This window comes from Nicotiana sylvestris, chromosome 8 (assembly GCF_000393655.2).
Source record: "Nicotiana sylvestris chromosome 8, ASM39365v2, whole genome shotgun sequence".
NCBI lineage: Eukaryota > Viridiplantae > Streptophyta > Magnoliopsida > Solanales > Solanaceae > Nicotiana > Nicotiana sylvestris.
The window spans coordinates 224494570-224566658 of record NC_091064.1 but is presented as its reverse complement, the minus strand read 5'-3'; the positions used below and the strand labels follow the sequence as shown (position 1 = coordinate 224566658).

The following is a 72089-nucleotide window of genomic DNA, read 5'->3' as shown; positions in this document are numbered from 1 at the left end:
TCGTACTTTTGACAGAGGACTGAATAGGATTAGTCCTTTTTAGATAGGTTGAGCAAGATGAATTATACATTGTTAATCCCTCTCTCCCCCTCATTTCTTTCTTCCGTTTCCTCCTTTTGGGGGAGAAGAGATGGAATATTGCTCTCTTGATCACAAAGAGATGAAAGATTATGCCATTGCAACCTCTAAACCAACTTGTCTCCGTGTCCAATAAAGATCCGGAAAGTCAAATTTGCCAAAATATGATTATCTATAATATATATCTTAGGGAGAGCAATAGTAGTTAGTGCAATGCTTTTTTCCTGAAACTGGTCCAATTACGTTGAATAAAAATCCTTCACATTTTATTAAGTGAAGTAATTCTTGATATTCAAATGAAAAGGGTGAAATGTCAGATAACTAACCATATCGCATAAAGCGCATCCGCAATGTTGGAAAGCATCCTACAAGAGATAACTACAAGGGTGTATTGTCTAAAGGAAACACAACGTATAATATTTATTCTCTCTCAAGTTTCAGCTTTTTTGCATGGAATTTTAACTTGAATGATATGATATGATGTTCAGATTTTGCCAAAGGATGAGTGTGCTGACCATGATCCTAGACGTAAAAATGGCATCTGAAATACAATAAAAACAAACAAAAAGGACATTGGATATGTAATATTTGGACTTTCTATATTTATTAGGAGGAAATATGTAATATGACTGGTGGAAGTGTTGTTATCTTGTTGTATCTGTTTCACTGCCATCTTGGTACCAGATGAATAGAAGACTTTCACTTAATCAAAAAAATAATAATTAACAAACAAAAAAAGGACATTGGATAGTTTTTGGCTAAAACAAGCTTACCTGGATACAAAGTAGAGGTGTACGGACATTTATAATGGAATTTGAGCTGCTTGAATTAGAATAGTAATCATCCACAGACTTGAATCCAAATGAAACTGCAAAATTCAAAAGCAATTACTTATAAGTTGAGATGCAATGATGTACAACTTTTTCTTTCCTGCATACAAGCATAAACACCTCGTGTCAGTCCATCATCAAATTCTCTGACAGTTTTGGCATTGGCAGCTAATGATATATTAAATTCGCCTTCCATGTCTTCAAACAGTAGAGCATGCCTATAATCAAGAGATCCAGTTAAAAGAGGTATAAGGTACGCCGAGGAAAAGGGGAAAAACTGAATTACACAGTTACTTTTTAAAAATTTTGCGGAGAGAATTCGCTAGAGCTCTGTCATAAACATTGTTAAAGCCCTTATGGAAGTCTTCGTCTGCTATGACCAAATTGAAAGGGTTGCACAAGGAAACAGCACCGGAGAGAAGACAAGAATGAGACTCCTGCAAAGGAACGATAAAATATGAGAGATGGGCAATATATGGAGTCATTCCTTTGATTATTAAGAGTTAAGGGATTTATCATTCAAAGGGAAGTAGAATATAAATTCTATTTTACTTGTTGGAATTGAATTTGAATAAAGAATTAATAGAAGATGTTATTGAAAGGTAACAGAGACCAAGATAACAACTCCAGGGAATGCCCGCATACACATGACAATCAGTTGGGTGCCCCCATCTTTAGTGTCTAACTAAATTGGCAATAGATGCATCATTAAACAAACAAAATTAGAGAACAGAATCCTTAACTAAGAGTTCAAGCACTGCATCCACTCCGACTTTATTTTCATCATTTGCCTATAGATGGAAATGATGGAAATGAAATGGGTTTATTACAGAATAAAAGTTTATTGTCTTTGAAAATACAAATAGTGCAAGTGTGCAACTGATAGGCAATATTGTTTGAGACAAATACAGCAGCTGGTACTCAACTTGTTTTCCCCAAAAAATTGTTCAAATTTGATCTTCAGAACAAAAGGCACAATGTTGATCCAGGACAAATGAATGGAGACAGCAGTGCTAAATCACCTAAGGTAGCTGATTATATAACCAGCTACAGAGATTACATCATAACATTTTATTATTTCAAAAACACGCACAAGTATGATTTATTGCCGACTTCTCTTCTGCAGATGTTGCTTGTAGGGTGTCTCAGAGATAACTTTCAATATGATAATTAAAAAAAATAGCTAATAAGGAATTAAAAAGAATTGAAAAGGAAAAAATATTCCAGTTCAATGAATGCTCCTTTATTTGAGAGGGTAATACATGCTACCAAAATACCCCCTTCTAGTTAGTTTTCTTAAACAGCAAGATTAACTTCTTCTTTATGTTGACTTAAATCAGGATTCAGTGGAATCATCTCAATAACTTGGCGACAGAGCTGATATTTGGGCAGATCACATATCATTTGAACTGTCGAACTACTCAAAATGCATGGAGAAGATACAAGGATTTTGGGTGTTCAGACAGAGAAGAAGCATGAAGAATCGTCGTGAGGAAAATAAGCCATATCGATGAAAACATAGAACACCATTACTAAGCACCCAAGGGTGTGGCCTAGAGGGAACACTATTACTAGATGCAGAGGCGGAGTTAGAAATTGAAGTTTATGGGTTCTGAACTTGCAACCGAACCCATAGCTCATTAGTTACGGGTTCGCAATTGAGTATTTACACATATTTAATGGATTTTCTTATACAAATCCAAGGTTTAAACAAAAGCTACTGGGTTCGTCCGAACCCGTACATAGCACTCTCCCTCCGCCCCTGACTAGATGGATGTGGATGGTCTTATTATCCAAAGCTTAAAAACTCCAATTCCACTGACAAACACCCAGCCATACTGAACCACCAGAAATAGTTGAGAAAAAGAAGACTTGAAAACATCTGAACATTCTTCCTAAGTATACTCTATGGTGTTGTTATGCTAGCATTAACACACAGAGTCTTCACCTTTTCTCAATAAACTGTATGATGTTAGCCAGATTACTAATACTCAGCAGAAGTACAGTACTAAATTGAAATATGCCAACAAGTTCACCATAGCATAATACCAGACTTAAATTCTCTAAAACAGCTCGTACATAGATGCATGGTAGATCAGTACAAGGACAAAATGGAGGAGGAAGACTGATAAGCACAAATTGAATTAATTGAGTTACCTGTCCCAGATAGCGAACTAGAATATTTGCTCCAAGAGACCAGCCTATTGCATATAAATTTGCCTCTGGATAGCGATTGCTGACATGTGCCACCACTTCATATATATCACCAAGAAATGAAGCTGAATAGAACTGCATGAATTAGCTCATCAATGAAGACGAACAGAAAAAATTTAACATGTCAAAGATGATTGGATTTTGACTTTACCTTAAAGATGAAGGATAATTTTTTGAAATAACATGTTGCATCCTAATTAGATCGATTCATGACCAGTTGTATCTTTCGTCTCAACAGATTGTCAAGCTAAAAAAATTTAGAATACTTTTGACCGGTACCATTTGAGAGATTAAGCAGATCATGTTTGGGAATAATGGAGTTAATTATCTGAATATTCAAAAAGTTCAATGAGGAGCTATAATGATAAGCAGACTTTAGAAAGTCTACTATACACATCAAGAACTATGGAGTACAGAACTCATTCTAATGGCGGCAATGGCAATAGACATTGATTTTCTACTTTGCCTAGGTATTACCTCCACTAAAATTGTTGAGCTTCAACATAAAGCTATACCTGAGACTCTAGTATAAGTCATATTGTGAGTTTGAACATGCATAGATGGAGAAAAATGTCTAGACTGTTATCATCTCTTGCTTCTTCCCCTCCCCTATCCCTGATACCCACTCTAATTTCCTGAAAAAATATCTGCATTGAAATCTCAAATTTCTAAAGGATCTTCACTGTATCCTTGAAGGTCGGATCAATCATAAGTTCTTGCCTTCTTGGACAATCACGTCCTTTTTTGTTTAAATTATATAACCATCATGGCATGCATCCACTGCCTGTAATTAGATTTCAACTGGGCGAGGATATGTAATTTAAGGGGACACCAGATTGTAAAGATCTTCACATGAAGGTCTTGGACAGCTTTTGAGAACCATTACTCAGGACACTTCATGCTCAACTCACCCTTTCTTCTCAACTAATTGAAGCTTGCATTTTGTTTCCCCTGTTATACAGGTAAAGTATTGAATTAAGAGAAGGGACAAATCTTCCTTAGTTGAACTTGTTGAGCTATAGGGTAAACTGAAACCTTTGCTTGACCGTTATTCTACTTGTTTTCATTCACTCTGCGTTAAACCGTTTTTGACATCTCTTGGTGAAAGAGACTAGATCATGTCAAGCCAGTGTTGTGAAAAGCGCCCGCTTCAGCGCTTAAAGCGCGAAGTGAGACCTTGGGCGCTTCTATGATGTGAAGCGTAGCAGGTTAAATAAAGCAAGCGCTTCTGCGAAAAAAGCGAGAAGTGTAAAAGCGACAGTAGCAAGCGCTTCTGCATATTAAGGGCTGCCAACGTAAAAAATTTAAAAAGGTCATCAAGTTCAAGCCCAGGTATGTGATTTCTTCCTCCTCCTCCTTTTTCTTTCACTGTTTCACTCCCAAAATAGCAGTGAATGCTGGCAAATTTTTTTTTCCCTTCAGTTCTTCCTGTTCTCATTCTCTTCTTAGTGATAAATTGCAGCGAAATGCTGCCCAATTTTTTTCGTTTCAGTTACTGCCATTTTTTTCATTTCATTTAATCTTGTAGAAGAATAGGATGCTCATTTTGTGCTTTAATTGATGCTACTCTTTAGTTTTTACATTGAAGTATTGAACATTTGCTTACAGTTACATGTGTTGTCTATGCAGTATTTATTTTAATATATTTTTTTTCAAATTCTGCTTCACTTCAAAAAAGCGAGTGCTTCGCTTCTCGCTTTAAGCGAAAAGAGGCTTGTCGCTTTTCCTCGCTTCACGCTCTTCACAACACTGTCTCAAGCAAGGGGAACCAACATATCTTTGAAGAAAAATTTTCAAGCCCTTCTGAAGTGGAAAATCCAACTGAAAGAGTATTAGCATTAAAAAAATATATAATCAACTTAAACGAGATTAATTGAAAATTAATCCACTGGACGGAGAAACTTATACTTGGGTCATAAAGATCATTCTTTTAGCAAGCATATGAAAATCACATAAAACAAAAGGCATCAATGCCCTGATGCCAGAAAAGGAAAAAAGAGCAAAAAGAGCAGTCATATAGATAATCGTTCTACTCGTTAGATTTCTCCAGATACTTCTGCTTTTCTTCTTCAGTCATGAAAGCAGTGAGGGGAAAAGACTTTCCAATTCCTACAGGAGTCTTGAAGTAAACTTTATTCTGAGAAGGATCCTCAATGCTCATCTCAACTATTGGCACCCACAGAAATAGCTGCTTACTCTTAATTCCAGTCATTTTCTTCATCCTGTTTTTCTCCACATAGGCAGTGACCTCGGTTGCATAGCTAACTAGAGTTTTTGTTGCGACGAAGTAATGCTCATATGGAGCCTTTTGTTTCATCCACACAAATCCAGTTTCGCGAACATAACCACATTCTTCAAGGTCTTTAAGAGGAAGGGTGCCCTGGGGAAATCCCAACTCTTTCAGGAGCTCAAGAGAATTGCTATAGCACTCTTCGGCTCCATATACAATTTCTGCTCCTGCACGCTCATCTTGGCATGATTTTTTATCACTACCCATTTTGAAGTGGTATACGATCAAAAAGCTGTGTATTGTAAGGCAGCAATTTAGGTTATGGTATATTGCTTAAATAGAAACAGAGCAGGAAGGACAGATTAAGGAAAAAGCAAGGTTGTTGGCTGGAAATTGCACAGAAGGGATCAAGTTGATAGTGTTGTTTGCCTAACCATTTGACCAAAAAAATTCCAAAAGACTGGAGTCAATGGACAGCACAAAAGCAATCAACTGTCCCCAACAAACACTTCAAGCTGCCAATTCCCATCAGCCACATTAACTAAACCATACCATTTTCTTTCCTTAACCAAAAAGTTTGAATAACAGATATAAACATTGACCAAACTCCACCATAAATCACATCAAAACTAATACTATCGGCAGGGAGGAAATTAAAGACCAAATCTTTATTGATATATCAATCAACCAAAGTAATTAAAGACCAAAATGAGAGAGTACCTGGGGAGTAGTGACAGGACTATCTCCACAGCCTCTGCTATTGAACACCACAACTCTCCAACCTTTACTTCGAGCTCTCATCAGCATATGCCTCACATATGAGTCATCGCTTCCCCCAGTCAGACCTGGCTGCAATTACCCCCGTTAGTACACTTCCAATTCGTTATGTGCACCCTTACTTTTAGCATCATGAATCCATAAGCAGTGGGTGCATATGTAGTACACTTTCCTTTTTAATATGTTGTTTAAAAAAGAATGACATTTTTCTATATTTAGAAACAATTTAACTGAAAAAATCCCATTTTAAGCTTAATGGCATGATTTAAGGATAGAGTAAAATTCACAAGCTTTTAAAGTACATATATGGCACAAACAAAACTCTACTCATGAGCACCAATGGTTTCGAATTTTGTATAAATGTTTAATTTTTTGAAAATTTTTGACTGCATATATAGGTTGTGCCCAATTAGCAATAGAAAGAAGACGCACAAGCAAAATGAGCAGCGGAGAATCGGCAGGTAAACGGCGATCGTCGCCGGAGACCCAATCGAGAGCGACGGAGCCATCATCCTTAGTCCGAAGACACTCTCGCCGGAGACGAACGTCAGGAACGGACCTAAAAAAAGCTGCAAAAATAGTCTCTATATGCCGATTCGAAGCGACGATAGGATAAGAATTGTAGAGATTATCAAGTGATGTAAACGCAGGGAGAAATTTCTCTCGAGCTCCGCCGATGACTTCTAATGATGGATGGGGAATTCTGGCGGCTGACATTGTGGTGACGTGGCAGGGAGGGGAGGAATTAGAGAGGTATTTGAGGTGGCGGAAGGAGGAGGAGAAATGGGTGGCTGAGCCTAAGGTGGCTCTAGCCATTGGTTGGTGGGAACTGTATGTATGTCCCCACTGATCGTTGCTTTTTTAACTTTGTAGAATTTTATACGAGGTGTGCCAGTGAAATGGGCTTGTGAATCTGGCTTTTGGGCTATTTTTTATGATAAATTTGAATAAAGTACTATGCTAATTAGTTATCTATAAATATCATTTGCTATATTACGAATGGTACATACGTTTATAATTGTTATAATATGTATTAGATATATTTAAGCTGCTATATTCATAAATACAGTAGCAAAAATAGGCATGAATAGGGAAGTCCAGTTGTTGTATTCGAGTGTATTTCGATTGTATTCATGGTATGAAACATGGGATCACGGCTCGACAGATTATTTTATTCGACTTTATTCACGGCATGAAATAGGGGATTATACTATTTTTAAATGGAAAGTGAATCAATTAACATAATAGACTCCTAATATAACTCAACAAACTCAATTATAACAAACAAATTTGGTATTTCCTTGTATAAAAAAAATTCTCAACCGAAAAATACCCCAAAAACATAGCAATTTCCAGAGAAATTATATAATACATCTGAATACATAAATTATATTAATTAAAAAAATATATGAATACATTCATGGCATATAGTGAGACAGTGAATACAATAAAATACATATAATACAGTGGGATACATTGAAATACAATTAAAAAAGGCAGTGAATACAATGAAATACATGGAATATAACGAGATACATTGAATTACAATGGAAAAAAATAATGAATACAATAAAATACATGAAAATACAGCGTGATACGTTGAAAATACATTAAAATATATTAACAGAAAATCAAGTTGCTCAGTCCCAAACTCCGTCATCTTTGTTCAAGAACAAACCCTAATTTCCGGCGAATCTCATCCTCCACCAACACCCTTTTCTTTAAACACATCACCACTCTCTTCTTGTTCTTGTTTAGCCTAAGACCCATCATCAAGAATCTGTGTTTGTATACCGTCAACACTTTCTATGTCTTCATTGAACAAATATTGATCAGTTTTAGAAAAAAGTTTCCACAAATCAGAAGATGATGGCTCTGAATCTTTGCCATTGTTGTTGTTACCTGTGGAGAAGAAATGTGAGTTGTTGGGAAAGAAACATAGCTTGGGAATGGGAAGAGAGGCTATAGTGGAAATGAGTTTAGGGTTTAAGAAGTGGGTTTTGGAATGAAGCAGGATTAAGAGTAGGAGGTATAAGGATTTGGAGATGAAACGAGAGAGCATTGTGGAGACTTGACAAACATAAACAGAGGAAGATGGCGGCGAGCGGAGACCTCGATTGTGTTTTCAGGGAAGGGGGGAAGAGAATGGCATGTATCAAAGTAGAGAGAGAAATAAAATAATGTAACTGAATAGCGTATTTAGTGGCTTAGGGGTAGAAGGTAACCAAAATTAGATATTTTGCTGTAAACATTAAAAGGTATCTATAGAATATAATTTTTTTTAAATGGTATTTATTTAAAATAAATAAGGTGTTAACCTTTACTATAGGAAGTAAAAATTTCTTTTTTTATTAGGCCGAATCCAGCCCAACTGGCTTTTCTTTCCTTCCTCCTTGGTTTTATGTAAAAATATCACGGGCTAGTCAGTTTTCGGATTGGTCATTCAAAAATAGCCAGCATTTACAAAGTCATTGAAAATTAATCACTAGTTTGCTGTAACACGAAAAATTCCAACATAATATACTGGAGATCGGTGCACCTGTATATGAACTTACAGCATATTATGCTTGAACTCTAACACGCAGAAAGTTCTAGCATAATATACTGGAGATTGGAGCATCTGTACATGAACTTACAACATATTATGCTGGACCAGTATATTATATTGGAACTACAATATATTATGCTGGAAGTCAAGTATATTATACTGGAATTAATTTCAGTATATTATACTGGAGTATTTTCCGCATTTTGAACAGTGTTTTCGTTCAAATTTATTTTTACATGAAAAGTAGCTAAATTTTGATTACTTTTGAAACTAAGACTATTTTTGAATGACCACTTGTAAAACTTCTCCCTGGTTTTCTTTGAGCTTTTTAACTTGGACTCTAAAAACTTTATTTTGCAAATGATTTTAAAAATAATAGGAGTATTATCACTTTTAGCCTGCGTCAGAAACTATTTATATTTGGTAGTTGTAAAAATATAAAAAACTTGTATAATTCTTGTATATAACATAGAGAATGTATGTATGTATGTATATATATATATATATATATACAAGTTTTGTATATTTTTTCTGCTATTACTTTTATAGCGAATATCCAAAATAATATTAGGCGATTATTAAATCATGTGATAAAATTATACATTAAAATGATTTCCTGATACTTTAGTTAATGGTATCTTGCGAATATGAGATCTAAAATGGAAGAAAATAAATAAGTAAGTAAATAAATATTATAAGAGCCAAAAACAATAAACTGAAGTTATATCTACTTATCATTCAAAATTTCAAGTAATACGATGCTAATGTGATACTTTATCTAAAAATATTTCTAAATAATCACATTCTTTTACAAAAAATGTAAATATATGTTTACAATTTTTAAGGATTTTAAAATATCATTACATGTTTTCTATCAAATTGACCGTTTTTAAAAAAAAAAATCTTCTTCTTTTAATATCGATAGTGTTATGAAATAAAGCAATTTAGTAAAACCTGAACAAGAAATAAAAGCAATTAAATAAAACATGAACAAGAAATAGAGATAGAGAGAAGGAAGAGATTTTATTCTTCAATTGTGTGTATTTTTCGATCTATTGCAAAACCTTTATATAGGCATGAAAAATGAAGAAATATGTCATTGAACATAGAAAATATATCATTGAATATGCCATTAAACATTTGACATGAAGAACATGGAGGAAGCGTAGACATTCACCATAATATGATATTTATCATAACACTCCCCCTTGGATGTCCATAAATAATGTGCCTCGTTAAAACCTTATTAGGAAAAAAATTCTAATGAAGGAAAAAGAGTACACATATTTAGAAATGCGCCTTTTGGTTGTCTCGTTAAAACCGTTGCAAGGAAAACCTGGTGGGACAAAACCTTGTAAGGAAAAAAGAGTACACCACGTATTAACTCCCCCTGATGAGAGCATCAGTTCACATCCTTCAGGCTTCGCATCCCAAACTTGTACGCCAGTTTCTTGAAGGTTGACGTCAGTAGAGATTTGGTGAACAAATCAACCATATTATCACTTGAATGAATCTGTTGCACATTGATATCACCATTCTTTTGAAGATCATGTGTGAAAAATAACTTTGGTGAAATGTGTTTTGTCTTATCTCCTTTTATGAATCATCCCTTCAATTGGGCTATGCATGATGCATTGTCTTCATGCAAAATTATGGATAGTTTGTCACACTTCAAACCATATTTGTCTCGGATAAGATATATTATAGACCTCAACCAAATACATTATCGACTTGTTTCATGAATAACAATTATCTCAGTATAATTAGAAGAAGTAGCCACGATTGATTGCTTAGTCGATCGTCAAGATATGACAGTGCCTCCACATGTAAACACATAGCATGTTTGAGATCAAGTCTTGTGTGTGTCAGTTAAATACTCTACATTGGCATAACCAACAAGATCGGGATTGTAATCATTGCCATAAAATAAGCCCATATTGGTAGTCCCTTTTAGATAACACAATTTGTGTTTGATTTCACTCCAATATCTCCTTGTATGAGCAGAGCTATATCTTTCTTAGACATTAACTGAAAACGTTATGTCACGCCTTTAGTGTTAGCAAGATACATTAGTGCATCAATTGCACTAAGATATGATACTTCAGGACCAACAAGTTCTTCATTATTTCATGAGGTCGGAATGGATCTTTATTTATATCGAGTGATCTCACAACCATCGGGGTACTAAATGGATGTGCTTTATCTATATAAAATCGCTTTAAAATCTTTTCAGTGTATGTTGATTGATTGATAAAAATTTCATCTTTCATATACTCAATTTGTAGACCAAGATAAAATTTTGTCTTTCCAAAATCTTTCATTTCAAATTCTTTCTTTAAACAGTCTACTGCTTTAGGAAGCTGCGTGGGAGTTGTAATGATATTTGAATCATCAACATACACAGAGATTATAACAAATTCAAATCTAGATCTTTTTATAAAGATACAAGGACAATTTGAATCATTCTTGTACCTTTCTTTCAATAGGTACTCACACAGGCGATTATACCATATACGCCCTAATTGTTTCAATCCGTATAAGGATTTTTGAAGCTTTATTTAATAAATTTTTTGGAAACATTAATATGCTTCAGAACAATTTTAATCCTCCAATGATTTCCACTATACGCATATCAAGTTTTCATGTATTGCCATATTAAAACCTGAAATAATTATATCCACCATAAGAGAACATGTCTTCATATAATCAATGTGAGGATATTTACTAATTTTCTTGTGTCACAAGTCGTCTTTATATCTGTCGACTTGAACTTTTTTTTGCACAAGAACACATTTATACCTCTATTGGCTTTATACTTTTAGGTGTTGGGACTATCCGCCCAACTTTACATTTTTCAAGTGAAGTCAAATTTCTTTGCATATTTTCCATTTGGCCAATCATTTATGTGCCCAAATTTCATAACAGATTTGAACTCAAGATCCTCGTCAATATTAATAATATTTAGCGCTACATTATGTTAACAATATCGTCGACAATCATTTTATATCGGTTCAATTATTACACAATAAAGACATAACTTATTGAGATCTCTTTATCTCATTATTTTCAGGTACCCGAGCCTCTCACATGGGTCTTCGAAGTGTTATGTCGTGGTGCCCTTCTAAAGTACTTGCCTCCTTATTATGACCATATTGAACATTTGTTCCTCTCATTCTTCAAGGAGTTTTATCTTTGGAACCGATTGGTCTGTTACGCTTCATGCGTGCCATAGACTCTGTCCCTCATGGACTTTATTCTATTTGGAACATTAGCAGTTGAAATATGACATTTTGCTTTGGGTCAGCAAATGCGTATGGTAATAATTTATAAATTAATTATCACTTGGACTTCTTTTCTTGTATGAGGATCTATATGTATTCATAATAATTCATTTCACGTATCACTTTCTCAGCTATCCATTTTCTCCCCCCTAATGTTGGGATCACCAATACATTTCCCAACCTTCTTGTGGAACCCATACTTGTGCATTGTGGTCGCATAATTAAATCATATAGCACATACATATTTCTATATAAAATTTATTTGGTTCCTGACCTTGAACCGATTGTTATAGGAAAAAAAATTCATAACTTGGCTAGATGTGTACAAGTGCTGGTGTATATTAAATAATACATCTTATACCAAATTTTATTTTTGGGAGTTTTGTTCTAATAACCAATGATTTAGCTGTAATTGGAGACATACAATTTCCGCTAAACCAATTTGGATTTAAACCAGTATTATCAAGATAAATCATCATAATTTATATTCTGTAGTTGTGCTCTAATAATTTGAGCAAACAATCTTGCAAAAGCCAAACTGCAAGTTGATAACAAATGCACATGTGACCATAGAATAGATGCATCTATTAAAATCATATAATAGTAAACGGTCCACATGGCAGGTGACTGGGCCCATGTATTTATCACCTTTTATTCGTTCCAGAAATCAAGGGATTCAATCCCAACCTTAACTGGTATATCATGAGAATAAACAGCACAAGAGAATTTTTAAAGAATCTTCTATTCTTCAATATATGTCAATGTAATTCTTAATTAATTTTTCGCATCATAATTGAACCGGGATGGTCAACCAGTCATGCCAACTAGTATTTATTTTAGTAAACCTTTAGTTTACTTGTGGCATATGATTCTAACATCATGCTTATATTTGTGTAGTACAAATAGAAAGAAAATCGGGTAACATTTTATATTTACTCGGTATGACTATAAAAATATGAAGATATACAATCTTCCTTTCATTTATAGTCTCAATATGCCAACCACTTTGACTTATACATTTGAAAAAAGTTTCTTTTGAGACTTTACAATATCAATGTCATGAATAAGTTTATTCATCCGGGTAGTAACAAATTATTTTTTTCGGAGCTCTTAATAACTTTTGTACTACAAGATTTTTTATCATACCATTCATATGGTAAATGTCTCCTTCACGGAGAAACTTATATTATAATAAATTGTCATGGTCAGAATTATCATAAGCAAAATTATTTCTTGCTTTAATTTTGCCTTTAATAACTTTTATAAGGCATGACAAAATAATATTTGGCGTATCACATGTACGCGACCAATGACATATTCATGTAACCACACAATAATATTTATTCTCTTTATTTCACTCAAACCTCCTTTAGATGTGAGTTGTGTGATATTCATATAATCATGAATTGCATGTCTTTATTCATTGCTTTTATCACATATTGTCACATTCAACTTTAGGAATGAGTTTGCATTCTCAATGTTTATCACAAGTCACATTCTCTTCAAGGAATTGATCATAATCAGCGACGTGCTTTATTATTTTCATACCAATTTGGTAGTAAACATTGCCTTCACGTTTTGAAGGACTATTTTGAGAATCCTTATTGTTCTCCTTTTATAATCATAGTGATGATTATTATTATTTTGATCTTTGGAATGTCCACGTTCGTTGTTCAACCACTTGTCTTCATTTAAATTTATTATGCACTGCTACCACATTCACTTCAAGAATAGAGCAAATCAAGTGGGACAATCTTCATGCCTTTAATGAAAAATATATTATTTTTCTTTAGTCATCATTATATCATCAATATGGTATAGTGGGACTCAAACCCAATGTCTTACCAATATAAAGACATGTTAGGCCATAATAAATTGGGACTCAAACCCAACTCTTATCATTATGGAGCATCCCGATGTCTTACCCTCAATCAATGGCATAATAGGCTAAACAATATTGAGATTCATTCTCAAGCCTTAATTTCAATCATGCCAAGAAAGTTATACACAACTAATTTGCAACTTAGCAAAATCAAATTTCCTTTCTTAAATAAGTGTACAAATCTCAAATTAGTGTAAAGCTTTATTAATTATTTGTAGCATCTATATGAAATACAACCATTTTTAGTCATAATATTTCTTCTAAATTTTATTAGAGTTTAAATGAATTATAAAATTATTGTCATAATATTTATTGAGTCTCTCTAAAAAATATTGTTGTTTTCGGGGTATACCCTACCTATTGGATTTGATTTAATGCCATGACTTTCCTTCACTCAATTCAATCAAGCAATTAGTGAATAAATTTATCAAAAGTACATCATATAGGTAACATCACATATATAGTACTAATACATAAATTCAACATTTATATTACCTGAAAAGTAACATTATAGGTAACAACTTTCCAGTTGTAGCTTGTGCATCATTCATATAAAATACTTGAAAATGGTAAGTCAGTAGCAAGCATCAAGTAGGTCATGGATACTCAAAAATACTTCTTCTAGTAGTCATACTAATCGTTGTTTGCTTTCAAATAATACGACCATAAATTATGAATACTTTCTCAATAGCTGGTTTGTTTTCCAAATTTCAAAGAATTAATTAATTAACCTAGATAAAGATGTGAAGTATTTCTTGTTTTCTTTAAGATGATTTATGTTTCTAATCAGTATGACCAATTTTTTATTTTTTATGCAAGTGCAAAAACCCAAAAAGAAAAAATATTCATCCAAGTAAATAAAAAATATTAAAAGCAGCAGGACAGATTGAAGATAGTTAGCACACAAAAAAGCATAAGACAACTTATATAACATATTCTTGGTTAGCATGACATGCGTCATATCAACAATTGACTGCTACTATGATTTTCACATATAGAACTTCGAAAATTTCATTCCATTCATGTGATATAAAAGATGTAATATGAATATGTGCTTATGCAATACATGTGTAGTACGAAGTTGTGTGCATACGAGATATTAGAGGAATGACGAGTATAAGATAATCATATCTTCTTACATTTCATTACTTACCATATGTAGTTTCTCTTTACATTTAACCAAGAGATGATATGTATGGCTTCTAATTGCAATATTTCCAGATGTAGAATTTTTTTTGTAGATATACATACAATTGGTTAGAGAATCGTGCTGATAACGTGTTATAAAATAAAAGCAATTTAGTAAAACCTGAATAAGAAATAAAAGCAATTAAATAAAACATGAACAAGAAATAGAGAAAGAGAGAAGGAATAGATTTTCTTCTTCAATTGTGTGTATTTTTCTATCTATTACAAAGCCTTTATATAGGCATGAAAAGTAAAGAAAATATGTCATTGAACATAGAAAATATGTCATTTATTTGACATGAACATAATGGAGTAAGAGTAGACATGCACCACAATATGATATTTATCGTAACAGATAGGCATTTATCAAAAAGTTATGGGTAAAATTGAATTATGCTTCAAGGTTCATTTGCCAATTACTCCATATATTATTCCCCTCCCTCTAAAGTATTGTAAACTAGTTTTAAACCCCAAAAGTCTCCAGTTTTGCTGAATTTTCCCAACCACTATCTGGTTTATGATTTACTAGTCCTTACAGGTTGATTCAAAAACAATTCCCTGTCACATGTACTTCGCCATTAGCTCGTAGCTTCACACTCAAACATTACTTTCGCCATTGCTAACTCCTCCCTCTCTCCTTCATCACCATGTCCTCAACCGCCGATCAACCGGAATTGCAAAAAGAAGCAGAAGCTCCGGCCACCGTGAAAGATCCCGGAGACATCGCGATCCGGCCAGAGGAATCACCATCAACCGACGCGGTAGATCCCAAGCTTTACAAATCCGAAGAAATTGCTAACGAATCAGGAGATGTACAGTCGAATGATGCAGAGGCCTCAAAATCTGACGAGAAATTGGCGAAATCTAATGAGGCGAGTGATTCAGATCCCAAGGTGAGTGATGTACAATTGAACAATGCAGAGGCGTCCAAATTGATCCAGTCGAACGAGATGAGTGATTCAAATGCGAAGGTAGATGAGCTAAAGGATGATACAGTTGAATCGGAGAGCAATTCGAAGCAGCTAAAAAAAGATGAAGGTAGCCGAACATTTACAATGAGAGAGTTGTTGGATGAATTGAAGAATGGCGATGCTAATGATGATTCTGAAGCGGAAAGACGCGAAGGCGATACTCCTCACAGGTAAAAATATCTTTACAATGACGGTTTATATAACATAAACTCTTAAAGAAAAATATATCGTTAATGTGCTAGATTGAATCAGCAATCAGGTGCTTCTATATTAAAACTGCATTATTGAATGTATAGCGTAGTCTTCCAAGTTAACTATAGTTGACAGAAAAGCAATGAGGCTCATGCTGTTGAATTAAATGATCATGAATGAAGATAAATAGAACAGGAAGAAAACTTGACTAGAAACTAATTGAATAAGATGATGGCTGGTCGGCGGTAAAAGCGGGATCTTGATTGTAAAATATACTCGTCTAAGGAAACTGTAGTTGATGCAAAAGCGACAGAATTAGGTGGTTGGATGAAATGATCATGAATAAAGATTAATGAAACAGGAAGAAAATTGACTAGAAAACTAGCTAATTGAAGAGGATGATAGCTGGTCGATAGTAAAAGTGAGTTCTTGATTGTGAAACATACTCTTCCTAGTTAACTGCTGTTGATGCTAAAGCAAAACAGTTCAGGTCGGTGGATGAAATGATCATGAACGAAGATAAATGAAATATAAATAAAATTTGACCAAAAAAATGAACAAGATTGAAGAATATTATGGCTGGTCAGCAGTAAAAGTGCATTCTTGAATTTCATTCTCCAGTGAACAGAGCAATCAGCAGCAGACAGACAGTAATGCTGCCTTGGAGTTGATTAACAGCGTCACAGGTGCTGACGAGGAGGGTCGATCTCGCCAACGGATTCTAACATATGCTGCCCGGAGGTAAATCTAATCTTAGCACCATTTTAGTTAGGGAGTGACACATCTTAATTGGGCCTAGGTTGTGACATTCCAATTTCCAATTTCGTGACAAGTTTTATGGTTTGTAAATCTAGAGGTTTTCAGACAATTAACTTTCTACAAGGAGTCGGAGTTCGCTTTTTAATTTATTTGATAGGTTACGATTTTATCGAGATATCTCCAGCACTCCAGCACTAAGTGGGTGCTGGACATGTACATTACAAAAGGCAAAACTCTACAAATCCTGCAAATGAAAGTGGAAGTCTAACATGGTATCAACTTCATTTACAATCACTATGCTAAGCCAAAATGCTAAAACAAAAGCATTTGTGTCTAACTATTCCTTTTTTTCTTCAGAATATTAATGATTTCTTTCACCGTAAATCACCCACCATAGAATTGCACTAGGTTATCCAAATTTCGAACTTTACTGACGAATAAATCCTTCGTGTCCTTGGTATGGTCCATTTCACCTCAAATATGTTCAATAGCATGCTCCAGTACTGATTGATTAGTTCACAGTGAATGAAAAGATGATTTGCATATTCATATTCCTCGCACAAAACACATCTATTGTAGATGCATAATCTCCTTCTCTGCAGGTTGTGCTGGGTTAGCCAAGCCTCCTTAACTACCAAGTTAAACACACCACTCTATAGGGGGTTTTGTTTTCCAGGATTTTCCTACATGGTGATCAGGACGTGAGATAGTACCTTTATAGAGTAGTTTGTTACTGAATTTGATAGAGTATTCACTGTCTGCTCTGCGTAAGATGGTTTATCTCAAAAAAGAATTAATTGAATACTTTGAAATGTTCCACTAGGACCCCTAAATGTACAGCTATTTTATGGAAGAAAAAAACAACAACCTTGAAGTATGAAACAACTGTTTCAATTTCTATTCCGTGTCATGATAGCTCAACAAAAAACAAAAACAAAAGCTATTCATGTCATGTTGCGAATTGATTGTTTGTCAATGTGGGATTTCTCGGCGATTTTGTTTGTTTCCTCTTTTTGGTCTGGTTAGTGCATTTATGCACAACTCTAAACTGCATAGCAATTTCTCCCATATTAAGCTTTGATATTTCATGAATGCCTATCTAAGTTCTGATCTTTGTGCAGGTATGCCAGTGCGCTAGAGCGAAATCCAGAAGATTATGATGCACTTTATAATTGGGCACTGGTTCTTCAGGTAATTTGGTTCCTTAGTTTTTGGACTGATTGTTTTTGCAATTTTTTTATTTTTTTGTTTGTAAATAGCATCCTCGGAATTACCTAAAGAATAGGAAAAAGAATGTAAGAAAGAGAAACCCCATTATCTACATATCAAAAGGATCTGAATCTCCTTTTATAGAGATTACTCATAGTTTGACAATTCCTAGTTTTGATTTTTCATGTAGGAAAGTGCAGACAATGTAAACCCAGATTCCACTTCACCTTCAAAAGATGATTTGCTGGAAGAGGCGTGCAAGAAGTATGAGGAGGCAACCCGTCTTTGTCCTACACTCAATGATGTATGTATTCAAAACCATATAATAGTCTCCCATTTTTTTTTTTAACAATTCATATATTTAACTTGTGTATATGTAAAGTAGTCCAGGTTACATTGTGATATTAAACGGAGTAATATTTAACTGCAAGATCGACAACAACAACAACAACAAACCAAGTATAATCCCACAAGTGGGATTTAACTGCAAGATCAGATTACTTTATATGAAAGTCACAATTCAGTGGCCTATGTTATGATCTCTCACTACTGTTATATGTATTAGCTTTCCATCTGATGATTTGTTTTTCGATATATCCTTTTCATTATTCTCCAGCGGCAAACCCACAACGTTGTACCAAATTGCAAATTCAATACTGTATTGTCCACTTCCATTGAAGTGAATCCTTTGGCATTGAGTTACAGGAGCAATTAGTAGTGCTTGTAGAAGTTCCTATCCCTAATATCGTATTCACACAGCAGACACGTTCACTTATATATCAATATATAGTCAAAGCATTATAACACGTTAAGGAAGAGAGGGTAGTTGGTAGAGAGGGGTTAGTCTGAACATGGGTCTGTCGTGTTTCATCCATGTATTCCTATTTATCTCAGGCCATTTCTTGTTCTTATTTATCTCAGGCTTACTATAATTGGGCCATTGCAATATCTGATCGAGCGAAAATCCGGGGTCGTACAAAAGAAGCTGAAGAACTTTGGAAGCAGGTTAGTGTTAGCTCTATTATGTTATTTGCTCTCGTTGCCTCAGGAGCGAAAAGAGTGTTCTCTTTAGTCCTAAAAGATAAGACACATCTTTCCTCTTCTTCATTTCTATATTCTGTCAGTAGATGCACAACCTTAGCAAGAACCATGGTTGAAGATATGAGAAGTTATTCTGAATTATTGTTACGCTGGGACAGTCGCTTTGTTATCATCTTGAATTTGATGTGCTTTTGGAGGTTACTTATTCTGCCTTATTATTTCTTTGTTACCTAATTGAGGAACTGTTTGGTAACTAGAAACTCTTTCCTGTTTTAAGTTTCAGAATGTTGAAAATAGAATTCAATATATGGTGTTGTAATTGTTTCTGTTTTACACACATGTTCAAGTGCACACCCAAACACAAAAAAGAAAGAAAAAGTGTGTTTTTGTTTTATTTGATCCTTAACCCCCAACATTCTCTCGCACCTTTACCCCTCATCCGCAATACTACCCCTCCCACCTGCTCTCCAACCCCAACCCACTTTTCTTCACCGCACTCCTCCATTATCCTTTCTTCATTCTTTTTCCTCTTCATCTGTTGCTGTCGCCTCTTCTATCCTCCAACCCTATTTGACACCAATCCTTCCCCCTTTCCCCCACCTCTGCACTACCTTTCACGGCTCACTACCATGTTCGTCCTTTTCTTCTTTCCAACTTTGTTCTAAAGCTGCTTTTGTTCCTGCCAAGGTTCATTTATTTGGTCCTGAAGACCTCTTATAATGAAAGAACATGTCTTATTTTCATTTTTCTAGAAACTTAATACAAACACATTATTTTTGTTTTTATCTTTAGCTGAAATAAGCACAAACGTTTCTGTTAATGAGTCCTAAGTTAATGATATCTGGTTGGCAAGCTTATGATGCAAAGCTTGTGTTGTTCTCTTCTTTCTCCTTCAACTTATAAGCTTTGCTGTTTAATTGATATCAAGTAAGCTCAACCTTATTCGAAAAACTTTCTTGTTCTTTAAATTTTCAGGCAACAAAGAACTATGAAAAAGCTGTCCAGCTCAACTGGAACAGTCCACAGGTAATTTCTAAGCTAGCTTAACTTATGCTAATAGTGGCCATTTGCTCCCTTTTTGTTTCTTTCCAACCCCTGCCTTTTCTTTTGAATGCTAATCTTTTTGAAGTCTGTATTATCAAACAGAAAAACCTAAGGTATCTTTTGATTTTTCCTTCTTCTGTAGTAGCCTTATTTTTTCTTTAGGTATACCAGTTACCAGTTTATCATATAACTCTATCTAAAGGATGCATTTGTACTGTGTTTTTATATCAACATACCAGCTAATGATCTCCTATTGTTCTGAAGTGATTAGGTGGTTTTTTATGTTGAACAATTTTCTATATATTATGCTTGCTGAATTTTCTGGTTATGCAGACATTGGTTGTTCATTTCATGTGAATTTTGCTGCTTTTCTCCTGAAATGCATTATTTTGCTTTATAATGATATGCTCTTGATCTCTTGTCCATAGGAGTATTTTCCCTACTCTAATTCCTTTTAACTGTTATTCCAGGCATTGAACAACTGGGGACTTGCCCTGCAGGTACCTGTACTTGAGAAAAATCCTCTTGCTGGACAAGCTTTTCCAGACTTAAGATATTGACTTGGCGTAGATTATTTCAGTATAGTTCCTGAATTTGCTCTTTATTTCAGTTTGCCAGATTGAAACCTGACCTTATGCTTTTTGAAATGCATTCAGGAACTCAGTGCAATTGTTCCTGCCAGAGAAAAGCTGACAATTGTCAAAACGGCAATTAGTAAGGTACTGGTTTTATTTGATGACAGATCCTAGATGTGAAGAATAAGCTGCAAAATCCTTTTAGGTCCAGTAGTTTGGTTGAGTCCTAAAAGGCACTGTGTATCTGATTTTTTTTTCATGCTCTCACATCACTCATTTTTTCTTATGAATTGCAGTTTCGTGCAGCGATCCAACTGCAATTTGATTTCCATAGGGCAATCTACAACCTTGGAACTGTTCTGGTAGGTTTAACATATCTGCTCTCTGGCTTCTGCACTTGGAGAGTGATGATCATTTCCAACTACCTCCCTCCTATTCAAGTGAAAAATGAAATAAATTAAGCAATGTGAAAGGACAAAGTGGAAATGATGATAACCTTCTTTTTGCATCACTCTATTGCAGTATGGATTAGCAGAAGACATGTCAAGAACAGGGGGAGCTGTTAACGCTAAAGATATTTCTCCTAATGAGTTGTACAGCCAGTCTGCGATTTACATTGCGGCTGCACATGCACTGAAACCAAATTACTCGGTATATCGTTTCTGTCTGAAATATATGATTTTAGTACCACAATGCTACCATTTTATCTCCATCATAATTCTCTTTGTATAACTAAGGCGTCAATTTGTTGTGATGAAAAAGAAAGGAGTGGAATGGAAACATTGGGTAAAGTCATAAATGCATTATATTTCTAATCCTTGCCTTTTCTTCCTATTTCTTCAAACTAATCTACCCATGACACAGTAACTGTTGGTGTTGATGTCATTATCACTTATTGTTAACTCTACAGTCTGGTTTGACTAGCTGTATCAAAAGAGAGTATTAACTCTTTACCCTGGTGATACACATTGCAAGTGAAGGGAATTCAAGATTTTGATCATTATTCTGCTAGCTTGTGAAGGAAAATTGTCATCAGGAAGCCAGTGGCTATTCTTCTGCTTTAACTTGTTAAGCAGTTCCCATTGTCCTCATTTCAGTTTGCTGTTTTTATGCAGGTTTATACAAGTGCCTTGAAGCTTGTGCGATCTATGGTATGTAATTTGCTAGAATCCTGGGTATATAAGTTATCATGCAATGAAGTTCTAAAAGCACTTATCTATTTCCAGCTACCTCTGCCCTACCTAAAGGTTGGATATCTAACTGCACCACCTGCTGGTAATCCGCTTGCACCACACAGTGACTGGAAGCGTTCTCAGTTTGTTTTGAATCACGAAGGACTTCAACAGGTAAAGAAAGTCCATGCCTTAGTTTGTTAGCAATAAATACACTATTTTTATGGGAGACGAGCATTGTTTTTTTCTTTCTTCATGGACAATTTAGAAATCTAGTTCCATATGAAAACCTCTTGCATTCAAAATTAGTGCTATGAGGTTTCAGCATAAATATAATGGCATAACTAAACTACTGTGAAAAAGTATCAGTAGATCACATGGTAGAACCTGACTATTGCTAATCATTATTTACATGATCTCTTTGAACTTCTATCCTTGCATATCACTTATGTTAAGCGTACCATGTCACAGGTTTGTGACTATTTTGGTTTTTCTATTTTTCCCTTGTTATCAAGTTCTAATTTCTCACTTGAACTGGAGAATGCTTTATTTATCTAAAGGGCAGCCCGGTGCACTAAGCTCCCGCTATGTGCGGGGTCCCGGGAAGGCCGGACCACGAGGGTCTATTGTTCGCAGCCTTACCCTGCATTTCTGCAGGAGGCTGTTTACACGGCTTGAACCCGTGGCCTCCTGGTCACATGGCAACAACTTTACTAGTTGCGCCAAAGGTTGACCTTCCCTTGATGCGCACAGAGTGGTGTTTTCTTCTTTTAGATCTGCCAAGTAGATGATAGGAAATTATTGCTTTCTTGAAGGATCTGAATGGTGTACTTGCACGTTTGCTTTGATACATAATTGTAGTTTCTTTACTAGTAATTCCTTTTCCTACTTGGACAGATCAGTAAAGTTGATCAACGGCACATGTCAAGAAGCCTTTCATCAGCAGATACGAGTCCTAATGGACAAGCAATTAAAGTTGATGTGCCTGATATCGTCTCTGTATCAGCATGTTCTGATCTTACATTACCACCTGGTGCAGGCCTCTGCATTGATACGATTCATGGACCAGTTTACATGGTAATTCTTGACGCTTTCTCAGCTTATGTTTTCCCCTTCTGATGTTTCCTGGGGCTAATTCTGATAGTTATTTGAGCTCATGGATGAAATCTGCCTAAGAGAACTATACAGTTAGATTACAATATTCTCTGTTGCTGGTAATCAGTGTCTAATCCAGTCCTCTGCGAACCAATAAATTGGAGACAGCAGTATATACATTTCCTAATTATTTGAAGGGCAGTCATATTCCCTAGACAACATGGGCCAAGACATTGAAAATTATAAGTTAGATTAATTTAAAAGGAGAGTAACTATAGTTGTAATTTGTCAAGAAAAGCTAATATTTTCTCTGTAGGATGTTTTGAAGGCTTCCTTTAGCAAATGATTGTGATTTTTTAAAAAGTCATTGCTCCCTTTGGGCCCATGCTTTCATAATGCCTTTTGCCTATGTGTTAGGGTTTCTATGGATACTTATTAACATCAAACCCTGGCCCACTCTTTACTGTCCTTGACCTGTTTGCTGCGGTGATCCACTCACTTTCTTCATCTTGTACAGCAAATTGGCTTAGACACACATACCTTTTGACAAGAGTTGGATTTTATGCAAGCAATCTACCTCCACTTTTGATCATGTCAAATCAACCTTCTCTCTCTCTCTCTCACACACACACACACACACACTCTCACACATACACACAAAAACACACAGAGACCTACTTTGGTAACACCTGATAAGACTGCATTTGGGTGTCTTCTGATATTGCCTAATATTTGAGCAGACCTGTTTATCATATCTTTATCTCACACTTTTCCAACTCAATTATCTTTCCTCTCTGAGCCTCTAGATTTAGAGATTATCAGCTATGGATGCGACTTGTTCTCAGGTTCTTACAAATATGCTACAGTAATTTGGATAACTTAAACTACCGTCACATATGGTGCTAGATGTAGCATATTTAATTAGTCCCGAAAACAAACAAAAAAGGGTTCGAGATGTGAACATGAACATTTTTGTGCAGGTTGCCATTCTTCTTATTCATGGGAACGTTTACAAGTTAATTTTATGTTATCCATGATTTTTCCCTTTCTAGGAATGGGTGAGGGTGGGAAAATTTAGTTCTAAATATTAAATATGTTCATTTTAAGATTAATCTTTTGGTAGGAAACACTTTCTAAGTCTTACATTCTCCTGTTTTGGACTTTAGCATTTTACATTCCTTGAAAAGTTTCCTTTGTATAACCACTGACATTGTTTTATTTCTCAGATCGCGGATTCATGGGAATCTTTGGACTGGTGGCTTGATGCGATTCGTTTGGTTTACACAATAGGTGCAAGGGGCAAGAGTGATGTTTTGGCAGGCATCATCACTTCGTGAGCTTTTTGCCTGTGATTATATGATCAACGTCGAAGGTGGTATTCCTACTAGAGAAGCCTGAATTATTAGCCTCTTGGAGTCTGCAGCTAATGTACACTTGTATATTATTCAATTTTTCTCATGAAATGAGGTTCATTGAAGTTCCTCTTTTGAGTGGATATACGTCATAGGATTACAAGTATTTGAGCTCGTACTGATGTTTCATAGATGTGGATTAGCAAGAAGAAACTTTGTCAAATTTGTTCTTAGAGGCTTCTTTTATTTTGGCTAACGGGTACCATTGTCTATTGAGTTGATTTGCTCATTCAAATTGAAAGAGGAAATGCTGTATAACTAATTTAGTTATGCATTTGGTAATGATTTAAGATATATTCACAGATATTGTAAACGAGATTGATCATAGCAAGTTACTTACCATTTTTCAGGCTATTCGTGCTGTTTATTATAGACAGTTACTATAATTGACCTTTACTTAGTCTGATATAGAAGAAGAAAACACAGCAACAACAAAAACAACAAACCCAGTAGTTTCCCACAAGTTGGGTTTGGGGAGGGTAAGATGTACGCAGCCTTATCCCTATCCCTAGAAGGACAGAAGAAGAAAACACAGCAGCCCGGTGCACTAAGCTCCCGCTATGCATGGAGTTCGGGGAAGGGCCGGACCCCATATCTCTTTCTAGGGTCTCATTCTCCTCTCTTCTCCCTAAACGAAGGAATTAAAGTGATAGAAGGACAAACAAGAGTACCAAATACTTCGCACAGGATATCGGGGAGAAATTTATTGTAAATGCCACCCATTCTCATTGTAAATTTCAATGCGTGACGTACAACTTTGTCATTTCCTAGACTAAGAATGCAGAAAAACCAAATGAAACGAGCTGTAGGTGACTAAAATTCTCTTCTGTAAATCAGTACATCAGTCTTTTATGGACCAGTTATACAATCAAGTTCTTTAAGAAGCCAAGAATTTCATGCAGATGGGAGGAGTTACTCTGGCCAAAGCAAGAATAGATGCAGGAAGAATCCATAAACCTTCTCCACAGATCAAACCAGAAGCAACTGCTGGAACCATCACCTTAGCCTTCTTTGAGTTAAGTTTATGCCATACAAATACAACCAGACTACCTATGCACATATCAATACCAAAATATCCACCAATTAGAAAAGGCACCGCCATCGCCATAGGCAATGGCATCCACTTCCCTATCTTCTCTGGAGAAAGATCTTTCACCAAGTTTATTGCAACAGCAAATGCAAAGAAGCCATAACACAGCTGCAAACAGTGTTGAGGCAAAGCCGAGACACCTTGAACGCTAAGAATCGCCATATTTCGATAAATCAGTGCATAAGGAGCCTTGAATTCACCATTAGGGTTGCCAATATCAAAGGCATTGTAGAACAAGAAGAAACTTAGTGGCCCAATCACACATCCTAAAGCTGTGCCAATAGCTTGGCTTAGAAACATAGTTTTTGGAGATGTCAAAGTTAAGTGCCCTGTCTTAAAATCTTGCATCAGAATGCAAGAAATGTTAACCACAGACTTGATCAAACCACAACCAGCTAAACCAGCAATAACACCATGTTCTTTACCAGCCAATGCAGCCATCATAAAAAGTCCAACTTTGCCATAGTTATAGGCCATGTTTATATCAGTCAAACCAGAACCATACGCGTTGCAGAAAGCTAAAGATGGAGCAAAAAGATAGGCTATGATAACCCAATACCATTTGATCTCATGGAAAATTAATGGTATCATAATCACAGCAATAGTTCCCAAGGCTAAATACCCTACGCCTCCAAACCACATTGGAATGCTTTCTCTAACAAAGGCTTCATCATATTTTACATCCCCCGAGTTCTTGTTCTGTCTCACTCCAGCTGCTGAGATATTAAGAAACTCAACCAAGTCATATACTTAATCCTCAACAACAACAACAACAACAACAACAACAACAAAAAGGGCAGCCCGATGCACTAAGCTATTGCTATGCGCGGGGTCCAGAGAAGGGCCGGACCACAAGGGTCTATCGTATGCAGCCTTACCCTGCATTTCTGCAAGAGACTGTTTCCACGGCTCGAACCCGTGACCTCCTGGTCACATGGAAACAACTTTACCAGTTACGCCAAGGCTCTCCTTCAACAACAACAACAATCCAGTAAAATCCCACAAGTGGGGTCTGGGGAGGGTAAAGTGTACGTAGACCTTACCCGCACCCTAAGGGGGTAGAGAGGCTGTTTCCGATAGACCATCGACTCAAGGAGACGAAAAAGACAATATATCTATACCATCAACTGAAATTATAGAAATAATAACAACATTCATAAGTACCAGAAAATAGATGAAAATCAATAACAATAAAACGTAAGTAAGGCTCAGTACTATGAATCGTGGAAGAATAGTGTGGACACGACAATAACGACTAGCAGTCTAGGACACAAACCCTATCAGACTAGCCTCTCACCCGTTACTTAATCCTCGTATAACAATTATAGTTAAGCTGGATATGTGATAGTTTTTCCATTTAAACTTTACCTGGAGTTTGGTTTTTGTGTTTGAATCTCTCATGAACACTGCCTAGTGTGAAGTACATTATCTTGGCAAAATTGTAAAGGCCGTCACCAAGTAGGAGGGCAATGGAGATGAAGACCTAGACAAGGCAAGAAATATACTACAATGAAAAATCTGTAGAAAATTAAGATTTTAATTAAGTACTATTAGGAGAAAAAAAAGAAAATTAATTAACCTTGTAACCATTAAGGCTTTTCATACTGGATTCTGGTATATCAGCAGGGAACCATTCTCCTTTAAGTTTTGCAATAAGAGGCCACATTACACCCCATGAAAGAACAGCTCCAAGAAGCAATGATATGTTCACTATATGAGGACATATCATTCCAGTTCCCACATAAGTTAAGCTAAAATCAAAGTAAAATCTACAAAAAAACAGCAGATAATATATGTTAGTCCATGATCATATGATTAAATCAAAAAACAGCAACAACAACAACAACAATCCATGTATATTCCCACAAGCAGTGTAGGAGCCAGAATTTTCGTAAGGGGGTGTCAAAATATTTAAAAGTAAACATTCCAGGAAATTAAGGGAAGTCAATATATAGTATAAATACATATAATTTATTTTTTTACCTACTTATACAGTGTATTTTTCTATACAGTGTATTTTTCCCGCGAAGGGGTGTCATTTGACACCCCTTCCTATAAGGTACCTCCGGCAGACTTTTCAATAAGGGGAGTCAAAATATAAATAAGTAAGCATGCAAAGAAATCAAGGGAAGTCAACATATAGTATAAATAAATTATATAAAAAAAATTAACATATCTATGCAGTGCAATTATTCGACGAAGGGGTGTCAATTGATTCCCCTTGCTGATGAGTGGCTCCACCATTGTCCACAAGTGGGGTCTAGGAGGATAGTGTGTAGACAGGCCTTACCCTCGACTCAGAAATGTGAGGAAAAATAGGATATTAGAGCAAAAAAAAAAAAAAAAAAAAAAAAAAGAAGACCTACGTTTGTTTCCAGGCTTTCAATCCAAAAGTAGGAAACTGTTGAAATCCACAATCCTCTTTGCCAGTATAAAACCACTGAAAGAAAGCCCATGAAAAACTATAGCTAAAAAACTTGAGGAAACACTTCACTTGTTTTCTGCAAAATAATCAAGAACTTATATGATGGCCTTATTAAGAATTTAAGAATAAAAAATTTCTTAAAAAGGAAAGTTTATAAGTAATTTTACCTAGCTAGTTTATCACTCTTCCCATGAAAACCATTAATAAGAACTGCAGTAGCCATTCCAGTTGGAAATGTCAACTTATAATCCACTATCAACACCTGTGTATAAGAACACCATTTAGAACAACACCATTAAAGTGGAGGCTCGGCGTAACTGGTAAAGTTGCTGCCATGTGACCAGGAGGTCACGGGTACAAGCCGTGGAAACAGCCTCTAGCAGAAATGCAGGTAAGATTGCATACGATAGACCCTTATGGCCCTTCCCCGGACCCAGCGCATAGCGGGAGTTTAGTGCACCGAGATGCCAAGGGGAGTCTTGGCGTGACTGGTAAAGTTGCTTCCATGTGACAGGAGCCGGTTCAAGCCGTGGAAACAGCCTTTTGCAGAAATGCATGGTAAGATTGCGTACAATAGACCCTTATGGTCCGACCCTTCTCCGGACCCAGCGCATAGCAGGAGCTTAGTGCATCGAGCTGTCCTCTTACTTCATATTTCTATAAATTCAAATTCATATATTCTTAATAAATTTAAAAGAATTGAAAATCTTAAGAATTTAAAATACCTTTCGAAGAGGAACCAATACGAAAAGGCCAATAAAACAAACTACTAAAAGATAGCCAATCATCCAACCAATCTCAAGTTTTTTATAACTGTTTGATGTATTTCCCATTGTACCAACACCAGCTAACTCATAAGTTTTCTTGTCCATTCCCAATAAATAAGATCCTAATCCACCTGAAAAATCCATTGTATTTCATATCATAATCACAAAAATGATACTCTTATTCACAAAGAATTTCAAGAAATACATAATTAAAACAATATATTTAGTACATTACCTCCAAGAGCAATGCTGTAACATGCAACAGAACATGTTTGTATCATAGTATTTTCCTGTCTAGTAAAAGGAACAGAGACAAAACCAAGCATTTTAACAATCTTGGTCCATGTCTGAATGAAAATATAAGCAAGAAGAGCAGCTGAGACATTGAGATTAGGATTAATTCCAGTTGTGAGATTCATTTTCATTTGTATCACACTGTAAATGCATCCGATTATCGTACTAGCAATGACTCCTCGTAACGTGATCTGTTTAGTCCATGGTTGAATTCTCATCGTACTCTCGGACAATTGTTCCTCCTCCTCATGTTCCTCTACAGCCAAATCGCGAACTTGCTCTAGTTCTGTATTGTTATTCATGCCTTCTGCTGGTACAATCTGCATCAGTTTAGCTTTTCCTAGTTAAAAAAAATGACACAATTTATTTAAACATAGTAAATTTGCACTAATTAAGATATTTAAATAGATTGAGAAAAGACCTTGAGGAATAGCTAGCTAGCTGAAATGTTAGCTTCAATGGTGGAAATTAAAGATAAAATAATAACTACTACTACTACATAAAAGGTGAATAAAGTAGAAATATTAATAATTCTTGGGAATTAATGCTTACCAAAAAAAGATATCAGACTGAAAGAATGAAACTTTTTATAGTGAAAAATTCCTACTGTATGTGTTCTGTGTTCAAGTTTACTTCCTTTTTGATCTGGTCCCAGAATTTGAGAATGAATTCTCTCAAACTCAATCTTAAATAATATAACTATTACTCCAATTATTTGGAGATTTTGCATTAGTTTAATATTTCCTCACAAAAATCTCCATACTGTAAGCTGTTTAATTTTATATATTTATTTTCTCATAGTACTAAGAAAGAAAATTATAGGTATGTATGTACACACAAACACATATAAAGGGTAACCCGTGCATAGTGGCAGAGCCAGAATTTTCATTAAGGATGTCAAAATATATAAAAGGAAACATACCAAAAAATTAAAGGGAGTCAATATATAGTATATAACAACAACAACAACCCAGTAAAATCCCACTAGTGGGGGCTGGGAAGGGTAATGTGTATGCAGACTTTACCCCTCCTCCAAAGGAGTAGAGAGGCTGTTTCCGCAATACCCTCGGCACATCATCAATACATAGTATATATGCATATAAATATTTTCTTACCTACTTACACAGTGTATTTTCCCGCGAAGGGGTATCAATACATAGTATATATGCATATAAATATTTTCTTACCTACTTACACAGTGTATTTTCCCACGAAGGGGTGTCATTTGACACCTCTTTCTGTAAGGTGGCTCCGCCACTGCCGGTGCACAAGGCATCCCGTATTCACGCAGGGTCTGGAAAAGGATCGCACCCAAGGGGTGTGATGTAGACAGCCTACCTTAATACAAGCATTAGTGGTCACGACTCGAACCCGTGATCTATCGCACGATACAACACACAAACACTGAAAAATAACCACCATATATATGGAGGGAGAGTATCTTGTTGGCATGCAGACCTTATCATTGACCTCTCCATTACAATGATTGAGTTTAATTTTTGTGCACCGAAGTATATAAATATTATTATCATGTTAAATTAACCTATAACAATAAGAAATTCGTTATGACAAGCCTAATATAATAACTTAAAAAGAAAGTAATAACATGATATAATACCTATAACATAAAATCTTGTTATACTTCCAATATATATAACTTAAATCCACAAGGATAATGCACTAGTAGAGGAGGTTCTTCCATCATAAAGTCATTCAACTTTTGGCATTTTATGTCTCTTTTTTTTTTTTTGGAATCTACAAATTAAATGATTAGACCCCTTGTAACCAGAGGCGGATTCAGAATATTAACCTTATAGATTCGTATAACGATCTCAAGTTAATATACATAATAATTGGATCAACAAAGTGGATTCAAAGCCAAATATTCTTATACTTTAATGATTTTTTTAGCATAAATACATGGTCTAGATAAAAGTTACTGGGTTCACAGTAACCCATAAACGGTCCATTAGATCCGCCCCTGCTTGTAACAAATAGACACCAACCTTTAACCAGTTGTTGATGTAGCTTATTAGCTGCAGGTTTAACTGAATTTAATATTTTTAATACTTAACAATTAAATCTGCCTATGGCAGAGGTGAAGCTATATATGTAGAGCCACAGATGTTCAATTGAATCCCTTGCGTCAAAAAATTATATTTCGTAAATATAGTAGCATTGTTATTTTATTATTATATATAAACAGTTGAATTTCTTTGACATAAAGGACGATTATAATGTAGTGGTAAAGGATATTTAAAAACTGTTATAGGTCAAATTTAAATCTCGAGTATGATATTCAAGTATTTTTTTAATTGTTTTACATAAATTTCTAGCTTCGGCATTGGTATACCTTTAACATTGTCTCTGCCACTGGCGTGTGTCTTCCACATTTGTTTTTTGTAAAAATTCGTTTTATTAGTAAGTACTTTTCAGAAAGGTTATATTCGGATGAAGAAAATTTTATTATGATGATAATTCTTTTTCCGAATATTATGAGAGTTAGAAAAGTCAGTTACACCAAAAAAAAAGATGAATAAGATATGTGGACACGGACATATGGAAAATTCCTTCATCTTTATTTGATTGGCTAAAATGGTCAAAGAGATTCTTCTTGTTGGTTGCCTTGACAACTATTTCTCGTTATTTTATTCTACATAATGTGTAATAAATTATTACAATAAAAAAAATGTGTTTCCTTATTAAATTTATAATTTTAAGACGTCATAAAATGATTGAAACTATTAAGATTAACTTAAAAAATTAAGATTAACTTAAAAAATTAAGTTTAAATTTGATATATTGTTTCTATTTCAAAATTCAAACAAAACTTTCAAGTTGTAGTTAATAACTCTGAAACAAGATTTTTTTTGGTTGTATAATAAGAAGTTAAATTAGTATAATTGTATGTAATTAATTAGTATTATATAAAATGAATGAAATTGAGAATACTTTAAAAAAATCACGCCACTTGGACAAGTTGGAAGCAGAGGTACAAGACAAAAAAAATTAAAAAAGAAAGGATTCTATGCGATGACCCAAAAGGTCATCACTTATTTTAAAACGAAATTTCGTATTCTGAGGCCTTGAAAACTCCAATTAGAGTTACCTCGATTTGTGTGCGCAGTACGAGCGCGTAATCGGAAACTTTAAATATGATAATCTATGAAAAAAACGATAAGTTTTGATTATAAATGAGCGAACTTGACTTCGGTCAACGATTTGGGTAAACGGATTCGGACCCGTAATTTGACGGTCACGGAATGCCCGTAGGAAAATATGGGACTTGGGCGTATGCCCGGAATCGAATTCCGAGGTCCCAAGCCCGAGAAATGAATTTTCAAAGAAAAATTATTTTCTGAAATTGTTTAAAGAAATTTGAAATGAAATTTGATTAGAACATGATAGTATCGGGGCCGTATTTTGGTTCCGGCGCCCGGTACAGGTCTTATATATGGTTTAAGTCATTTCTGTAAAGTTTGGTTGAAAACGGACATCGTTTGACGTGATTCAGACCTAAATTGCTAAATTTGATACTTGATGAAGTTTGAGAAAAAGTTCTTGATTTTGAAGTTTGATCCATTGTTATTGAGGTTATTTTGGCGATTTGATCAACGGATAAGTTCGTATGATGTTGTTGAGTTAGTACGTATGTTTGGTTAGGAGCCCTGAGGGCTCGGGTGAGTTTCGAGTAGGTTCCGGGATGCCTTAGGCTTAGAAAGTCAGATGTTGCAGGTTCAGGAAGTTGCAGATCTCTGAACCCTCTAATGCGGTCCGCGATCGCCTTTGTGCGGAGTGCGGTGGAGGCTGTGTGGTCCGCACAGGGTGCTGAACTGCAGGTCTTCAGGGAGGCCTGTGCGGCCGCGGTCCGCACACGGGGTCTGAGAGGGGTATAAATAAACGAGAATTTCAGTTATTTTTCACTTTTCAAAACCCCAAAAACATAAGAGGCGATTTTTCAAACAACCTTTCTTCTACAAAACGTTGGTAAGTGATTTCTAACTCACTTTCTTCACTCCTTAACATTTTTTAACATGATTTTAACTTCAAATCAAAGATTTTCATGGGGGAAATTGGGTGTTTTGGGTAGAACCTAGGTTTTTCTAAAATTGGGGATTTGGACCTCAATTTGAGGTCCGATTTCAAAACAAATTATATATTTGGATTCGTGGGGGAATGGGTAATCGGGTTTTGGTCCGAACCTCGGGTTTCAACCACGTGGGCCCGAGGTGATTTTTGACTTTTTAGGTAAAACTTTGGAAAACTCATTTTCATGCATTGGGGTTGATTCATTTAGTGTTTATTGATGTAATTAAGCAATTTGTGACTAGATATGAACGAATTGGCGGTGGAATCAAGGGGTAAAGCTATAATTGAAGCTTGAGTTGTGTTCGAGGGATCGAGGTAAGTGTTTGGTCTAACCCTAGCTTGAGGGATTAGGAGTTGTGTCCTATTTGCTATTTGCTTCTTGTCGAGTACGACGTATAGGCATGGTGACAGGTATCTATGCATTGGTGTCAAGCATGACTGTGAGTCTTATCTTGCGATTTTCATGATCTCATTTATTATTCATGCCTTGGTGACGATTTCTATTTGTTGTGTAAAGTTGTGGAAAGAGTTGTGACCTATGAACATTGAGGAGCGTGGGCTCCAAATTATGTAACGAATTGTGAAAGTATAAGTGATAATCGAAACTCTAGAGCATTGGCTCGAGTTGTGAAGTGAATTGTGAAGTAAAAGTGAGAAAGAGAAGAGACCATTATGTTACCCCTTGCCGGGCTATTGTTGAGTTTAGGTTCCCTTGTATTGTGTTCTTAATTGATATTACGGACGTTTAGGATGATGATTCTTCGTGTTAGGTGTTGTAACAAATTTGGTTATAGCTGGGTAGTTAGGTGTTGTAACAAGTTTAGTTATAGCTGAAGTAGTTAGATGTTGAAACTAGTTGAGTTATAGTTTAGTTATGGCGGTTTCTCCCTTGCCGGGACGTATATACTTGTACTGTTGAGTTCCCTTGTCGGGATAGTGTAGTCTATTGTTGATCCCTTATCGGGACGGTTAATTATAATTATTGTTGACTGTATATTTGGAACGGATTGTGCGCCGCAAAATTATTAGCTATTATATTGGATCCGGTTGCACGCCGCAACAGTTATATATGTGGATCGGGTTGCACGCCGCAACAGATATTATATTGGATTGGGTTGCATGCCGCAACAGATAGTATATTGGATCGGGTTGCATGCCGCAATAGATAGTATATTGGATCGGGTTGCACGCTGCAACAGATATTATATTGGATCGGGTTACACGCCGCAACAGTTATATATGTGGATCAGGTTGCACGCCGCACAGATATTATATTGGATCGGGTTGCACGCTGCAATAGTTATATATGTGGATCTGGTTGCACGCCGCAATAGATATTATATTGGATCCGGTTGCACGCCGCAACAGTATTATTATCGTATTGATTGTAGACATCAAGTGTTCTCCCATACTTTATTAAGTTTATGATAGAATTGATATGTTTCCCCCTCTCTTTAAAAATGTTATTACCTGTTTATATTTCTACTGTGTATTATATAACTGCACAGGTTTATCTGGAGTCTGGTCCTAGCCTCGTCACTACTTTGCCGGGGTTAGGCCAGACACTTACCAGCACATGGGGTCGGTTGTGCTGATACTACACTCTGCATTCTGTGCAGATACCGGAGCTGCCCTTGATCAGCAGCAGTAGCTCGGGAGCCAGCCTTTAGTCCACCGAGACACTAAGGTAGCTTTGCATGCATCCGCAGGCCCGACATCTCCTCTATCTTATTATATATTCTGTTATCTCAAGTATTCGAGACAAACAATGTTATATTTCTTTCAAACGGTTGTATTTAGTACTCTTAGTAGTCCGTGGATGTTGTGACACCAGGTTCTGGGTAGGGGCATGTATTGACTTTCGAAATATTCTGGTTTTATATTTATTTAAGACTTCCGCTGTTATTTAACCGCTTATTTTCTCGTTAATATAAGATGTAAAAAGGATTAAAACAGAAGAGTTAAAGATTTCTAAGTTCGTGACTTGCCTAGCTTCTATGAAATCATTTTGTTAAGGAGTACAAATTTTGTGCACAAAGAAAAAAACCAAAAAAAAAAAAGTTAATACTTTTTGCCACTTGAAAGAGAAAACAAAAGAGTAAAATGTCTCACAATATCTAAAACGTCACTAGACTACTAGGGAGAACCAAGTTCAGCCTAGCTAATAAGCAGAATCCTAACAATAGTTTTAAAATAGTCATACTTCATTTTAATATATATATATATACTGATTAGTGAGAAAAATAATTGCGATATAAAAAAATCTTGCCTTATTTTGACTGATAGTCAAATAAAAAAGCAGTCTAGTGTACTAAGCTTCCGCTATGTGCGGGGTTTGGGGAAGAACCACAAGGGTCTATCGTACGCAACCTTATCCTACATTTCTGCAAGAGGTTGTTTCCACAACTCGAACCCGTAATCCTCCTGGTCACACGACCGCAACTTTACCAGTTACGCCAACGACTCTTGTTCCTGATATTCAAACAAGTGGTATATAAATATTAATGTAGGTATGGCCTCAAATTGGACTTTTTGTACTTGACAATTTGATTAATAGAACATGAGGTCTGATAGAGGTATAAATAAACGGGAATTTCAGTTATTTTTCACTTTTCAAAACCCCAAAAACATAAGAGGCGATTTTTCAAACAACCTTTCTCCTCCAAAACGTTTGTAAGTGATTTCTAACTCACTTTCTTCACTCATTAACATTTTTTTTAACATGATTTAAACTTCAAATCAAAGATTTTCATGGGGAAAATTGGGTGTTTTGGGTAGAACCTAGGTTTTTCTAAATTTGGGATTTGGACCTCAATTTGAGGTCCGATTTCAAAAAAAATTATATATTTGGATTCGTGGGGGAATGAGTAATCGAGTTTTGGTCCGAACCTCGGGTTTTAGGTAAAACTTTGAAAAACTCATTTTCATGCATTGGGGTTGATTCATTTAGTGTATTTTAATGTAATTAAGTAATTTGTGACTAGATATGAGCGAATTGGCGGTGGAATCAAGGGGTAAAGCTATAATTGAAGCTTGAGTTGTGTTCGAGGGATCGAGGTAAGTGTTTGGTCTAACCCTAGCTTGAGGGATTAGGAGTTGTGTCCTATTTGCTATTTGTTTCTTGTCGAGTACGACCTATAGGCATGGTGACAGGTATCTATGCATTGGTGTCAAGCATGACTGTGAGTCTTATCTTGCGATTTTCATGATCTCGTTTATTATTCATGCCTTGGTGACGATTTCTATTTGTTGTGTAAAGTTGTGGAAAGAGTTGTGACCTATGAACATTGAGGAGCGTGGGCTCCAAATTATGTAACGAATTGTGAAAGTATAAGTGATAATCGAAACTCTAGAGCATTAGCTCGAGTTGTGAAGTGAATTGTGTAGTAAAAGTGAGAAAGAGAAGAGACCATTATGCTACCCCTTGCCGGGCTATTGTTGAGTTGTGGTTCCCTTGCATTGTGTTCTTAATTGATATTACGAACGTTTAGGATGATTCTTCTTCTTGTTAGGTGTTGTAACAAATTTGGTTATAGCTGGCTAGTTAGGTGTTGTAACAAGTTTAGTTATAGCTGAGGTAGTTAGATGTTGAAACTAGTTGAGTTATAGTTTAGTTATGGCGGTTTCTCCCTTGCCGGGACGTATATAGTTGTACTGTTGAGTTTCCTTGCCGGGATAGTGTAGTCTATTGTTGATCCCTTGCCGGGACGGTTAATTATAATTATTGTTGACTGTATATTTGGAACGGGTTGCGCGCCGCAAAATTATTAGATATTATATTGGATCCGGTTGCACGCCGCAACAATTATATATGTGGATCGGGTTGCACGCCGCAACAGATATTATATTGGATCGGGTTGCATGCCACAACAGATAGTATATTGGATCGGGTTGCATGCCGCAACAGATAGTATATTGGATCGGGTTGCACGCCGCAACAGCTATTATATGGATTGGGTTACACGCCGCAACAGTTATATATGTGGATCGGGTTGCACTCCGCAACAGATATTATATTGGATCGGGTTGCACGCCGCAACAGTTATATATGTGGATCGGGTTGCACGTCGCAATAGATATTATATTTGATCGGGTTGCACGCCGCAACAGTATTGTTATCGTATTGATTGTAGACATCAAGTGTTCTTCCATACTTTATTAAGTTTCTGATAGAATTGATATGTTTCCCCGGAGCATGTTTCCCCCTCCCTTTAAAGCTGTTATTACCTGTTTATATTTCTGTTGTGTATTATATAACTGCATAAGTTTATCTGGAGTCTGGTCCTAGCCTCGTCACTACCTCGCCGGGGTTAGGCCAGACACTTACCAGCACATGGGGTCGATTATGCTGATACTACATTCTGCACTCTGTGCAGATACCGGAGCAGCCCTTGATCAGCAGCAGTAGCTCGGGAGCCAGCCTTTAGTCCACCGAGACACTAAGGTAACCTTGCAGGCATCCGCAGGCCCGACATCTCCTCTATCTTATTATATATTCTGTTATCTCAAGTATTCGAGACAAACAATGTTGTATTTCTTTCAAACGGTTGTATTTAGTACTCTTAGTAGTCCGTGGATGTTGTGACACCATGTTCTGGGTAGGGGCATGTATTGACTTTCGAAATATTCTGGTTTTATATTTATTTAAGACTTCCGCTGTTATTTAACCGTTTATTTTCTCGTTAATATAAGATGTAAAAAGGATTAAAACAGAAGAGTTAAAGATTTCTAAGTTCGTGGCTTGCCTAGCTTCTATGAGTAGGCGCCATCACGACTTCCGAGGGTGGAAAATCCGGGTCGTGACATTCTAATTAATTACTCTCTCCGTTTTAATTTAGATGACACATTTTGCTTGTCGAAAGTCAATTTGACTAAATTTTGAAGGTAAATTAGATAAGTTCAACTCAATATTTTAAAATTTAAATATTTAAGAATCATACAAAAATACTATAAGTTGCAATTTTTTTCAAGTCAATGATTAAAAGTACTTTTTAAAATATTGGTCAAACTTCACATAATTTGACTCTCAATAAACGAAATGTGCCATCTAAATTAAAAAGTGAGGAATAGGTTTTAGAGAGAAAATCACAAACTTTTGCCACCTATTAGGATTGTGGACTTTTCATTATTAACCAGGGGTCGTAGGTTTGAGTATGGAATCATTTTGTTAAGAAGTACAAATTTTGTGCACAAAGAAAAAAACCAAAAAAAAAGTTAATATTTTTTGCCACTTGAAAGAGAAAACAAAAGAGTAAAATGTCTCACAATATCTAAAACGTCACTAGACTACTAGGGAGAACCAAGTTCAGCCTAGCTAATAAGCAGAATCCTAACAATAGTTTTAAAATAGTCATACTTCATTTTTATATATATATATATATATATATATATATATATATTTTAATATATATATATATACTGATTAGTGAGAAAAATAATTGCGATATAAAAAAATCTTGCCTTATTTTGACTGATAGTCAAATAAAAAAGCAGTCTGGTGTACTAAGCTTTCGCTATGTGCGGGGTTCGGGAAGAACCACAAGGGTCTATCGTACGCAACCTTATCCTACATTTCTGCAAGAGGTTATTTCCACGGCTCGAACCCGTGATCCTCCTGGTCACACGACCGCAACTTTACCAGTTACGTTAAAGTCTCTCGTTCCTGATATTCAAACAAGTGGTATATAAATATTAATGTAGGTATGGCCTCAAATTGGACTTTTTGTACTTGACAATTTGATTAATAGAACATGATCCAAAACTTTATTTAATGAAATAGTAACAGCGTTTAAACCACTAATTAGGAAACATTTAGCTGAAAATTAGGCATAAGCAAGAGAGGAAGACGTGTAAACTGACACCTATCTACTTAATCATTCTCCTAACTTTACTAACAATTAATTGTTTTTTAATTACAAATTAATTGGGTTCTGTACTAATCCTCTGTGTCCATTTCGTTCTGTTCACTTCCTTTAATATTCAGACGATCCACTATAGTTTAATATAATAATTTTTATGCTAGCTGGTTGTCAACTTACTATAATGACCAATGATATACACAGAATATGTGCAAGCGGCATCCGGTCTGTTATCACAATTCTAACTTGTTTGTTAGTTTGAGTATGCGATTGTAAATGTTTTAAGATTTTACTTCTTATCTTAAATTGATGTTTACTTTATAAACCGTACATTACTCTATCTGTTTCAATTTAGATGAACTAGTTTGATTCGATACGAAATTAAAAAAAAGACTTTTAAAATTTGTGGTTTTAAAAGTTTAAGAGGTAAAAGCTTTGTGGAGCCATGATATTTGTGTGGTTATAAAAGCTTCTCATTTATTGTAAAATGGGTAATATGAAGAGTTTAAAGTTAAATTATTTTTAAATTTAGAAATATGTCATTTATTTTGGAACAGACTAAAAAGGAAAGTATCTCATCTAATTTGAAACGGAGGGAGTAATATTTTTCGGCGAAATGGAACTGAATAATACACCTTATAGTAGATGTGGGAAGGAAGGCTTAAATGGTTTGGACATGTGAGGAGGAGCGTCGGAGACACTCCGATCAGAAGGTGTGAGATGTTGACACTAGAGGGCCTAGGGAGAGGTAGAGGTATGTCGAAAAAGAATTAGGGAGAGGTGATTAGGCAAGACACGGCATATCTTCAGCTGACCGAGGACATGACCTTTGATAGTAAGGTCTGAAGGTCGAGGATAAGGATATAGGTTAGTTAGTTTAGTGCTCTCCTTATCATACCGGTAGTATTACTACGTACTTTTGTATTTTGTTGGTATTAGATTTCGTTCCTTTTATTTCAGTCATCTTATTATTTGGTTGTTATTTATGTTGCTTTCACATGGTTTCTTGTTGTTGCGCTTCTTGTTTTTCTCTTTATTAATGTGGTGCTTATGTTTTTCTGAGCCGAGTGTCTTATCAGTGAGAAGACACCATTCTACAACAACAACAAAAAAAATCCAATATAATCTTATATAGTGGAATTTGAGAAAGGTAGTGTATATGCAACCGTACTCTATCATGTGTTATAAAATCTCGTTCCAAGTGTCAAGTAGCTTCCAAGTGGTAGTTAAATTAAATTATGAGTTTTTTTTAATTTGTGCCTACCTCCACTGCCATTAGGATCAAGATCACCTTGGAACAAACAAGAATAAATAATTGAAATTTCAGAAAGATGGTACAAAAAAACAAGTGAAAATACAGTTAAGATTGTACTTCGAGTCAATGGATCGACGCTGAAGTTATGGGCATGGGATGGGCATGGCGCAATATGAGCAGGGCAGACCAGAGGCGGATCATGGATTTGAGACTTATGAGTTTCTACTGTAATTTCAGATTAATATGCAATAATAACTGGGTTCACAGTCACATATTTATCAATATTTAGTGAATTTCTTAATATAAATACAGAGTCTATGCAAGAGTTACTGGGTTCCCGAAAACCCGTAGTCTATGCACTATCCGCCCCTGAGGCAAACATTCCTTACCCTAAGCGGTTTTACGTGACATCGCTTTATAATTTTTTTTACTATATATATATATATATATAAATAATATGAGTACAAATATAAAAAAGTTTTACCGCTTGTCATTATAATGATTTATTCGTTTATTTATATTTTCAATTTTGATATCGTTATGAAAAATCCTGCTGCACTGTATATGAGCAAATGCTTTGGTTGTCATATTGGTTTGCTTGTTATTAACCCCTTCTATGCCCCCTTCTTGAGTCGAGGGTCTTCCGGAAACAGCTTCTCTGCCTTTTTAAAGGCAAGGGTAAGTCTACGTACAATTTACTTTCCCCAAACTCCACTTGTAGGACTACACTGTGTATGTTATTATATATGAGCAAATGTCATATGTAAAATCAAGAAAACAATGTGGAACCCCACGTGGAGTTCAATAATGGATGTGAACTTGCCTAGTAAAATCCTAGATATTCATATATTGATGGTTTTGCGGTACATGTTATGTGCATAAGCGGAATAAATAAGATGTAGGGTTAACAAATTTATCATAATTATATTATTTTTGTGGCGATTATTAATTACCGTAACTTTTCTCTTTTATTCTTATTTATGACTAACCACACTTAGAGCCCGTTTGGACATTAAAAAATTCTTTTTTTTTCAAAAAAATTTCATTTTTTTTCAAAATCAACATATGTTCATAAAAATTTTAATTTTCACTTGAAGATACATTTTGAAAAACTCCAAAAAACTGTTTCTCAAAATTTTCACTAAAATCACTCACAAAATTTCAAAGACAACCCAAAATTATATTCATATCCAAACACAACTCTAAATTTCAAATATCATTTTCACTTGAAAATCTTTTTCACCCTATTTTGGAATTTTACAATTCTTATGTCCAAACGCCCACTTAGTGAAACTCACATAAACCAAGCTTGATTTGTTATAGGTATAAGTTGTGCCAATTTATTAAATGAGTGAGAATTAATTGAACATACATCCTTGTTGCGTATAGAGTTATTGAGCACAAAGTTATTCTCATAATTTCTACAATGACTTGTATGGTTATATAGAAGAATATTTATAAAGGTGGAAAATAAAGAAAGGAACGAAAATAAAAGGTATTTATTTGGAATTTAGACTTGCATCAGTGTCATCAATGTCTACCTTAGAAATAGAATAAAAACAAAAAAACGAATATGATATATAGTCATTGATTGATTGGTAAGAGATGCAAACATAGCCACTTGATGGATGCTTCCAAATCTGATAGGGACAATGTTGCTCTTTAAGTCAATGGTTTATATCAATTTTGTTATAAAATAAAGACTATAAAGTAAAGACAAGTATAGAGAAAAACTGATATATTATTCGAATTCAAACTGACGTACATAATGAACTGAAATCTCTTTTATTTATAGAAGAAAGAAAGTTGTTGTGTAAGCTGCTACGCAAACTGCTGTGTAAGCTGCTACTACAAACTGTTGTGTAAGCTACTATTACAAGCTGCTGTGTAAGCTGCTACTGCAAGTTGTTGTGTAAGCTGCTACTGCAAGCTGCTGTGTAAGGTGCTACCATACCAGATATGGATAATCTTCTACCTAGGGTAATATTTATCCATAACCGGGTACCGAAGTGATAAGCTTCTTCAGGAAGCTTATTTCCAATAGAGTACTAAATAGATAAACATATTTACGGTGGAGTCCCATATGGATAAGCTTCTTCAGGAAGATTATTTACAACGGAGTACTAAATGAACATCCATAATATAATATATTTATAACACTCCCTTGGATGTTTATTAAAAGATAATGTGTCTCATTAAAACCTTACTAGGAAAAACCACATGGTCAAAAAATCCTAGTGAAGGAAAAAGAGTACACATATTTAGTAATACGCATTGTTAGGTGCCTCATTAAAAACCTTATAAGGAAAACCCCATGGGAAAAAACCTTAGTAAGGGAAAAAGAGTGCATCGCGTATTTTACTCCCCCTGATGAAAACCTTGTTTCAAATATTTGAGTCTCCGCATTCCAATCTTGTATACCATCTTCTCAAAAGTTGAAGTTGGCAAAGATTTAGTGAATAAATCTGCTGGATTATCACTTGAACGGATTTGTTGCACATCAATGTCACCACTTTTCTGAAGATCGTGTGTGTAGAATAATTTTGGTGAAATGTGCTTCGTTCTATCTCCTTTTATAAATCCTCCCTTCAATTGGGCTATGCATGCAGCATTGTCTTCGTATAAAATTGTGGGTCTTTTCTCACATTTCAAACCACATTTTTCTCGAATAAAATGAATTATTGATCTCAACCATACGCATTCCCTACTTGCTTCATGAATAGCTATTATCTCAGCGTGATTTGAAGAAGTAGCAACAATAGATTGCTTTGTGGAGCGCCATGATATGATAGTACCTCCATATGTAAATACGTAGCCGGTTTGAGATCGAGCTTTATGGGGATCAGATAAATAACCTGCATCTGCATAACCAACAAGGTCTGCACCACTTTTGTTAGCATTAGCAAGATAAATAAGTGCACCATCTACACCGAGATAGAGTATTTCAGGACCAAGGAGCTCCTCATCCTCTTCTAGAGGTTGGAACGGATCCTTATTCACTTCAAGTGATTGAATATTCATTGGTGTACTTAATGGGTACACTTTGTCCATGTAAAAGTATTTTTAAGACCCTCTTGGAGCTCTTCCGGAGTTCCAATAAGATTTATGTCACCAACATAAACAGCAAGTGTAACAAATTTTGATGACATTTTCTTTATAAAAATACATGGACAAATAACATAATTTATGTAACTTTCTTTCAGCAAATATTTACTGAGGCGATTATACCACACGCGCACAGATTGCTTTAAACCGTACAAAGATCTTTATAATTTGATCGAGTACATTTCTCAAGACTTTGAATTATATGCTTCGGGCATTTTCAATCCTTCAAGGATCTTCATATAGATTTAGCCAAATAAGTCATATAGGTTAAGACTTGTATCTAAATGGTATGACATCTTCAAGTGTCTGGACTGCTAGTCCGATCCTCACAATCTTTTACAATATTGTGCACTATATTGTATTAAATATATCGTCGACGATCATTTTGTGTCAGTTCCGAAGCGACATAACTTGTGGAGATCTCATCACTTTCTTTATTTTCAGGTACCTGAACTTTTTCGGGAGTTTCATGAAATGTTATGTCGTGGGCTCTTCTAGAGCTTATTTCCTCCTCATTTTGATCATTAGCTCCTACTATTTTTCAAGGATTGTTACCTTTGGAACCGATTGGTCTACCACGCTTCATGCGTACAGTAAACTCTATCCTTCAGGGACTTTAATTTTAATAGGAGCATTTGCAGCTGAAATATGATATTTAATTTTGGATCAGCAAATGCTTCTGGCATTCGACTTGAATTATCTTCTAAGTGAGGATCATGATAATTCGATTCATATAGCATATTTTTCAACTGTTTATTCCATCCCCCAAATGTTAGAAAAACTAACATATATCCCCAATCATCTTTGGGAAACATATCTTTGTGTATTATGGTAGAGAAATTAATCATATACCACACAACAAAAGATAGTAAAAATATTTGGTTTCTGATCCTAAACCAATTGTGAAGGGAGGACTTATCATATATTGTTGATCTGATGCATACAAGTGCTGCTATATGCAATTTAGAAAATCTTAGACCAACACATGAAGCTTTGTTCTCATAAGCAATGGTTTAGCCATTAATAGGAGGTATTCAATGCTAAACCAGCTTGGATATAAACCAGCATTATCAAGATGAACTGTCTTGATTTCATAATCTGAAAATTATGCTCTTAATCGAGAAAAGCAATTCCAAATGCCAAACTGCAGGTTGACAATAATTACACATGTAACCATCTCATATATGCACCTATAAGTGGTTCACATGATAGGTGAACGGGCCCATATTCACCTTTTATATATTTCAGAATCAGGGGTCTTAGTCCCAACTTTAGCTGGTATAATCAATTCATTATGAGAACAAGCAACACATGAGAATTCCTGAAGAATCTTCTAGTTCTTTAGTATATGCTTATCTGAATTCTCAAATAGCTCATTTAAAAATGGCAAATGAAAACTTCAAGTTTATCATGTCATGTGCTATCTCTTAGTAAACTTCTGGTTTACTATGGCATAAACTTTTGCTTTAGTAAACTTCTGGTTTACTGTGATACATGATATAGTACAAATTAAAGAATAAGGCGGGTAACTTCTCACATACATATTATTTTACCCCCTATGATTGTGGAAACATGAAGATTATCAATCTTCCAATCATTTGTAGTCTCAATATGATAGCCATTTGTATTAGTAAACTTCAGGTTTACTACAACATATGTTTTGACCATAATCATATAATATGAATGACATATTTGTATATAAGCTCTTCGAGAGCCTTCATTTATTATCCACAATCTAATATTTATCTGGCACTACTGGTGTCATGTATTCTTTAGGCAAACATTTAGCTCTTCAGGAATTGTTGATACATTTTGTACTATCAAATATTGCTCAGACACTGCTGGTGTCATGAGAGAAAATCACAATCAAATAAACAATGTAAAACAATTGTTTAAGCACACGAAAACTCCTCTTCATAATATTTTTCCACTTCAGGAGGCAATTTCAATTGTGTTACTTCTTCAGGAGCAAATTTAAAATACGAAATATTGAGTATATATTCTCTCAATTATATTAACTCTTCTGGAGGTGAATTGTAATGTATTCACATCAAGAGCGCGTTCATATTTACCCGACTTATTAGTATTGTCACATTCACTTCAGGGAATGGATTAATATTATCAAAAGTTCTCATCCTTCAGGAAATCGAACATAATTATCTGAATGCGCATTAATCACATCAAATTGTGATGCCTCAACCTCTTTTAAAATATTTACTACTTCAGGAGCAAATCGAGGCGTGCATTTAATATAGAGAATATTTATGTAGCTTATCTTCAATTGTAACCATAGAAAGCCTAAATTATCACTTCTGGTGATCATAGGCATATACCACTTCTGGTAGTTAACAAAATATAATTACAATGAGATATACGAAATATAACCACTTCTTGTGGTTGTATATTTCTTGCAAACTCTGCTAGAGTTTAAGTTGATCTAATAATGTTATCCATATTCTTCAAAATGACATAAACAAGATATATTATAGTAAACATCATTATCAAATCATAATTTTTCTTTATGTACAACAATTACATAACCATACTATCTATTACAAATAACAAAAATTAAAATATTTACATTTCTACAGATTCACCACCGATTACATGACTTGTTTCTCCTTCTGGGAGTGCAAGGTAATCAGTTACATCCAAATGCATGAAGTCTAAATTATCTTCAGAAATAAAATTTGCTTCAGCATTTTTCTCTGTCTTCTTTAGGGAGGCTTGATAAAGCTCAACCAGATGCTTTGGCGTACGACAGGTACGTGACCAGTGCCCTTTTTCTCCACATCTATAGCATGCATTTTCTGCATTTGGTGCTTGCACCGCTTCATGCTTTTGTTCCTTCCTTTTCCACTACTGGTGGTGAGGAGTGTTCTTTGGTGCATTATTATTACCATGATTAGAGTTTCTTTCCCGACCACGACTGGGGCCTCGACCTTTTCCACGTTTAGCCTGGTGGAAGTTCGTCTCGTTCACTTCAGGGAATGGACAAGAACTAGTAGGTCGGCTTTCATGATTTTTCATTAATAGCCCATTATGTTGCTCGGCTATAAGAAGATATGAGATAAGTTCAGAATACTTTTTAAATCTCATCTCTCGATATTGCTGTTGCAGGAGCATATTCGAGGCATGAAAAGTGGTGAAAGTTTTCTCCAACATATCATGATCAGTAATATTATCACCACATAATTTCAATTGAGAAATAATTCTGAACATAGCAGAATTATACTCACTGATAGATTTAAAATCTTGTAGTCTTAGATGAGTCCAATCATAACGTGCCTGTGGAAGAACGACCATCTTCAGGTGGTCATATCTATCTTTCAAATTATTCCACAGTATGACTGGATCTTTAATAGTGAGATATTCCATTTTCCGGCCCTCATCAAGGTGATGGCGTAGGAATATCATTGTTTTGGCACGGTCTTGGTTTGATGCCTGATTTTTATCCTTGATGGTGTCTGCCAGACCCATCGCATCAAGATGAATTTCAGCATCAAGCACCCAAGACATGTAGCTTTTGCCTGATATATCCAGGGCTACAAATTCAAGTTTAGAAAGATTTGACATTATTTAGGAAAAGAAAGTTCTTACCTCAGATACTTTCAAAATATTTGCTCGAGATGGTAGAGCTTCGTGCTGATAACGTGTTATGAAATAAAGACTATAAAGTAAAGACAAGTATAGAGAGAAACTGATATATTATTCGAATTCAAACTGATGTACATAATGAACTGAAATCTCTTCTATTTATAGAAGAAAGGAAGCTGTTGTGTAAGCTGCTACGCAATTTGCTGTGTAAGCTGCTACGCAATTTGCTGTGTAAGCTGCTACTACAAGCTGTTGTGTAAGCTGCTACTACAAGCTGATGTGTAAGCTGCTTCTACAAGCTGCTGTGTAAGCTGCTACGCAAGCTGCTGTGTAAGCTGCTACTGCAAGTTGTTATGTAAGCTGCTACTGCAAGCTGCTGTGTAAGCTGCTACTATACCAGATATGGATAATCTTCTACCTAGGGTAATGTTTATCCATAACCGGGTACCGAAGTGATAAGCTTCTTCAGGAAGCTTATTTCCAATAGAGTACTAAATAGATAAACATATTTACGGTGGAGTCCCATATGGATAAGCTTCTTCAGGAAGATTATTTACAACTGAATACTAAATGAACATCCATAATATAATATATTTATAACAAATTTTCAAATATAGATAACATTTTCGCCAAAACAATTCTTCACCAGTTTAATTGAAAGGAGCAACTAAGTGAGAAGTCACCATTAGGATTCCTCTCCCTTAACCAAAACCAAAGATCTTGGTATGAGCCTTAGGTATGAAAAAAATTTGTGAAAATTGCACAGATTAGCTAATTTTCGGATAATTGAAAAATATCCAGCATTTGCAAAGTCATTACAAAATAGTCATTATTTTGCTGCAACACGGAAAGTTCCAGCATAATATACTGAAGATTTGTGCACTTGTGTATGAACTTCCAGTATATTATGATGGACTAATACATTATGCTGGAACTCCACTGTTACACAGCAAGGATGCTACTAAACATGCCCATTTTAGCATACTACTTCAGTCTATACTTCGATAAATCTGTATCTTGGTTTTCTTTGTTCCTCTCCACTGTTAATTACAGTACAAACGCTGTATAATTTTGGCCCTAAAGAAAGATCAAACTATAATTCCAGACCTTAGAAATAATTAATGAAAAATTATAAAAAGAATTAAAGAGGAAAGCAAGTAGGACTTTCGTATATCTCCTGATGATATTGTTTTATCCGCGAAGGCAGACTTGAACTCATTGAAAAAAGCACTTGAGGTGAAGACAATGAGCGATTGCGACAACCCTAATCATGTGACAAGTATATCTAATTAACGATTTGGTTGTGATTCTGTTTATTCCAAGTATATATCGATAATTAATGTCTAATTTGTAACGAATAATTATCTTATCTCACACATGCATATTCGATGGCCTAAATTGACTAAAATAAGAATCATAGCTAGGCTTGTTTTTCTTGCCATTTAGTGACATTGCTTTTTTGTTTCAATCTATACCCCATAAAATATAATTTTATTATAACATAATAGTAGGCTAGTAGCATCGAAGATATTAAATTTCAGGAGAAATTTTTCGTCATCCGAATCTTGCTAAAAATATTAGAATTAATCAGCTCATCCTCGTGCGGATCAGTAGAAAAATATAAATTAATATTGTGAAAATATTTTGGCATATGTCTTATCAATAGAGGCGTATACATGAATAGGAATATTGGTTCACGTGAATTCATATTTCTCTCCCTGAATCATGTATAATAATATTATATTTTTTCAAAATTATTTAAATATATATGCGTGAACCAAAGCTAAAAGACTATTATGATGCAATTATTATTGGGTGCACATTTACAAGTGAATTAGCAGTTCAAATCTCATTCTGAACGGTCTTGTTTTCGGCACGAATTATAGATATATATGTGAAAATTATTAAAATTTCAGAAAGAATATAATTTTGAACCTATAATTTTAAACGTGTAGTGAGTAATGGTAAGAGATATAAAATTAAACCAGTTAAATATAAACTCTAAATTCACTTCTTCATAATAGTGCACCCATACTCAGTGGCGGACCCAGAATTTTGTGCAAGCGGGTTCAGTCGGAGAAGTCCATAACTAACATAAGTTGTATAAGTGGGTTCAAAAATAATTTCTATACAAAATTTACCTTGCTTTAGCCATAATTTGTACATATACACAATATTATTTTTTGACGAAACGGGTTCAATTGAACTCACTTCTCACCACTTGGGTCCGGTCCTGCCTATACTCTTGAAATTCTAGATCCGCCTCGTGAACAGGTGGAAAGCAAGTAATAGCCAAAATAAAGATATTGCAAAAGCAACTGCAATCTCAAAGCGAAAAGGTAAAAAGAAAATTGGAAGTGTAAGTTAGTTAGCAAAGGAACCTTGATTAACTGATGGATAATCCAGTTAAGTATTACTAATTAATACATGATAATTTCTTAATGATCCCAATAAAAGAATAACTAGAGATATAAATTAGAGCAATATAATGAGTATTTTGTAGGTAGAGTAAAGTTTGGTATTCTTTGATATTCAATAGGGATGATATTAACATGGTATATTATCATTTTTAGCCCACGTCAAAAACTATTTATTTTCGGTAGCCGAAAAAGTGTATAAAACTTGTATATAACATACAAAATGGATATATATACAAAAAATATACAAATTTTATATATTTTTTCGACTACTATTTTTATAGCGGCTATATACTATTATTTTTCTATTAAACATTTAACGGCAATATATAGAAGACTATATGTCAACTTCACAGATGCCATATTGGTACAATTTGGGGGACAAAATCCCCCCACCCCTCCAATACATCCATAAAAAGTGGCATCCCAACTTCATTTTTATATGTCCAATTTCTCGCATATAGCCAATAAAATAAAATAAATAAATAAATAAATTGTAACTAAAACTTAATTTTAAAAAGTCAACAAAAATCTTACAAATCGTACCTGTAATTCATTAGCAAAAGATAATTCAACTTGCATCTTGAGTCCTGGAAGTCAATTATATGCAGTACGAATTAAATATTTTGCATGTTATATCAACCACTAGTGACTCTTACTTAGGAATTCAGTTTTTGGTTTAATTTTATAAGGAAACAAGAGATAAACCTTATTAGATAATTGTCAACAACACGATTGTATAGTATTCTAAGATTATTTGCAAAAGAAAACTCTTTAATTTTCTTCAACAAATGAAATGTTAAGCAATATATCTCCTTGATATTTCATGTTATGCAATATAATTTTATTATCCTCTAGACTTTCTTATTTATGTAACAATTTAATACCATCGGTACAACAACAATAACAATATACCCGTCGTGATCCTATAAGTAGGATTTATGGAGGTTGGATTGTATGCTAACTTTACTTCTACCTTGTGTGAGGTAAAAAGATTGTTTGCTATAGTGTGCGTTTGGACATAAGATTTGTAAAATTCCGGAAAAAAGTGAAATTTTTTTTCAAGTGAAAATGGTATTTGAAAATTAGAGTTGTGTTTGGACATGAATATAATTTTGAGTTGTTTTTGAATTTTTGTGAGTGAATCTGAGTGAAAATTTTGAAAAATAGTTTTTTGGAGTTTTTCAAATTTTTAAAATTCCAAAATTCATGTCAAGTTAAAATTAAAAATTTTATAGCGAAACACTGATTTTGAAGAAAAGTGAAAATTTTCAAAAAAAAGTGAATTTTTTTATGGCCAAACGGGCTCTATGACCCTCGGCTCAAAAAAATATTTTCAAAACATCTTTGAAAAATACAAGAGTAAAATAGTTGCAGAAGGTAATTACTCTTGTAGAAATCCAATTTTCGTCCACATTTCTACCATTTTCAGTCAAAAGAGTAATTTTTTCCGAGAAATTAACCAAAAAGGTCAAGGCTTCTCTACCTTGAAAAGGTTGTGGTAAATTCTGCGTATATATTATCTTTTCCAAACCTCATTTGTGGGCAGTGGCGGAGACAGGATCTCTACGAAGGGGGTTCAAAAAAAAATTTTGTAGCTAGTGGAAACTGATCCTATAGCCTTATGAAAGTTTTGAACCCCCTTGATCACTAAACTACACTTTCGGGTTGTGTTAAGGGGGTTCAAAACTTAATATATACAGGTAAAAACCAGATTTTGCCTTATATATACAATGTAATTTTTCGGCGAAGGGAGTTCGGGTGAACTCCCTTCCGCCCCCTAAATCCGCCCCTGCTTGTGGGTTGTTGTTGTTGTTGTTGTTAACCAAAAAGGTCCAGGCTTAAAGGTAATTAGGCGTAAATTCTAATTTCTAGGACTCAATGATCAATGAAAAGAAAGATGGATCGATCAATATACACTTTGAAATTGGACCAGATGTTCTATGCCATTCACTTCTTCAAACAGGGCCAGAATGCTACTGTGCAATTGCCCAAATTTGCAGTTTGTCTATAAATGGGCAAATCGGACGTAGAAATTACACCAGATAGCCATTCTAAAGGGCTGTTGTTTAGAAATTAGCCATTACGTCCTGAATTTTAATTTTTCAGTTTAAATTTTTCAGGACAAAAATGTCCTGAAGTTAAGATTTTTAGTTAAATTTTAGGACAAAATAAATACTGACTTATATTTTAAATATTAAATAACATCCCTGAGAATGGCTAGACGTACACTTGCTCCCAAATCGGACACAAAGACATCAAAATTGATAGAAAAACCAATGAAGCTGTAGGAATACTAGGAGCAAAGACAATTTCTTTTTTTACTCTTTTTTTTTTTTTTTGGTAGAAAGGAGCAAAGAAAATTACTACCACTTAACTATGTTGAGTTAATTTTAACATTAGCAAAGCACTTGTAATGAGGGTTTCACAGGGACAAATTTGGGTTAACATTAGAACATTGATACGTATTAAATACAATTTATTGTTACGATTAAGCAAAACATTCTCTGTTCATTTATTTTTTAAGCTAGCTAATTAAGTAATTCGTTAACCAAAAAGAGGGTTGAGAATCAGTCAGTTGGATTGCATGCTTCTAGTTATATAACCCAAAACTTTAACATCAATATAGGTTTAATCCAATCAGTGGCGGAGTCAGGATTTTCATTAAGGGTAGTTAAAATGTAAAGAAATAAACTCACTTAAAAGTCAATGAGTGTCATTATAATATATATATATATGCATATTTTTTTAAAAATTACCGAGCTATACAGTGTAATTTTCCGGTAAAGGGGTGTCTGACACCCCTTTGGTGCATGTGGCTCTGCCGCTGAACCCAACCCATCTTGAATCGTATCACTGTCGGGGGACGGATTAACGGGGTGGAAGGGTTCACCTGAACCACCTTCACCAAAAAATTACATTATATATATAAGGTAAAATCTGTTTTTTACCTTTATATATTATGTTTTGAATCCTTTTGATATAGTCCAAAAGCATAACTTAATGGTCAAGGGAGATTAAAACCTTCGTGAAGGTAAATTGTTCCATTCAAATTAGCTGCAATCTTTTTTAATTTTCAACTTTTTTTCTTTTTTGAACCCCTTCTAGTGAAAATCATGTCTTCGCCACTGATTACTCTTAACCTTTTCTAGAGTTGGAGGGGTTATATAAATTTGGTTTATTCGAAATATCTACTTTTATTGTATACTTACTGGTTTATTAATATTTTTTTTTAGTTTTCCACCTTATATAGGATATTCATGTTAGGATCCGACTAATTCGGATTTGTACGATGTAAAGTTCATTTAAAAAAAGTGCTCCCAGTTCAAGATTTTTTCCATTTTTAGCTCGAACATTTGCACAACAAATTGCCCCAAACCACATACCAAGTACAACGTATACAGCGAACAACTTGCGGGAACTTGCAACTATTAAGGAACAACAACAAAAGAGCCCTTAGCACGCGGCATATCAAAAACCCTGTTGGCCAAATCCGCCTTCCTAATTCGTCGTCTTTTCTTTTCTCTTTATTTTATTTTCGGCAAACTTTGTCGTCTTGTGATGTCTTTGTGGCCTTCTTGAGCCGAGGGTCTCCTGGAAACAGTTTCTCTGTCCTTCGGGATAGGGGTAAGGTCTGCATACTAGGGGTGTCCAAACCGAACCGAAAAACCACACCAAACTGAAAAACCAAACAAAATCGATTAAAAAACCCGACTAGGTTTGGTTTGACTTGATTTGATATTGAGTAAAAAAAACTGAACCAAACCGACATATAAATATATAAATTTTATTTATATTTTTAAGACTTTATAGTGAATTTTCTTTAGAAAATGTAAAAACATTTGGGATCCTCTCATGTATTAACCTTGAAAGCGTAAATTAACGAAAAATTATTGTTAGACGACTAAGAAAATAACTATTATGTATTACTAAAAAAATTCTCCCATTAAAATATTTTAATAGATCATACGTTTGATAATTTTTTTTCATATTTACTAAACGTATATTCACTTATAAAAGCGTTATTTATAATTTTAACAAAGTAAGATTTAAATAATATTCATGTAACAAAAAAATCCAAAACCCGAAAAACCTAACAAAACCGAATCAATCCAAACCGATATAGTTGGTTTGATTTGTTTTTGATAAAAACCGAACCAATCCGGTTCATGTATACCTCTACTGTATACATATTACTTTCTCCAAACCCTACTTGTGGAATTATACCGAGTTGATGTTGTTGTTGTTTATGTCCAAATCCATTTTCCTCGTCCTTACCTTTTCCCTCTGACAAATTATCAAATTGTACAAAACCGTGTGCTTCCAGTCCTCCCGCCCCAAGATTCGTTCAAAAACAAACGTCGGCCCCTCTTTAGCCCCTCACACTACATCTCTACACATATAGATAAAACCCCAACCTCAACAAAAATATTGATATCAAATAGACATTTTTTATTTCTCATACAGAGTGATAAAGGATTGAATTTCAGTGGATCGTGACGGTCAAAAATGTGTAAAGGATTTCAGCAAAACGAGAGAGATCGTTTGAAAATCAAAGCTTTTTATCTCCATTTATCATTTTCGTCACCTGCCAAAAATGCTTTACCCGATTGTTTAACACTGCATTATCTTCCAAGAATAAGTGAAAGTCCATTGGAGATTAACGAGTCCAAGATCCGATCCGACGCGCCGGGTTTCGTTACGCTCCACCGGGTCGTGTCACCTGAGACAAAAGGGGTCATTTATGGAAGTAGAGATAGAGTTAAAGCGAGTGAAGGAGTAAGGTTTGAAATATACATGGCTGATGTAAAGATTTTAAGGGGTATTTTCGGGAAAGATGGAGTTGAGGAAAATTGGAGAATTGATTGCAAGTCAATGCTCGAAAATGATGATTTACACGTAAAAGGAGCGGAAGTGTGTGTGGCGGTGGAAGGACGCGCCGCCGGTTCAGCGGCGGAGGTGATAACTGAGAAGGTGGAGATGACGGTGAAGAGGAGGAGACCACGGCGGAAGAGCTGTTTTCAGAAGCTGGAGGAGATTCCTGAACAAAGAGAAGTTGAAAATGAGCTTGAGGGGTCCACTTGTCGTTGCTCGGAGTGTGAAGGTGAAAAGAATTCCGACGGCGGAGAAACGGCGGAAGCGGCGGAACAGGAGGCTGAGACGGAGAGAGTTGGGTGGGCATTAGATGTGGGGTTATGGGTGATGTGCCTTGGGGTGGGTGTTGGGTATTTGGTTTCCAGAGCTTCTTCTAAGAGATTAAGAAGAAGAAAATTCATATAAACTTATTTTTAGTATTAATTAATATGATTTTTTGCTGTAAATTCTAATAATAGGATTTTACAGAAAGTTTTGTACAAGTAGCTGAGTCTATTGAGAGTAATCTTGATATTGTTAACCCAATTTTCCTGAGCTTATTTACACCAATAAATTTCACTTTATACTTTAGCTTATTCACCCATTCTTAATTTCTTATATTTCTTTCATTGTTTGCAAAATTATAATTAGGGGTGGGCGTTCGGACAATTCAGATTGTATATGAGAATTTCGAATTTCGGATTGAAGAATGACAATTCAAATCCAATCCAAAATAAATTCGGATTGGGTCGGGTTTTTTAAGTTCGGTTTCAGATTAATCGATTTGGATATAATGAATTTTTAGTTTTGAGCGTATAAGTTGAGATGGTTCTACTTTTTACAAAAATGAATATTCAAATGAAATCCTCATGTTAAATTGCCCGAAAAGTTCATTATTGCCACAATCATCCAAATAAAGTATTTAACTGAAATTATAATATAAAAAAGTACAACAGAGATATTAGTTCGGCCGATAAGAAAAATCAATAGTAAAATACGGCCGATAAGAAGTATCAATAGTAAAATCATGTCTAAATAGAAAGTACTCTAACAATAACTTAGTAATTAGTATTGAATATATGAGATAATATTTAATGGGTAGGGTAGAACTTATTACTATTGACATATGGATTAAATATGAAGTATAAATATTTTAAATTTTCGGATATGCAAAAATTAGAAGTACCAAATCAAATATCCAACCCAAAATCCAAAAAATTTAAAAATAAAATTCAAAATCCAATCCGTAATTTGAAAATCCAAACTACAAATCCGAAAAAATCGAATTTCAGTTGGGATTTCGGATTGGCCCAAAGCCCCCTAATTATAATGGTTCAAATAGGTTCAATCCAAACTATGCAACTAGTGAGCGCTTCCTCCCGAATGGAATTCTATACGGCGCGAATTCGGATATAGTCGGGCTTTAATGCGGATACCGGACATCGAGTGAAAAACCAAAAAAAAAAAAAAAAAAAAAAAAAAAACTCAAAATCTCGTTAACTAATCATCTTATTTTGCTTCCTCTATCTCTACCAATTAAAGCCTTATATCTATTTTTGGTTTATCACCTTTTTTACCTTAATCTAGAGCCACTTCGAACTTTGATTCATCGTCCCCCGTCCTCCCAATCGATAATGTCTATTAATTATGAATTTATGATTCCTTATTTTGGTTTCATAATTTAATCTCAAGACAAGATATGTAATGCAATATATTTATTTCATTACATAGCCTTTAATGATATAGTTGAATAATAAATAAATGAATAGTACTCCATCTCTGTACCTAAAGCCATAAGTATGGTTCGTTTCTTCGATTGTACTTTCTTCGTTCACTTTTACTTTGCATGTATAATAAAAATAAATTTTTATTTTTACTTATCACTTTACGCATATCAAGAGAAGACAATTTTTTTTTCTGTTCTAGCAACAGTATTTATTACTCATTTCAAATCATTTTCTCAAATCCAATAAAATAAGCATCAAATAATATGAGTATCAAGGTAAATTATGCACTTTATTTATTATTTCTAAGGGGCGTGAAAAGTCAAAATGTGCCAAGTAAAAGTGAACAGAGAGAGTACTTGGTTTTTTATGTAGACGCAACTTCATGTTACTAAAATCATCAATTTTAAAACTTAGCTTAAGCTAGCGTTTGGCCGTATATTTCTAAATTTGTTTTGAAAAATTTGATTTGGGTGAAGTTTGGTTTGAAGATGAAAATATGTTTGGACATCAATTTTCAAACATTTTTTTTTAAAACATAAAACATGACTTATACCCATAAGTTCTAAAAACTATCACAAATACCCAACAATACCTTCGTCAAAAACATTCATTATATTATCGCAAACTATAGTCCTGAAATAAATAAATTTGGTACAAAATTATTATTTTTATAATAAACTACATAATACACTATCAGATTATCGAGAAGACGAAGCATCATTGTTACAAAATAATAAATGATGGACTCTTTTATAAAATACAAAAGTTTGGCGCGATTTTAAAAAATATAATAGTAATATGTTGGCCAAAACCAGTTTTGGAATTTGGGCTTTAGTTTTGGTAATTTGGTAAAATATGGATAAAATCTATGACCAAACATGTATTTGCCAAAAAATTAAAATTTTTTCATACCCAGGGCTCGAGCTCGAGACCTCTGGTTAAGGGAAGAGCGGTCTCATCCACTGCACCATATCTTTTGATGGTAGGTAACATTCTTTATTTAGTACTGTTATGAAACTAAATCGGATGAGAAATATTTGAAATTATCCATCCTATTCTTGTTTTGAGTAAACGGGTATGAATGACTTGACTATTTTAATTCAAATCGACCAATCGAATTTGATATATTTTTAAAGACTTAACTATTTTAATTCGAATCGATCAATCGAATTTGATATATTTTTAACGTTCGTAGGAGTGTGTTTCTAATTTACAGATGTAATGTTTAAACATTTTTAATTTCCAGACTATTAGCTAGCCGGAGAAACTTTTATTTTGAATCGAGTATAAAATCTATGCTTTATTTCACGATCAATGTCTTTAATTTGAGATCGTATTTATAAAGGTGTTGACTTCTATATATTGATACTATAATTTTTTATGTTATAAAAGTATTTTATAGCTAATTATTTATGACAAATCAAAGTACTTATTATTGTTATTGTAATCTAAAGAATAAGACAAGTAGTATTATTTAGCGTGGCGAAGCAAAAAAATTACCCCTCATACTTATAATAATACTTTTACTTATCTTGAAATCAAACAAGTGAAATTTACAATTTATACCCAGAGACGGCTTAACCTAAGCAGTGGCTTTAGGCCCCCAGAAATTAAGGCCCCAAAATTAATCATATATATAATATATAATTATATATTTATCTTTGGTGAAAAATAATTTTTTGCAATCATATATTATCAATTTTTATTAATCACTACGTCCATATTTTCAAAGTTTGCACTATGTACTATTTTAAAGTATGTAATGTAATTATAGTCGAAAATAGTAGGCAATTAAAATTTGCAGCTCTTTTTATCTTAATTTTGTCGAGTGCATTTGAACTTGTATCATTCTTGTTTATAACTTCAGTGTTGTAAGATCTTTTTCAATTCATTGAATGTCTTTCTAAATATTTTTAAGCCAAAGCTAACTAGATTATTAAACGATTAGCTTAGAAAATATGATGTGTTATACCCTGTTTCCTCCTAAAAGTTTAACCAAACAGCTCAACTTCCCTTTATTGATGGAATAAGCTATTAATCTTGAATATATTTTAAAGCATACTGATCCATGAAATTAATGATTTTACCATTTTTTTTGAATTAATAGTGATATAAAAATTATACAAGTAAAAGATGATACTCTAACTTGCATATGTAAAGTCATAATTATATTTTTGAAATATTTCTATTGCTTATAGAATACTTTTAATATTTTTTCTAATAGTTCCCTCAATTAAAAAGTTTGTAAACTAAAATCCATAAGATTATAACTTAAGATCAACAATGTCTCATGAGAATTATACGTAATTACCATATTGTTAAATAAAAAAAGTTAATTATCCGAATATAATAAACTTACTTGCATTTTAGGAAGCTATAAGAATAAACATGAAATACAATATATAAAAATTTTACTAAAATAATTTAGGGTCTTTTTTAAGTTTTGGCTTTAGGCCACGTATTAAATTGAACTGTGAGTGTATATACCAACCTATAAGTCCACATGGTAAAAGTTTACTTGTGAAAAGTAATTTGACCCACAATTAATTTGAGCACGATTGATTTTTGTGATTTTAAGAAAGAAAACAAGTCATAACCGCGAAAGGAAGAGTACTTCTAGCGATTGAAATTTATTTAAATTCTTACGTGTGATGATCCAAAATGTTATTATTTGTTTTTAAAATAAATTCTGTGTTGCGAGGCCTTAAAACCTCTTTTTTGTTTTACCTCAATTTGCGTGCACGGTCCGGACGCGTATCCGGAAAACCATTATGTGAAAATCTGTGAAAAATGATGAATTTTGCTTTTAAAATGAGTTTAAGTTGACTTCGATCAATATTTTTGGTAAACGGACCCGGACCCGTGATTTGACAGTCCCGGAGGGTCCGTAAGAAAACATAGGACTTAGGCGTATGCTCGGAATCGAATTCAGAAGTCCCAAGCCCGAGAAATGAATTTTTAAAGAAAATTATTTTCTGGAATATATAAGAGTTTTTGGAAACGAAAGATGATTGAAATTGATGGTATCAGGCCCGTATTTTGGTTCCGAAGCCCGGTACAAGTTTGAAATAATAATGAGGTTGAATCTGTAAAATTTGGTAAAGATCGAAATTGGTTTGGTATAAAACGGACTTAAAGTTGAGAAATTGAAATTTTTGATGTTCTTGAATGATTTCATGAATTGGGGGTTTAATTCATAGTTGTTGATGTTATTTTGATGATTTGATTGCACGAGCAAGTTCGTATGATGTTTCTAGGTTAGTGTGCATGTTTGGTTTGGAGCCCCGAGGGCTCAGTTGAGTTTTGGATAGGTCACAGAGTGAAATTGGACTTAGGATCAAGTGCTGGTATATGGTATTTTTGCCCAGGCCTCTGATCTCGCAATTGCGAGATCAGGCTTCGCAATTGCGAGATCAGGCTTCGCAATTGCGAAGTTCTCAGGCCCGGTATTGCGACCTAGGCATCGCAAATGCGAACCAAGCCTGTACAGGCCTTGGTCGCAAATGCGACCTATTTCTCACAAATGCGAAGGGGACCGGATTCCTTCAGGGTCGCAAATGCGACATAGTCTTCGCATTTGCGAAGTCAGCAGGTTTTGAAGGGGTTCGCAATTGCGACATCTGCGACTTGCTAAATCCTAACTTAGCCGAAAATTTCCCATTTTTCAAACTCTTTCAAAACATAAACTCTCTTGGGCAATTTTTTCAAAGAAAAGTTCTTCTCCAAATCGACTGTAAGTCATTTCTAACTCGTTTTCTTCAATCTTTAACATCTTTTCATATGATTTCAATTCAAAACCAAGGGTTTTCATGGGAGAAATTGAGTGTTTTGAGTAGAACTTAGGGTTTTCAAATTTTGGGGATTTGCACCTCGATTTGAGGTCCGATTTCAAAACAAATTATATATTTGGGTTCGTGGGTGAATGGGTAATCGGATTTTTGTTCGAACCTGGGGTTTTGACCATGTGGACCCGGGGTCAAATTTTTTGAATTTTTGGGGAAATCTTCATAAAACCTATTTTCATGCTTTAGAATTGATTCATTTAGCATTTATTGATATCGTTAAGTAATTGTGGCTAGATACAAGCGAGTTGGTGGCGGAATTAAGAGGTAAAGCGGTAGTTGAGGCTTATTGTGTTCGTGACATCGAGGTAAGTGTTTGGTCTAACTTTAGTTTGATGGATTAGGAGTTGAGTCTTATTTGTTGCGTGTTAATTGTGGAGTACGACGTATATGCATGGTGGCGAGTATCTATACATCGGTGTCAAGCATGCCCGTGAGTCTAGTATTGTAATTGTTGTGACTCCGTTGTGATTTATTCATGCTTAATATGATGCTTATCATTGTTAGTTCCCTTGCCGGGATGTTAGAGTTTATGATATTGCCTCACTTGCCGGGATGTTATGGTTTACGATATTGTCTTCCTTGTCGGGATGTTGTTGTTATACTCTTGTTCCTTTGTCAGAATTTTTTTATGATTGATGTTGATTTGTAAATGGAATCGGGTGGCACGCCGCCACGGTTATATATGAAATGGGAGCAGGTTGCACGCCTGAAGATTTATGAAATGGGAGCGGGTTGCACGCCTGCAACAAAATTTTTGAAATGGGAGCGGGCTGCACGCTCGCAACAAGATATATGAAATGGGATCGGGTTGCACGTCTGCAACAAGATATATGAAACGGGATTGGGTTGCACGCCTGCAACAAGATATATGAAATAGAAGCGGGTTGCACGCCTCCAACGAGATATGTTTGAAATGGGAGCGGGTTGCACGCCTGCAACAAGAAGGAAATAAAAGTGGATACTATGTTGGTTTTTCTTATTCTTGTCGATAATTAAATTTTGGTTTCTTTATATTCCTCTTTGGTATTCTATTGTTATCTAATACTCCCCGCAGCATGTTTTCCCCCTCCCATCTTTAACTGTGAATATCTACTTTTACTTTCCGTTGTATATGATTTAACTGCACGAGTTTATTTGGTAGTCTAGTCCTAGCCTCATCACTACTTCGCCGAGGTTAGGCTAGGTAACCAGCACATGGGGTCGGTTGTGCTGATACTATACTCTGCACTGTGTGCAGATCCCGATGCTGCAGTTTTTGGACCGCAGTGAGGTTGCTGCCTTCAGTCCATTCAGGCGACCTGAGGTAGTCGTGCTGATGTCCGCAGGCCTTGGCGTCTCCTTCCATCATTCCCTTATGTTTCTTTTGTATATTTCTGAGACATAGTTGTATTTCTCTTTCGGACCCTTATTTGTAGGACTCTTAGACAGTTTGTGACATTGTGACACCAAATTCTGGGTAGAGTTGTACTTATACTTTCGTAGTTTGTATTAATCTAAATTATCAAATTTCGTCTTCCGCACTATTTTTCTTATTATTTTCTCCGCTATTTTTTTTGTTATGTTGTTTTGGAATTGCTAAAGGATAAAAAATGAAAATAGTTAAGTAATTGGACTAATTGGCTTGCCTAGCTTTCATTGGTAGGTGCCATCACGACTCCCGAAGGTGGAATTGGATCGTGACAAGTTGGTATCAAAGCTCTAGGTTACTTAGGTCTCACAATTCACGGACAAGCTTAGTAGAGTCTGAGGGATCAGTACGGAGACGTCTGTATTTATTCCCTAGAGGCTACAGAGTTAGGAAAAACTTCACATCTATTTTTTCCTGTTGTGCGGTTTGGTTTCTCAATGCTAATTGAATTTCTACTCTGTTCTTTCGCAGATGGAAAGAACACACACTTCCTCATCCACTGATCAACAGCCCCGGCCTCCAGCAGCATCTTCCACGAGGGGAAGAGGGCGAGGGCGAGGGCGAGGGCGAGGCCGAGGCAGGGGTAGAGCTCAGCCCAGAGCAGCAGCACCAGTGGCGGAGCCTCAGGTTGAGTTTGATGATGAGGTTCTGGCCCAGGCAGTTCCGGTGGGCCCAGCTCAGGTCCCAGAGGGGTTCATTGCTACCCGAGTACTCCAGGATGCCATGATTTGTCTAGTGGGCCTCATGGAGAGTGTCACTCGGGTAGGCTTGCTTCTTGTAGCACCAGCCGTCTCTCAGGCTGGAGGAGGAGCCCAGACTCCTGTTACCCGCACTCCGGAGCATATGGCTCCCTAGATTTAGACTCCAGCAGCTCAACCAGTTGGAGCAGTTTAGCAGGGTGTGGTAGCTCATACCGGTGATGGAGCAGCTATGTCTGTCGATGCCTTATGGAGATTGGACAGGTTCACCAAGCTTTTCACTACCACTTTTAGTGGTGCATCTTCTGAGGATCCCCAGGATTATTTAGACAGTTGTCATGAGGTTCTCAGGAACATGGGGATAGTGGAGACCAATGGGGTCGACTTTGCTGCTTTTCGATTGTTTGGATCCGCCAAGACTTGGTGGAGAGATTATTGTAGCTAGACCAGCTGGGTCACCAGCTTTGACTTGGGATCAGTTCTCTCAACTATTTCTGGAGAAGTTTCTTCCTATCACTCAGAGGGAGAACTATCGGAGGCAGTTTGAGCGTCTCCAGCAGGGTTCTATGACTGTCACTCAATACGAGACCAGATTCATCAACTTGGCCCGTCATGATCTTATCATACTCCCCACCGAGAGAGAGAGAGAGAGAGAGAGAGAGAGAGAGAGAGAGAGAGAGAGAGAGAGAGAGAGAGAGAGAGAGAGAGAGAGAGAGAGAGAGAGAGAGAGATGGTGAGGAGGTTTATTGAGGGACTCGCTCAGCCAATTCGATTGCAGATGGATAAGGAGACTGGGAGCGAGATTTCTTTTCAGGATGCGGCCAATGTGGCCAGGAGAGTTGAAATAGTTCTATCACAGGCGGTGCCTGGTCTGGAGCCAGGGATTCTTTTGGTATAGGCCATCCTCCTAGGCCTTTTTAGTCAGAATTTCAGGTTTCTCACGGTGCTTCAGGTGGCTGTGGTTCTCATATGTAGTACTATGATCAACATTCCTACAATGCACCGCCAGCCCCTATCAGTGCACCTCCGCTACAGAGTTTTCAGAGTGGGTAATCAGGTCGTTAGGGTCAGCAGTCTCAGCAGCTGAGGGCTTGTTTTACTTGTGGCGACACGAGGAATATTGCTAGATTTTGCCCTCAAGCACCGAGCAACTCTCAACATCAGGGTTCCTATGCCATGATTCCGGCATCGAGTGTTCCATAGCCTGCTCAGCCAGCTAGAGGTGGAGGTAGAGGTGTTAGAGGTGGAGGTTGAGGTGTTAGAGGTGGAGGTCAGACAGCTAGAGGTGGAGGCCAACCAACAGCAGGTCATCCTAGAGATGTAGTTTAGAGTGGTGGGGCCCAGCCCCGATGTTATGCTCTCCCAGCCAGGCCTGAGGTTTAGGCTTCCGATGTAGTTATCACAGGTATTGTTCTAGTTTGTAGTAGAGATGCTTCAGTTCTATTTGATCCAGGATCTACATACTCCTATGTGTCATCTTATTTTGCACCATATCTGGTCATACCTAGTGATTCTTTGAGTGCTCCTATATATGTGTCTACACCGGTGGGTGATTCTATTATGGTAAATCGTGTTCATCATTCTTGTATAGTTGTGATTGGGGGTCTTGAGACTCGAGTTGATTTGTTACTTTTGGATATGGTCGATTTTGATGTCATATTGGGGATGGACTGGTTATCACCTTACCACGTTATCTTGGACTGTCATGCCAAGACTGTGACCTTAGCCTTGCCGGGTTTACCTCATTTAGAGTGGAGAGGGACTCCTGGTCATTCTACCCGTAGTGTTATCTCATATATGAAGGTTTGGCATATGGTCGATAAGAGGTGTTTGGCCTATTTGGCGTATGTTCGTGATTCTAGTGCTGAGGTTCCTTCTATGGATTCTGTGCCTGTTGTTCGTGAGTTTCCTGAGGTATTTTCTTTAGACCTTCCGGGTATGCCACCCGACAGGGATATTGACTTCTGCATTGATTTGGCTCCGGGCACTCAGCCCATTTCTATTCCGCTATAGCGTATGGCTCCGCCTGAGTTGAAAGAATTGAAGGAGCAGTTGCAAGACTTGCTTGATAAGGGCTTTATTATACCTAGTGTCTCACCTTGGGGTGCGTCAGTGTTTTTTGTTAAGAAGAAGGACGGATCGATGAGGATGTGTATAGATTACTAGCAGTTGAACAAGGTTACAATCAAGAATAAGTATCCATTGCCGAAGATTGATGATTTGTTTGACCAGCTTCAGGGTGCCAAGGTATTTTCGAAGATTGACTTGAGATCTGGCTACCACCAGTTGATGATTAGGGCATCCGATATCCCTAAGACAGCTTTCCGCACTCCGTACGGGCATTATGAGTTCTTGGTGATGTCATTTGGGTTGAAAAATGGCCCAACAACTTTTATGGATTTGATGAACCGAGTGTTCAAGCCTTACTTGAATTCGTTCATGATAGTCTTCATTGATGATATTTTGATCTATTCTCGCAGCCGGGAGGAGCATGAGTAGAATCTGAGAGTAGTTCTTCAGACTTTGAGAGATAGTCAGTTGTATGCTAAGTTTTCGAAGTGTGAGTGTCACACCTCCTTTTTCCGCGCCCGCGAGGGTGCGTAGGGAGTTTTCTCCAATTAAAGGACAGTCGAAACGGGATTTGTTTATTTATTTCAGAGTCGCCACTTAGGAGATTTAGGGTGTCCCAAGTCACCAATTTTAATCCCGAATCGAGGAAAAGAATGACTCTATTTAACAGTCTGCGCACCAGAAATCCGGATAAGGAATTCTGTTAACCCGGGAGAAGGTGTTAGGCATTCCCGAGTTCCGTGGTTCTAGCACGGTCACTCAACTGTTATATTTGGCTTGATTATTTTGATTTGTTAAATACATTTTTATTGCATTATTTTATTGTTACCGCTTCTATTTAGATTTAAAGACCCTTCTTTGAATCGAATCACGCGTACGTATATTCGAGTTATAAATTATATATTTTTTTTAACGTGATAAATCATGTCACGCGTACGTGTACACAATGATATTGATAATATATTTATTATAAAATAATTTTTTTTCGAAATTGTATTTTTAAATAAAATCAAGAACATTCGCACTTTTTATATGATTAAGTAGTGAACCGTACATCTCGGGTTTTATGAAATTAATTTAAGATCCTCCGACGAATATCTTTTTAATAAAAATTTGCTCGAAGTTGCGCGAATGCATAATCCGAATTGCCTTTAGAAGTATAATCAAGTCACGCGAACGCATCCTTAATTATGCAAATATTCTTGATGGTAATATAAATTCTCTACAAATGTTTATTGCATCCATCTATTTTTAAATGTAAGAGTCATGGAGAATTACCGATTGGGATGCCACCAAATTTCTTGACAAAGAATTCAAAATTTATTAGGCGTTGCTACAAGTCTTATTTTACGCGTATGAATTATATACCTCAAAACTATTCAAATTTTAAAGAATTAATGATATGAAAAAGAAACAAACAACATGTAACTAAAAATACTACCATTTTTATCGTGGATACAACATTAACATATCCAAAAATCGAATCGCATATAAAACTGGAAAAAGAATTAATTTGATAAACAAATTAATAGTTTCTGAAGAATTTTTATTATTATATTTAATGCGAATTCTATTTCTACATATCCTTGACATAAAATGTTGCAATTCATGCTTGTAAATCCCATATCCTTCTCATATACTTGTTTTTAATCCAAAGTTATAATTGTTTGGTTAATTTGTTTACAAAGATTGAGTTTGAGATAAATAAACCAATTCTTATTCTCTGCCTATGCGACTATTTGTAAACACTTAACTCTATATTTTGTAAAAAAAATTATTGACATTATTTCATATATTAAAAGAAATGAGTTGATCGCGTTCCTAAAATAACTAAGCCATTAATTATTAAGAAAGAGAACTAATCTACTAATTGATTTAATACTATATTAACCAACTAAAACAAAACTGAAATCTAAACTAATAAAATTTAAATGAGTAGAAGACATCCTTATAATTCCAAACTTTATTTACTTGCCATGTTGAAGCTCTTCACAACATGAGTTTAAAAGATATGTACCTGATATAGGAAGCAAAAGAAAATGAAGATGAAAATCAGCAACAGTAATAACAGTGCAACAGAACAACTGCCCAGCAACAGTAACAAACCGGTAACAGACCGGTGGAGTAGTAATCCCAAAAACAAAAGCTTTAAGCTTTAAATGAAACAACAACCATTAATACTAATTTCAAACAAAGAAAGAAAGCAGTAGATTTTTTAGCTTTTATTTTTATTTTGAAAGCTTAAATATTTTTTCGGAATTTTTCTCTCTTCTATTCTCTGTCCGTTTTTTCTCTCTATCTGTGTGTGTATTTTTTCTCGTCAGTATGTGTTCTCTCTCTCTATTTTCTTGTTATCCTCATTTGTCTTCAAGACTTCCCATATATATAATCCCATCCCATAAATCTTTTAATCAATTAAATCAATATTTTTTCTCTACCCAACCCATTATCTTTCCACTCATCCCCATTACATTAAATAAACATATCACACCACCCCATTATATTTTGTCCCCCATGCTTTAATTAAAATAATGCAAGATTCCCCTTTAATTTAAATCTTGTCCCCCCTTTATATTAAATAATCATATCACAACCCACCCCATTTCATTTTGTCCCCCATGCTTCAAATAAACAATTTCAAAATGTACAATTCCTAAACTACCCCTTCCGACCTTACTGAAATTACCAAACTACCCCTGAACGTATTACAAATTTACCAAACTACCCATCAGCTATAACACATCAATTAATCAAACTTAACCAAAATATAGACAATATGATCAATTTCTAACAATGTTCAAACAACAATATGAACATGGATGAACATCATAACAACAATATCACATGAACACGATTTTAACAACATTTCAACAACAAATCACATGAACACAAATTGAACAACAAAGAACAACTAAAATTTGATTGAACAATATTTTAGCAACAAACCTATTTTCGGATTTAAACAACAACAACAAACAAGTATATTTAGATTTCTAACTTCAATCATATTGAACTTAAAATCAACTACTAACAACATTACAACAAACAATTCTTATATTAAACTTTAAACAAGATTATGAGACCAATTCAAGAAATAATCATAAATGGTAAACAAGAAATCAAACTATACAAATTTCGGATTCAAGATCATCCAAACAAAGTATGAACATGAATGAATCTATTTTAAGACAACAAACATGACGGATTAAACGATTAAAACAATATATTCCTTTAATACAACTAAATTCTTTAAACAAATAACAAGATCGACGAAGAAACAATTATGAACTTAAACTTGAACTTAACAATATTAACAATTTCTAACAATACATAAACACATGAAACAAATTGAAGAAATAGTTGATTAAATTTCAATTTGAATCTAACAAACATCAAACTAACAAATACTTACTTAAACAATAATACAAACATGAAATAAACATGAAAACAACTAATTAAACTTCCATTTTAAAATCTGAAAATTAATTTAACAAATAACACATGAACATGAACAAAACAAAAAATCAAATATCTAACCATAGACATGAACAAAACAAACATTCGCCGATTTTAAATTCGAAAAATATCAAAACGAAATACGGACAAAACTCAAAATCTACTAACCGGATTGAAATGAAATATGTATGGACTGTTTTGACGACCTCTAGCTTCTCACCTTCAACGTCCACCATGGTTTGGAATTGAACTAGCAGTGAAGCAAGCACCTACAGAAGTGACTGCAGCTAGGGTTTTGAGGGTGTTCGAGAAAACGATGATCGAGTTGGGCTGCTGAAGAAGATGAAATGAAGCAGCAGCACTGCATCAATGAAGAGAGAAACGCAGCAGCAGTGACGCGGGACAGTGGTGAGGCAGCCATGTGAGCTCGAGTTCGAGCTCGACGAAGATGAAGAAGATGAAGCAAACTGCTTGGCTTTTGGTTTGGAGCTACCGTTCGACGCAGAGGCAGCAGGAAGCAGCTGGGGACGAAGCTGGTCGTGTGGAAGGAAAATCGCCATGGGAGCTCAAGCTTGAGCTTGGCGACGAAGATGACGAAGCAATGGCCGCGGGGTGTTATGGTGGAACTGGGGGCAACATGGTCGCAGTTGGGGACGATGCTAGGAGGAGGCTGGTACGGGTAGCCATGGATGGGGTCTTGCTTAAGGAAGAAGAAGAAGAAAGAAGAAGAAGAATGATAGGGGGGCGGATGACTTAGGTCATTTTTAGGGTTTTTGGTTTTTTTTTTGTTTTGTTTTGTTTTGTTTTGTTTTGTGTCTTTGAAATGCAAGATAGGGGTATTGGGTCTTTTGGGTTATGGACTGGGTCGACCCAGTTCGAAATGGACTGGGTCGTAGGGAAGATTGGGCCATTTTTTGGGCCTGTGGCTTGAAATTGAAGAAGAGGCCTAATTCCGACTTTCTTTATATTTTCGCTCTCTTTTCTTCTTTTATTTTTTCTAAAACTAAATTATAAAAATACTTAAACTATTATTAAGAACTAAATTAAGTTATAAAAGCGCAAATTAACTCCCAATAACAATTAACGCACAATTAAGTATTAATTAAGCATAAAATTGTATATTTGGACATTAAATGCTAAAAATGCAAACGATGCCTATTTTTGTAATTTTTAATTTTTGTAAAACAATTTTAATTACTAACAATTGTAGAATTAAATACTACATGCAAAATGCGACATATTTTTGTATTTTTTATTAATTTAGCGAATAAACACGCACAGACAAATACAAATAATTCTTCAAAATATCACAAAATTGCACACCAAAGAAAAATCATTTTATTTTTGAATTTTTTGGGAGTAATTCTCATATAGGGCAAAAATCACGTGCTTACAGCTGCCCCTCTTTGCCCGAAGACACGAAGGGTTTTCGTGCAAAGATAAAGCGAGCGATTTTTGCCCATTCGAGTACTCCGTTGAAGCATTTTTTGAAAAAGATTTGACCGAACCTTTGCTTCAAAGGTTTCCTACATATCCTGGGCTAAACAGGAATCAGGTCAATGTAGTTCGGAAAACTTTGGTAGCTGGGACTACCGTTGGACTGCACTGTTACTGTTGTTGCATGCTATTACTACTGCTTACCGATCTCCTTGTTACAACGTGCTTAAAAGAAAACAAGAAGCTAGGCTAGAGTACAATTTGTTTTTGTTGCCTTGCTTCCTTGTCTGCTTGCATTTCTTCCGGTACTTTTCTTCTTTTGACACATGCACTTGAGTTTGTGCTGTGACCTCTTGTTGCAACCTTCTGCTTCCCGGTGCCGGGGAATTTTATTGTTTCCTGCTGGGGATTCCTATTGTAACCCTCTGTTTTATTGTTCTCTGACTTGATCTTGAAATGTATGCCTCTGTTATCTGGGCGGGCTCCCAACTTCAATACTTGAAAATTAAAGACTTGAAATGTATGCCTCTGTTATCTGGGCGGGCTCCCAACTTCAATGCTTGAAATGTAAAGACTGAATTTTATGCCTCTGTTCTATGGGCGGGCTCCCAACTTCAATACTTGAAAATTAAAGACTGAATGTATGCCTCTGTTATCTGGGCGGGCTCCCAACTTCAATGCTTGAAATGTAAAGACTGAATGTATGCCTCTGTTATCTGGGCAGGCTCCCAACTTTAACACTTGAAAATTAAAGACTAAAATGTATGCCTCTGTTATTTGGGCGGGCTCCCAACTTCAACACTTGAAATGTAATCGCCATTCCTCTCTTCAGGCGGGCTCCTGACTTCAAACCATACATCGCCATTCCTTTCTTTAGGTTGGCAAGATTTCAACATTTTTTTAAAACGCCTTTCCTCTCTTCAGGCGGGCTCCTGACAACAACTTTGAAAATAATCGCAATTCCTCTCTTCAGGCGGGCTCCTGACTTCAAACAATACATCGCCATTCCTTTCTTTAGGTTGGCAAGATTTCAACAACTTTTAAAAATGCCTTTCCTCTCTTCTGGCGGGCTCCTGACAACAACTTTGAAAATAATTGCCATTCCTCTCTTCAGGCGGGCTCCTGACTTCAAACCATACATCGCCATTCCTTTCTTTAGGTTGACAAGATTTCAACAACTTTTTAAAATGCCTTTCCTCTCTTCAGGCGGGCTCCTGACAACAACTTTGAAAATAATCGCCATTCCTCTCTTCAGGCGGGCTCCTGACTTCAAACCATACATCGCCATTCCTCTCTTTAGGTTGGCAAGATTTCGACAACTCTTTTAAAACGCCTTTCCTCTCTTCAGGCGGGCTCCTGACAACAACTTTGAAAATAATCGCCATTCCTCTCTTCAGGCGGGCTCCTGACTTCAAACAATACATCGCCATTCCTTTCTTTAGGCTGGCAAGATTTCAACAACTTTTGAAAACGCCTTTCCTCTCTTCAGGCGGGCTCCTGACAACAACTTTGAAAATAATCGCCATTCCTCTCTTCAGGCGGGCTCCTGACTTCAAACAATACATCGCCATTCCTTTCTTTAGGTTGGCAAGATTTCAACAACTTTTGAAAACGCCTTTCCTCTCTTCAGGCGGGCTCCTGACAACAACTTTGAAAATAATCGCCATTCCTCTCTTCAGGCGGGCTCCTGACTTCAAACCATACATCGCCATTCCTTTCTTTAGGTTGGCAAGATTTCAACAATTTTTTAAAATGCCTTTCCTCTCTTCAGGCGGGCTCCTGACAACAACTTTGAAAATAATCGCCATTCCTCTCTTCAGGAGGGCTCCTGACTTCAACCAATATATCGTCATTCTGTTCTTCAGGGGGGCTCCTGACTTCTTCTTAAATTCTTCATCCTCGTTCTCCAGGTGGACGCCTGAGTTCTTCTTAAATTCTTCATCCTCATTCTCCAGGTGGACGCCTGACTTCTTCTTAAATTCTTCATCCTCATTCTCCAGGTGGACGCCTGACTTCTTCTTTAATTCGTCATCCTCATTCTCCAGGTGGACGCCTGATTTCTTCTTAAATTCTTCATCCTCATTCTCCAGGTGGACGCCTGATATCTTTAATTCTTCATCCTCATTCTCCAGGTGGACGCCTGACTTCTTTAATTCTCATCCTCATTCTCCAGGTGGACGCCTGATTTCTTTTTCAATTTTTTCATCCTCATTCTCCAGGTGGACGCCTGATTTCTTCTTAAATTCTTTTTCCTTCGCTCTGCTTTGTTCTTGCTTGGTGGGGATAATACCACTGTGGGAGTCTCCTTTCTTCCCCTCCTTCAAATTCATTTTTTTTCCAGAATTTATTTTCGCTCAACACTGTCAGGGATAAAAGTGTTATCTTCTTGGGATAACGTTGTTGAGGATAATGCTGCTGGGGAATTTTATCCCTTCAAATCGATGCTTCATTCTTCTGGAAGCTGCTGAGGATGATAATGGTTTTTGCTTTTCTGAGCACAAATGTCATCCCTTTGTTCTGTCTGCTGGGGAACAAATTCTTTTATTAAAACTTGTTATGCTGGGGGTAAAACTGGTTCAAAGACCACTTCCCTTGAGACTGGTGCTATATTCATTTTACCCTGAATGGGTATCTGACTTCCAGAAAATTTTCCAAATGAAAGGAATATTTTCTGCCCCAGTTTGACAGTCTCCCTTATGGCCGCATTTCTGTCATCAATGCCACTTCCTTTACCTGTTTCAATTTAAACAAAAATTGTTAGTTTAAAACGCGGTGGTTGGTTGTGATACTCCCACTGGGATGGTTTTCCCTTTTCCCTTCCTTGCTCTGCATTCCACAACTTGTTGGGGATGATATTATTTGCTGGGGATAATCCTTTTCTGCTGGGGATATCCCTCTTCTTTCGTGGCATGGCTCGGAAACTTGCATTTTCCCGACCTTTTAGTCTCGCATGAATTTCCCAAATCATGCTTATTGTTTTTCTTGTTTTGTCCACGGGCTCTGGTCTTGAGGTTTAATAACCTTTGATTTCGGCAAGGATATCCCTCTTGACACTCGTCAATCCTTTTGCTGGGGATATCTTTCTTGACACTGGCCTCGCGCTTGTTCCTTCCTGACTATATCACTTGGATGTACTAGTCAGATCTTATCTTGGAAAGCTGATGGTCTACTTTGAAGTCATTTCCCACTGGTCTTGACC

The 72089-nt window shown here is 35.6% G+C and overlaps 4 protein-coding genes across 9 annotated transcripts in view; 2 read left to right on the top strand and 2 right to left on the bottom strand.

The window, feature by feature from the left end:
• LOC104214640 (embryogenesis-associated protein EMB8) overlaps positions 1-6980 on the bottom strand; it is an 8679-nt gene extending 1699 nt beyond the window's left edge. Inside the window, exons 1-6 of one of the 2 annotated variants that reach the window (XM_009764341.2) lie at positions 6562-6980; positions 6073-6201; positions 3066-3197; positions 1203-1345; positions 1029-1126; positions 852-946 (exon numbers count right to left, since the gene is read on the bottom strand). In XM_009764341.2, coding sequence (XP_009762643.1) covers positions 852-946; positions 1029-1126; positions 1203-1345; positions 3066-3197; positions 6073-6201; positions 6562-6945 — 981 coding nt within the window. In that variant the 5' untranslated portion in view covers positions 6946-6980. The remainder of the gene's footprint in view (positions 1-851; positions 947-1028; positions 1127-1202; positions 1346-3065; positions 3198-6072; positions 6202-6561) is intronic. The other variant, XM_009764342.2, reaches the window with a different exon arrangement.
• Positions 6981-15580: 8600 nt separating this feature from the next.
• On the top strand, positions 15581-24852 carry LOC104214638 (protein HLB1). Its single transcript, XM_009764339.2, has 14 exons — positions 15581-16169; positions 16813-16932; positions 18072-18141; positions 18350-18463; positions 19081-19164; positions 20176-20226; positions 20715-20744; positions 20901-20963; positions 21116-21181; positions 21342-21470; positions 21935-21970; positions 22046-22165; positions 22889-23068; positions 24313-24852. The coding sequence occupies exons 1-14, from the start codon at positions 15676-15678 to the stop codon at positions 24421-24423; spliced, it is 1668 nt and encodes a 555-aa protein (XP_009762641.1). The 5' UTR covers positions 15581-15675; the 3' UTR covers positions 24424-24852.
• A 337-nt stretch (positions 24853-25189) lies between these two features.
• On the bottom strand, positions 25190-29873 carry LOC104214637 (metal-nicotianamine transporter YSL1). Of its 5 annotated transcripts, none has more exons than XM_009764335.2 (8): positions 29627-29873; positions 29016-29414; positions 28739-28911; positions 28181-28275; positions 27955-28089; positions 27168-27357; positions 26957-27071; positions 25190-26301 (listed from the first exon to the last, which is right to left on the bottom strand). In XM_009764335.2, exons 1-8 carry the CDS (start codon positions 29802-29804, stop codon positions 25376-25378), a joined length of 2211 nt encoding a protein of 736 aa, XP_009762637.1. In that variant the 5' UTR covers positions 29805-29873; the 3' UTR covers positions 25190-25375. The 5 variants fall into 5 exon arrangements, with proteins under 5 accessions (XP_009762637.1, XP_009762636.1, XP_009762638.1 ...); XM_009764334.2 differs by having other exon boundaries at positions 25190-26304; positions 29627-29872; XM_009764336.2 differs by having other exon boundaries at positions 25190-26304; positions 29016-29394; positions 29627-29718.
• A 23930-nt stretch (positions 29874-53803) lies between these two features.
• On the top strand, positions 53804-54840 carry LOC104228453 (uncharacterized). Its single transcript, XM_009780916.2, has one exon. It carries the CDS (start codon positions 53905-53907, stop codon positions 54673-54675), a length of 771 nt encoding a protein of 256 aa, XP_009779218.1. The 5' UTR covers positions 53804-53904; the 3' UTR covers positions 54676-54840.
• The last annotated feature ends 17249 nt before the right edge of the window (positions 54841-72089 follow it).

Excerpts from the sequence above, each read along its gene's own strand:
- LOC104214638 (XM_009764339.2), top strand. The coding sequence starts at position 15,676 with ATGTCCTCAACCGCCGATCAACCGGAATTGCAAAAAGAAGCAGAAGCT. Across the intron at positions 20,227-20,714 it reads TCAACTGGAACAGTCCACAG|GCATTGAACAACTGGGGACT; the intron begins GTAATTTCTAAG and ends CTGTTATTCCAG. Across the intron at positions 22,166-22,888 it reads ATCACGAAGGACTTCAACAG|ATCAGTAAAGTTGATCAACG; the intron begins GTAAAGAAAGTC and ends CTACTTGGACAG.
- LOC104214637 (XM_009764334.2), bottom strand. The coding sequence starts at position 29,804 with ATGCAAAATCTCCAAATAATTGGAGTAATAGTTATATTATTTAAGATT. Across the intron at positions 28,276-28,738 it reads TATTGGTTCCTCTTCGAAAG|GTGTTGATAGTGGATTATAA; the intron begins GTATTTTAAATT and ends TCTTATACACAG. Across the intron at positions 27,072-27,167 it reads AAAGCCTTAATGGTTACAAG|GTCTTCATCTCCATTGCCCT; the intron begins GTTAATTAATTT and ends TGCCTTGTCTAG.
- LOC104228453 (XM_009780916.2), top strand. The coding sequence starts at position 53,905 with ATGTGTAAAGGATTTCAGCAAAACGAGAGAGATCGTTTGAAAATCAAA.